Here is a 60,948-nt window from a genome sequence, read left to right on the forward strand (position 1 = left end):
GGAACTGCACAGAGCTTCCAATCCCGACAAGAGCCAAGCACCCCAGACTCCAGGTCTTCTCTCCCACCAACGAGACCAGGAAACCAGAGGAGCCAGGGAGACCAGGGGAGCAGCTGTTCCAGCCACAGGATCAGGTATAACAGGATCCAGCATAGGGTCCAGGGCACCAGGTAGGAGGCTAAGCACCCCAGATTCCTGTTCCTCTTCTCCATCCAACGGGACCAGAATGAGGACAAGGAATAGAAGAACCACAAGATTATTGGACTTGCTACCACCCACCAAAAGGGAACTCTGGTCCCCTAACCACCAGACCAGTAAGGGGCTCTTTCTGCACCCACTAGAAGAAGAGATGGGAAAGAGACAATACAAAAACACACTCAGCAACAGAAAAACAAATATGACACCGCCAGATTCTAGAGACTCCACACCAGCAAGACTCCAACATTCCACTGCGAATGAAGCAGAAGAGAACGACCTTAAAACCATTTTCATGAAAATCATAGAGGCCCTAAAAGAGGATATTGGAAAATCCCTCAAAGAAATGGAAGAGAAAAACAAACCAAAAAATGCAAGAAATGGAAGAAAAAACAAACCAAAAAAGGCAGGAAATGGAAGAAGAAACAAAGCAAAAATGCAAGAAAAGGAACAAAAAGCAAACCAAAAAATGCAAGAAATGAAAGAAAGAACAAACCAAAAAATTCATAAAAGGCAACAAATGGACGAAAAAATAAACCGAAAATTGCAAGAAGCAATGCTAACACTGCAAGGATTGAAAACTGAAATAGAGACAATAAAAAAACACAATCTGAAGAAAGGCAGGAAATAGAAAAGCTGGGCAAACAGTCAGGTACTATCGATACAAACATTACCAACAGAATAGAAGAGATGGAAGAGAAAATCTCAAATGTTAAAGATACACTAGGAGAAATGGATTCATCAACCAAAGAAAACCTTAAGTCCAACAAATCCTTAACACAAAACATCCAGGAAATATGGGACACCATGAAAAGACCAAACCTAAGAATAATAGGTATAGAAGAAGGAGAAGAAAACCACCTCAAAGGGGCAGAAGACATATTCAACAAAATCATAGAAGAAAACTTTCCCAACCTTAAGAAAGACATGCCAATGAAGGTACAAGAAGCTTACAGAACACCAAATGGAGTGGCCCAAAAAAAATCCCCTTGCCACATAATAATCAAGACCCCAAATATACAGAATAAAGAAAGAATATTAAGAGCAGCTAAGGAAAAAAGTCAAGTAACATATAAAGGCAGGCCTATCAGAATTACACCTGACTTCTCCATGGAAACTCTGAAAGCCAGAAATCCTGGATAGATACTCTACCAACATTAAGAGAACACAGATGCCAGCCCAGACTACTATACCCGGCAAAGCTCTCAATCACTATAGACGGAGAAAACAAGATATTCCATGACAAAACTAGATTCAAGCAATACGGATCCACTAACCCAGCCCTACAGAAAATTTTGGAAGGAAAACTCTAACCCAAGGAAGCTAACTACAACCAGAAAAACATAGGCATTAGAGAATCCCTCTCTACCAACAGCCAAAAGAACAAAGGGGTGAAATTCCACACATAATTCCACCCACAACAACCATTGCAAATCGAAGAAGGATGAGCAATCAATGGTCATTAATATCCCTCTACATTAATGGCCTTAACTCACCCATAAAAAGACACAGGCTAGCAGAATGGATTCGAAGACAGAACCTTTCCTTCTGCTGCACACAAGAAACACACCTCACACTCAAAGACAGACATTACCTGAGAGTTAAAGGTTGGGAAAAATTTTCCAATCAAATGGACCCAAGAAACAAGCAGGGGTAGAAATCCTAATATCTAACAAACTAGACTTTAAAATAAAATCAATCAAAAGAGATGAAGGAGGTCATTACATACTCATCACAGGTGAAACCCACCAAGATGAAGTGTCTATCCTGAACATCTATGCCCCAAATACAAAGGCATCCACATTCGTAAAAGAAACATTATTAGAACTTAAATCACATGTAAAGACCCACACAGTTATAGTGGGAGATTTCAACACATCACTCTCACCACTAGACAGGAATACCAGACAGAAACTCAACAAAGAAGCAAAGGGTTTAATAGAAGTAATGACCCAACTGGGATTAACAGACATCTATAGAGCATTTCATCCACATAAAAAAGAATATACCTTCTTCTCACCACCACATGGAACCTTCTCAAAAATCGGCCACATACTTGGCAACATATCAAACCTCAGCAGCTACAAAAAAAATTGGAATAACTCCATGCATCTTATCAGACCACCATGCTTTAAAAGTAGAATTCAACAACAACACAAATTGCAGAAAACCTACAAACTCATGGAAATTGAATAATGCTCAACTGCACCATCCCTGGGTCAAAGAAGAAATAAAAAAAAAATTAAAGACTTCCTCTAATTCAATGAGAATGAAGACACAACATACCTAAACCTATGTGACACTTTGAAAGCAGTGCTACGGGGGAAATTCATAGCACTAAGCGCCGACATGAAGAAACTGGAGAACAGTTATGCTAGAGAATTAACAGCACAGCTGAAAGCTCTAGAACACAAAGAAGCAAACTCCCCCAGGAGGAGTAGACGCCAGGAAATAATCAAGTTGAGGGCTGAAATCAATAAAGTAGAAACTAGGAAAACAATATAAAGAATCAATGCAACGAAGAGTTGGTTCTTTGAGAAAAGCAACAAGATAGACAAACCTTTGTCCAAACTTACCAAACAGCAGAGAGTGAACATGCAAATTAACAAAATCAGAAATGAAACGGGGACATAACAACGGACTCTGAGGAAATCCAGAGAATCATCAGGTCATACTTTGAAAACCTGTACTCCACAAAATTCGAAAATTTAAAGGAAATGGACGACTTCCTGAATAGCTATCACTTGCCAAAACTAAATCAAGAACAGATAGACCTATAACCCCTAAGGAAATAGAAGCAGTCATCAAAAGTCTCCCAACCAAAAAAAGTCCAGGTCCAGATGGCCTCAGTGCAGAATTCTACCAGAAATTCAAAGAACAGCTTATACCAATTCTTCTCAAAGTATTCTACACAATAGAAGCAGAAGAGTCTTTGCCAAACTCTTTCTATGAGGCTTCAATAACATTGAAACCCAAGCCACACAAAGATACAACTAAGAAAGAGAACTTCTGACCAATATCCCTCATGAACATAGATGCAAAAATACTCAATAAAATACTGGCAAATCAAGCTCTATTACAGAGCTATAGTCCTGAAAACAGCTTGGTATTGGCACAAAAATAGACAGGTAGACCAATGGAATCGAATTGAAAACCCGGGTATTAACCCACACACGTATGAACATCTGATCTTTGACAAAGAAGCTAAAAATATACAATGGAATAAAGAAAGCATCTTCAACAAATGGTGCTGGCATAATTGGAGACTGGCATGTAGAAGAATGCAGATCGATCTATGTTTATCGCCATGCACAAAACTTAAGTCCAAATGGATCAAAGACCTCAACATAAATCCAGCCACACTGAACCTCTTAGAAGAGAAAGTGGGTGGTACCCTTGAACGAATTGGTACAGGAGACAGCTTCCTGAACATAACACCAGTAGCACAGACAGTGAGATCAACAATTAATAAATGGGACCTACTGAAACTGAGAAGCTTCTGTAAGGCAAAGGACACAGTCAGCAAGACAAAAAGGCTGACCACAGAATGGGAAAAGACATTCACTAATCCCACAGGAAAGGGTACCCTTTCATCCACTGCCCCATCAGCTTGCTTAGCTAGCTCTCCTTCCTAGTTCCCTTTAACACTGACCACATTGCCTTTCTTATGGCTGTTAGCCTGGGCACTGGTAGAAAAAAAAAAGACAATGCTCCTCTTATTTTCTGTATCTCCAGTGTTGTTTATCTAGTACACCACCTGCAGTCATTAATTTTATAATTAATAAATTAATAAATTAATAAAAGCAAGTGTCTGCCGTTCACCAGTGCTGCCTCCAGAGGGCACCCTTTGGAATGCTCTTCCAAAAGGAAATGCATCAAGGTCACACCCTTAGTAAGCTACTTATCCGTAACTCACAACAGCAGTTACATCTGAGGAGAAGTTGAAAAGGCAAGGATAAAGCTGTGAAAAATAACTTCTAATGCTTTTTAAAGGAACTTAAGGTATAGATGACAAAATAAATATGACAGAGAAAGGAACTCGGAGATGTAGAACTCCTTGACCACATTAAAATGAAGTGATCTGGCCAAGAGCTAGCCAGTAAACACTCCAGCACAAATAGAATAGACCACACCCTACTGTAACTGATGAGCTTCTGGGCAGTGATGGCTGTTGAGAGAGGGAAAGAGAGTTTTCTTCAGTGGTACCTGATAGGATGCCCATCCTCCAGGGGCTGGTCCTACGCCCATGTGCATAGGGAACCTCTAACTGTGTTCTATGCATTATGAAAGAAGGAGGAGGAGAAAGAGACTTGAAGTTGGGAGGAGACTGTCAGGAGGAAGAGACAGGGAAAGTGGATACTTCTACATTTCTTGTAATTGTATATGAACTTACCAAATAACATAATTCCAAAAGGTAGTACCAGGCTATGTATCTCAAGCCCCTCAGCCCCACATCCCAGAAATCCACTTCCAGGTAGACCTTGACTCCAAAACATTCCAGATCATTACTACTAGCTGGGGACCAGATATTCAAATGCACAAGGCCATGGGGGACATTCTCTAGCCAAATTGTAGCAGGTAGCAGAGAAAGGTCAACAAATTGTGCGAATAAAGCTAGCTGCATGGAAATAAACATTAAATCGAGTCTGCCTGTGTGTGCTGCTGTGTGTGCCTTTAAAGCACCATCCTAAAGCACTGAAAAGGGTTGCTGTGGGCTGAAGAGATGGTTCAGTGGTTAGGAGCACTTGTTGCTCTTACAGAGAAGGCAACTGCAGACTCTAGGACCCGCCTCAGGCAGCTCACAACCACTTGTACCTCCAGCTCCAGGGGATCTGGTCTTTTCTAGTCCTCACAGGCACTGATCTCTTGTGCAGAGGTCCACACATGGACACGAATGCATACACATAATTTTTAAATTAAGTATGGATATTTGTGAAATAAAAGGTTTTCTAAGTAAGATTACACTTTGGTTAGGAACGCACAGGCTGGTCTTCCCCGTGAGCACCAGCTGACTAATTTCTAGGTGAGAGATTCTGAGTGTGTGTTTGACAGGCAGGTGATGTGTAGCTATGGTGAGTCACGGTGAGAGTTAGGGCAGAGGTCACAGTGCAGGCCTGTGATCACCAAATGCATATTGACAAGGACAACTTCATGGTGAGTTGAAGAGGGAGGCCCTGACCGGGTGGAGAGTTCAGTATCATTGAGGTGTGAGCCAGGTGTAAGCAACGTGAAACCAGGTGGAAACTACGTTATAAAGACTAGAGAGTAACAAAACCAAGGGTTTGTTATTATATGCCTCTTGGTATGCTAGTTCCTTTTCAATTTTTTCTCCATTGAATCTCTTATAACTTTCTTTTTATGGATGAAGAAGATTAAGAAAGATAAAAATTTTATGAGTAGAATTGTGACCATAAAAAGTCCCATGAATAACGTGGTTTTTTTTTTTTTGGTTTTTCAAGACAGGGTTTCTCTGTATTGTTTTGGAGGCTATCGGTCCAGCCCAGCCTCGAACTCACAGAGATCCGCCTGCCTCTGCCTCCCGAGTGCTGGGATTAAAGGCGTGCACCACCACTGCCCAGCTTTGCACCACCACCGCCCGGCTGAATAACGTGGTTTTATGTTGCTGTTTGGTTGACTTTTTGTTTGTTTAGCATTGTTCTTATTTGTCTGTGAACCACTTGCTAGAAGCAGGAAAGTAAATTGAGCTAGACGTTAAGGCCTTCACAGTCAGATTCAGGAAGAAATAACGAAATAGAATCCAGCCATATCCAGCCATGTGCACCTGAGAAAGACAGCCTGAAGAATGCCCTTTAACTCCATGTGGAAGTGTGTTAGCCAGGGTCTCATCAGAGCAACATAACACCTGTCATAAGCAACTTAGAGAGGGAAAGATTGACTTTGACTGGCAGTCACGTGGCTCCATGACTCCTGTTCAGTGGTAAAGCAGAGGACCACAGTGAAGACTGTATTGTTGAGCAGAGCTGCCCAGCTAGAGACTGTCAGGCATAGAAGAGTCTACACACAAAACATGTCCTTGTCTAAGGAAAAAGTTACTCTACCAGGCTCCATAAATCCCCATTCGGCTACAACTTCATCAAGGATAAGTATATGGATACATTAGAACCACAGTGACCAATCAGTTCTCAAAATCCATAGGCTAAAAACTGTACCTTCAATGCATGAGCTTTCAGGGGCCACTTTAGGTTCAAGTCATGGGAATGAACCACAGGAAACCAACAAAGGAGTACTAGGACGGGCATTTCAATACGATAAAACAAAACAGGAGAATGATGGAAAAATTGGAAAGGTTCGAATATATAGATGGCATTTAGACTCAACAGGGAATTATTTATCCTTGAAGAACCAAGAAATAACATTTTCAGAAAAATGAATACAGTTGTTTTCCATCGTGTTAAGAAAAATCAAGCAGACTCAAAGTAATTTGCACATTTTCCACCTTATAAGGAATCCAGTAGCATGACTACATGGCAAGAATCCAGTGACCAATAGTACCAAAGGAGGGGGACAAAGGAGAGCACTGGAGAAAGTGAATGTGATCAAAACACATTATGAATCTTATGAAAACGTCAAATTAAGACCATTATTAGGAACAATTAACGCGTGCCAATAAAATTTTGAAAATAAACCAAATTTTTGAAATCCTTGATGGTGAATTTGAAATCGCTCACGACGTCTGTTACAACACAAATAAGAGGCAGGTGAGGCCACCAAGGAAGTGTTTCAATAAATCAAAGCAGGTAAGGGGATGTTCACCTGTATCTCAGTCCTCAGCATCACTGACTGACTAGCTGACCGCTGACTCACAGCACTGTATTACAACTGCACATTTGACTTCATCAGCAAATGGAAGCATCCAGTTAGGACAGCTGTGTCCCAAAGATGGCACTGTAGCCTAAAGTTCCAGAGCCTATGGAATCCCTCCCACGGCAAGACTCTCCAGTAGGCCTGTGAGCTGAGTGGGCAGAACAGAGAAAAAAACACCCAGAATTTTATCACAAAAATACTGTGCTTTCTGCATGAAGAAAAATAGAAAAGATGCTGTCTAATTTTTTAACTGCCGTGATAAGACACAGTGACCAAGGCAGCTTCTAAAGGAAAGCATTTACTTAGGACTACAGTTTCAGAGGGCTAGAGTCCAGTACGGTGCAGCAAAGCCTGGTGAGAGCAACAGCTAAGAGCTCCATACTGATCCATAAGTAGGAGGAGATGATAGAGACACTGGGAATGATGCATGCCTTTTGAAACACCAAAGCCTACCTACCCCTAGTGGCATACTTCTCCAACAAGGTCATGCCTCCTAATCCTTCCCAAGCAGTTCCACCAACTGGAGCCAACTCTTCAGACATGTGAGCCTATGGGGGGTTGTTCTCATTCAAGGCACCACATCCCACTCCCCATAGTCTCATGTCCTTATCACAGTGCGAAATGCATTTAGTCCAACTCCAAACGTCCCCACAGTCTTTCAGTCTCAATACCACTTAAAATTCCCAGGACTAACATATCTTCTGAGACTCAAAGCACCATCTTTTAATTTCCTTGACAATCCCCCACAGAATGAAATACAAATTACATACTTCCAACATACAATGGCACAGACCATTCGTTACCATTCCGAAAGGTAGGAACCTGGAATAGTGAGGAAATATTAGACCAAAACAAGACTGAAACCCAGAGGGGCACACTCCAGTTCCTATAGCCCCATGTCTGATGTCAGTGAGATTAGATGGCTCTGCAATTCAGCTTTGCCCCCTGGAACATGCTCCTCATCCTGGTTTTAATACTTTTGCACAATTCTCCTTGGTATATATCCACCTCTTAGGTCTCCAACACAATACAGGCTTCACTTTGACAGTTTCACATAATGGGCTCCCCTGCCACACATCAGGCCTCAGTGACTCCCTAAACCAGGAGGGAGATTCTGCAGCCTCTTTCCTCCTGGATCCTTCACAACTCTAAAGCCCGCCACATGGATGACACTGCCAAGTTTGGCTACCAACTTGAGGTGGCCCCTGCTGCCCTTGAATCACATTTGGAGAGATGGTTCCAACGGCATGGGCGTAGGAGAGCTAACTCTGCTCCTCACCTGAGGGGGGGCAGTTCCAGTGGCTAAGACTGACCCACATCCTTGGGTTGACCCACCCTAACATCTACTCCATCTAAGACTGGCTGGAGTGTGTGAAGGGACTGGTCCTGTAGACTAGTAACTGCAGGACCTCCAGGACTCAAGACAACAGCAGGATGTTAGAGAGGAGTTTCCGTAAGGGTCCAGTGATGATGGTGTTCCAGAGGACCTGAACCAGACCAGTGACCCATCACAATGAACATTTTGTGGGTGGGGTTGGTTGAACAGAGGCTTTAATGTGTGACAAACTGAAGCTCCCAATGCCACTAGGATGAATGAAGAAGTGTTGAAAAAGTAAAGGAGTGAGATGGGTTTTTTTGCTGGTTTGCTTTGCTTTGTTTTTATTTTTATTATTTTTTATGGAGGAGCTGCAGGAGTGAGGAGTGGATATGGAGGGACTGGGAAGTGAGTAGAATTGGGGTCCATGATATGAAATTCCCAAAGAATCAATAAAGAATTGTGCTAAAAAAAAAGACAAGCATACTGATCTCCAAAGTGGCTGCACAAGTTGGCACTCCCACAAGCAGTGAAGGAGTGTTCCCCTTCTCCACATCCTCTCCAGCATAAATTGTCATTATGTTTCTTATTTTAGCCATTCTGATAGGAGTGAGATGATATCTCAGAGTTGTTTTGATTTGCATTGCCCTGATGGCTAAGGATGTTGAGCACTTTACCAAGTGTCTCAGCCATTTTAGACTCCTCTATTGTGAATTCTCTATTTAGTTCTGTATCCCACTTTTTAATTGGATCCTTTGGTGTTTTGGAGACTTTCTTCTTGAGTTCTTGGTAAATTTTGGAGATCAGCCTTCTGTCAGATGTGGGGTTAGTGAATATCTTTTCCCATTCTGTGGGCTGCCATTTTTGTCTTGTTAACTGTGTCCTTTGCCTTGCAGAAGCTTCTTAGTTGCAGGAGGTCCCATTTAATAATTGGGAGATCAGTATGGAGATTCCTCAGGAAAATGGAAATCAGTCTACCACAAGATCTAGCAATTCCACTCTTAGGCATATACCCAAAAGATGTGATCACACAATAAGGACATCTGTCCCACTGTGTTCATAGCAGCATTATTTGCAATAGGCAGAACCTGGAAGCAACCTAGATGTCCCTCAACTGAAGAGTGGATAAAGAAAATGTGGTACATCTACACAATGGAGTACTACTCAGCAGAAAAAAAAATGGAATCTTGAAATTTGCAGGCAAATGGAATGCACTAGAGGAAACCATCCTGAGTTAGGTAACCCAACCACAAAAAGACAAACGGGCTGAAGGAAGCAGAGGCAGACATCACAGCTAAAAACCGAACTGAATTCCTGGAACCCAGTTGCAAAGAGGAGTGATTAGCAAAGGAATCAAAACTCGACTGGCAAAACCCACAGAGGCAGCTGACCTAAAAAGGGGGACCACATGGATCCCAGACTGATGACTGAGAGGCCAGCATGGGACTGATCCAACCCCCCCCAAAACTGGGTGTCACAGAGGAGACCTTGGAGAATAGATCTGTATTTATTCCTGGCATACAAATGGACTCTGGGAGCCCATGCCACATTGAGGCATGCTCTCTCAGCTTGGACACATGGGGGATGGCCTAGGCCCTGCCCAGGATGATATCATGTAAGCCCTTACCCTCCCTGGGGAGCAGAGCAGGGATGGAGTGGGGGCTTGGGGGGATTGGGAGGCCAGGAGAGAAGGGGAGGGAGAGAGAACTGGAAGTAACAAGTGTAAAAAGTTAAATTAAAAATTATTATAACAAAAACAAATGAACAGATAAATGACAAAAAAAAAACACCAAAATGTTGAACTAGATCAAAGTTCAAATAAAATCATTACTCTGAAAACCCAGCCTAGTTTGGTTCAGGAGTGAGATCTCTTCCTCTAGACCAGAGGTTTTCAATCTTCCCAATGCTGTGACACTTTCATATAGTTCCTCATGCTGTGGTGACCCCCAGACATAAAATTATTTTCATTGCTACTTCATAACTGTAATTTTGCTACTGTTATGAATCATAACGGAAATATCCATGTCTTCTAATGGTCTTACATGACCCCTGTGAAGGGGCCATTTGACCACCAAGAGGACCCATTCCTCTAGACCCTCATAGTTTCTGATGCGAGTCAGGAGACTGCTCTGCAGGGCAGCAGCAAGCCGTTTGTGTGGACAAGGAGCCCTGGCCAGCAGAACAAGAGGGAAGCAAAACCCTACCCTCCCTTGACTCCTCCTCTTCTTACCTCTCCAAGATGATGGCTCCGGCAGACTATCTCCAAAACGAAGGCCGAGAAATGAAGAAGGAACCAGCTTTCTGGCTCTTCTGCCTTCCCCCAGGAAGGCAAAAGGAGAGAGTAGGTAGAAAAAAAAATGTCTAGAAAATCCTGCTGGTTTAGGAACTGTGGTTTCTGTGGGTAAAAAGAGATGTCCTTTTCCTGAAGGCCAGGGTGTGTTCAACTCTGCATGTCTTGACAAACTGCTTGCAAAGCACTTTCATCCATGACAGATGACCACCTGTCTGAACAGGAAAGAGGCTGGCAAAGGAAACCTGGAGGTGATGCTGCTGAGCTTCACGACAGACACACTGCTCCACTGGAAGAGAAAACACTTTGTCAACTGGAAAATATCTAGTGAAAATAAGGAAATGCTTTGTCGTGAGCCTGAAACTTGGTGGAGCTGGTGATTTTGAGGTGGAGTGCATAATTAGTTCCCCTCTGTCCTTGTCACCCAACACGCCCAGATGCAGGATTATAACACTGTCTCTGCCTTTGGATCTTGAGGTACAGGCTGTGTCCACACTTGTAAGATATTTGGAAAGTACTTGTGGAGAGAATGCACAATGGTTTATTTGCATTTCTGTAATCAATTCTTAATGTCATTACAAAATCTTATCTATAGAAATATTTTATCATGCTATCAGGGATGGGGAAACAGACTCCAAGATTCAAGTTCTCCCTTCACATTTTGAAATTCTAAGAGACAGGATGGAGAATTCCATTCACATTTGGGTCCAGTTCTCCAGTAAATCACTAACATTGCCCTGCCTGCTTATGAAATTAAAGAATTACACTAACCCACTATTTTCAGACAGATAATACCTATTTCCAAGAGGGACTGGGGAAACAGAAAAGTACTAAACCCTGAGATACAAGAGAAGAATTCATAAAAATGAAGCTGGGCATTGGTGGCACACGCCTTTAATCCCAGCACTGGGAGGCAGAGGCAGGCAGATCTCTGTGAGTTCAAGACCAACCTGGTCTACAAGAGCTACTTCCAGAATAGCCTCCAAATCCATAGAGAAACCCTGTCTTGGAAAAAAAATGAGTCCTCTGGGATCTGTATCCACCAAGGGCCAATGCTAATTGCTCCCCAGGAGACCATTCAAAAGATGCCATGAGCTGAAGGTACATATTTCTTCCCTTATTTGTATTAAACCACACACACACACACACTTTTTTAGACAGGTTTTCACTACACAGCTCTGGCTGTCCCAGGACAGATCTTTGTGCCTTCGCCTCCACAGTGCTGGGATTGCAGGTGTAGATGAACACAAATTCACTTTGATTCTTTTTCTGTCATCTTTGGTTTCCTGGGCATGAAACACTGCAGTTGTAAAGGAGGGTTCTTGATCTCATTATCCAGTGGCACTCTGTCACCTTAACCTCAAAACCAGGCATGGGATTCAGGCCCCTGTTCTGTTCACAACTAGCAATTAGATAGTAGAGCATCCCATTTCTGGCTTTCATCACCTGCAGAATTCGAGTTTCTCCAACAACATGGTCTCTAGGTATAAAATGGTTCAGCAACTCAGTGTGTGTGTGTGTGTGTGTGTGTGTGTGTGTGTGTGTGTGTATGTGTGTGCATGTCAATGGGTAGGTGCACACTGTGCATGGTCGTGTACCAACTAGAGAACAACCTTGACAGTGTCTCCCATAGGTACCATTCACTTTTTATTTTGGGAGACATGGTCTCTCGCTGGTCTGGAACTCACCAGGCTATCTAGGCTATCAGGCCATCAAGCCCCACCTGTCTCTGCCTCCCCAGTACTAGGATTATAAGCACACGTGATCATGTGCCACCCCAAAACAACATGGTTTCTGGTGTTTGAACTCATGTCTTCATTGCAACGTGGCAGGGATTCTACCAACTGAACTAACTTCCCAGACCTTGTTCTCTTATGTCTGGCCAGATAACAGAAGTTTTGTGATATAACAGTCACTTGAGGCATCCCAGGCATTTTGGTAAAAAAGAAATCAACTCTGAGGGATGTTCTTCTTGGGTAGTATTCTCCCCCAGGACACTCAGAGAAAGTAGGAAATAACACTCTGGGAAGACAGGAGCAGCTGGGCCCTGAAGGGTAATTTTCCTTGGAGACTGGCATTCCTTGGTGGGTGGGTGCCCTGTTGCCTTCTCTGTCTGCCACTCTGGATTTTGGAGAAGAGGGGACCTGGGCCCTAGTGTCTCAGCTTTTATTGAGCTCAGGCTCAGAGCATCCGAACCCACCCACACCCCTACCCTCAGCAGCTAGCCATTTATCAGGTTAAGTTTTTATGGTTTTAAATGAGTATCAAGAGTTGTAACTAACTGATCTCTCAAAAATGAAAAAAAATGTTGCTTGAGGGCAACTATCTTTTCAATTATATGTATGAAAGGTAACTTTCCCTCTGAGATGAATATGGATTTCACTTCTGCCATTTTCCCAGTGGGAACAAACACGAAGGAAAAGAAAATGGGGACATAATAACACAGAGAAAAAGATTAGAGAACAGACAGAGACGGGGAGACTGAAGCAGATGAAAGGAAAAGAGGGAGAATGATCAAGGAGAGACTCACCTGCCTCAGAGAAAGAAGGGTGTGCCCTGAGGGTGTGGTAGGCTGTACTCACCTGCCTGCCAGGGATCCCGCCGCACCCAAGTCTGCCCAGCCTTCTCCAACTTACCAGGAAGCAGGTCACATCCAGTTCTCAGCATGGGTGAAGTCCCTGTTCTGAGAAATAAAGTGGCTTCCTGATCAGAACTTGAAAAGACCACATGGCGGCCTGTTCTGATTCTCCCTGGGTTATTCCATTTCTGCTCCAGATTTCCTAGTTCTGTTTCGTGCATTTGTTTTTCTCTAGCTAAGCCTAGCTTAGAACTGCTTGGATCTTCTTCATTTGGTTTTTCCAAACACTGCTGAGCTAACAGCTTCCAGGTGCTGAGACCGGCCCCATCCTACACTCCGATGTGGCATCTCTCACCCTGATCTTAGATTTGCTCTGGAGACTCCAGCCGTATAACATCATCCTCAGAGCCGTGAACCTTAAATTTGTGCAAGCTCCACTGCTGTTCAACGGTATTGACTTTTGGCACTCAGGGTACAAAGAGGAACAAAGCATAGTCCCTACCCCTGGGGAATAGTACAGACTAATTAGAGAAGTCAACTTTGTTTTTTTAAGATGGAGCCTCACTATGCAGTCCTGGCCACGTGGACCTGGGTTGACCTCAAATTCGTGGAGCTTGCCCTGCCTCTGACTCCCAAGTGCTGGGCTTAAGAGATCAACTCTTAAGCAAGCTTTTCAGTATAGCACTGAAGAAAGTTCTACCAGGACTCTGGGCATGCAAACACAGGGTTCCACCCTCGGGGATGATCTTAGGTAGGAACCTGAAGAAGACATGTCTTGATCTGAATCTGGGTAGTGGCTAACAAAGTGGTGGAAAGTGCTACCTGCCGCTGCCTGCGGTCTGGAAATAAGGTGGATGCTGGGAATGGCAGCAAAGGATGCTGGGAATGTTCAGTGGACCAAAGCAGGGAAAGCAGCCTGTTATCTCTAAAGAGCTGACATGGTGCAAAATGAAGTAGATAGAATGCATTATTCATCAAAGCATTCGATTTGAATCTAATGAATCCGTAGAGACAAAACGGAAAGGGGAATTGTGGGAAGATTGGGAATAGTACAAGATGGGGCAGCAGGTAAACTCGACTTCGAGGTCAACACAAAAACGGGGCATCTGTGGGAATAACTGACTCAGACATGCAAAAGGTGAGGACTTCAAAGAGTGTCCTGGAAGAGGCTACTGCGGTGTCCTGGTTTGCTTTCGGTTGCTGTAATAAAACACTGACCTAAAGCAACTTGGGAAGAAAAGGGTTTATTTGACTTACAAGTTAAGACTCCATCACTGCAGATGGGAAATCAGAGTAGGAGGATCCTGGAGGAGGAGCTGATGCAGAGGCCATGGAGGGCTGCTGTTTCCTGGCTTGCTCCCCCTGGCTTGCTCAGCCTGCTGTCTTATAGAACCCAGGACCACCTGCCTGCCCAGGGATGGCATCACCCACCGTGGCTGGACCCTACTATGTCAATTAGCAATCAAGAAAATGCCTCCTGCTCACAGGCCAATCTGATGGGGCAATTTCTCCGCTGAGATGCCCTCTTCTGGGGTTCTTCAACCTGAGATTAACCACCACAGCATAAACATTTGAGGTGGGACCGTGCCTCTGAATCACACCCTTGGCTTGGACAAACCAACTCTAAAAGTTTTGTTTTGGTTATTTGTATTGATTTGAAATCTAAATAAGAACGGAGTGTCACAGCAGAAGATGTTCAATAACAGAGAGAGGGTTAGACCGTTCACAGAAAAAAAGCAAAAGGCGAAACAGCACGTACAGTAGACTCTTGTTCTAAGAGAGAATGTAATACGAAAGCAATGGGAAGAGACTGTATGAACGTGTGAAGAAAGGGAAGCAGAATATGCTGTGTCCTCCCTGCTCTTTGCATGCTTATGTATAAGGATTTTCTTTTCCTTCAGAAACATCAGTATGTTTACAAACGCACAGTTGTGCAAATACACGTGTTAACAAAATGTAGGGCAACCTAAAAATTAGATCAATCTTAATATTTTATGTTATTTGACTAATACTTCTAAAAATGAATAAGTGTGAAGATTTTTATTTCAGATACTTATTTAGTGATCGCATCCTCTCTCCCAAACACCCAGCAAAGATGTCATTATTTTACAGACAACATATGTACTTTGAAGGGTGAACAGTGGTAATCTTAGAATTTGGCGGCAAATTTTCTACAAACATTTGTAGTTTTATTTATTAATTATAAAAATCAATAATACATGAGTATAAGAAGAAATGTCAATTTTAAATATTTTGAACTAAATGAAGCATAACTTTTAAAACACTGTAAGGTGCAGAGAAAGACGTATTTAGAGAGAAATTTATAGCACCGAATAGGTATGTTCAATAAGGAGAAAAATCTAAAATCAATAATCTTAGTTTCTAACATAAATAGCCAAAATGAACTGGTTGTGGTGGCATACACACATGATCCCAACCTTCTGAAGGCAGAGACAGAGGATTGTGAATTCAAGGTTAACTTGAGCTATGTAACAAGGCCTGTCTCAACACGAAAGAAAAAAGAAAGAAGAAAGAGAAGGAAGAGGGGGGGAGAAAGGAAAAATGAAGAATACAACAACAGAGAAAAGGTAATTGCAAAATGAAGTACAAGTTGAATCCAAAGAAAAGAAATAATTAAAATTAGAGCAAAAATTGGAGCTCACCACAGCGCTGACAGAGGCAGACCAGACACAGGGAGCAGAGCAGAAGCCAAGGGTCCTGGTGGTGTTTTCTGGGATGAACAGTGGGTGGGCTCCAGGTTGTGGTGTTGCCACCTTATGTATGTAGGAGAGTGTGGAAGTCGGGTGAGTGCAGCACCTAGGAGCTGTGAGAAAGTAGCTTTTTAGGTCTTGGCGAAGAAGGCTGACTAGAAAGCTTTATTTTTTTAAGTGGGGAAAAGTGTTCAGCCAAGGTTCATCACCTTGTTCTCTCACCTCCCAACAGATTGTCAGCTGGAAGTGAACCTCCTAGTAAAAAAGAGGGGAACCCTGTGTTAGGAGTCCCCATAAACATGTACTGTAATTCTTTGTATATAGAAAAAATTACTGTAAAGTTTAACTTTACTCTTAAAAAATTAGAGCAAAAATCAACAAAATAAAAAACAAGAAAGCAATAAAGATAACCAATAAAATCACAAACTGGCTCTTTACAAATATTAATAAAATTGATGAGCCTCTTGCGGGAATAAGAAAATAATGATGCAAGTTACAAAAAAATGAGAGAGGTTGTAGCAATAACTCTTCAGTTAAGAGCATATGCTGTTTCTGCAAAGGGCACAGCTGCATTCCCAGAACCCACATAGCATCCAAAAATTGTCTGTAACTCCAGTTCCAGACAACCTTACACCCTCTCCTGGCTTCCGTTGATGCCTGTACACAGCTAAATGATGTGTGATTCCAACTATGTGACACTGCGAAAGAGGTAAGACTATGGGAATAGTGACTATTAGAGGTTGAGAGGAGAGAAAGATAAATAAGCAGAGCGCAGACACTTTTAGACCCTTGGAAATACCCAGTATGATAACGTGACATCATACATTTCAAACACACAGAGAATGGCAGCCCCTACAGTGAATGTTACCTAGCCTGGGCAATACAGCAAGACCTTGTGTCAGAGAGGTGAGGAGTGGAGGAGAATCAGAAAAAGGAAAAGAAGAAATTCGGACACAAAATTGGCAGTAAAGCTGTCATGTTTCCGCACTGCCATGCCACAAACATCAACAAAGAACACTTCTGTGACTGTGGGGTCAGGGGGATTGCTAGCCAGCAGCAAGCAAGCCATCTGCAAATCTTCAGCAGAAACTTGGGGTACCTGCCAAACCAATTCAGCCAGTGTCAGCCTCAGAGGTTGAGGGCTGGGTCCCCAAGCTACCCACACATGCTTTGAACGTCAGTCACAGATCCCTTGCTTCTGACCCAACAGTTAAAAATCAATTTCATCCTCCAGGTTCTATTAATTTGCTCCTGAAGCTCCCAGAACTCAGGAAAACATTTACTAGGTTTCTCTTTAAAGGATGTTATGAAGGACACAGGTACAGAGATGAAGAGGGTAAGGTCTGGGAGTAGTGAGAAGCCCCTAGACCCTCTTTGATGGCTCTATCGTCCCCCTAATAAGAGTCCAGAGGCACTCTGGGTCCAGTCTTATGTATTTTTTGCAGACTTCGTTGTGTAGGAACAAGTGCTAACAGACTGGGTGTGTCCACTTCAACATTTTTTCTTAGCATCTCTGAATGCCACGCCTTCCTGCTGGACATGCTCAGAACCACTGTGGGATGAGGAGGGAATCTTACAACCAGCCATTGTGCAAAGATAGGTCAAAGAACTGCTTTAGGGACAGGTCTAAGACAAAAGGGCAAATTCAGTTCATGAGCCGGGAAATGGGGACAAAGACAAAATAAAAACCCCACTATGAGAAACATACAAATCCGAAGATATTTGACATTCCAATCATGGCCATGATTTTAGAAACCTAGGATCATGGTACATAAGTTTGTTTTCCTTCCAGTCCACCAGTGAGGTACTTCCAGGTGATTATCCTACTTCCTGATGAGTTACAAAATGCTCCATGACATAGTGATGATGGCCTTTTGAGAGACTGACATCTGGCCCAAATCCTCGGCGTACCATCATTGGGACTTTATTTTTCAGATGCATATATTACATTTGGCATACGTGAATGTGGTAGCTTGAATGTAAGTGGCCTTCATAAGCTCATAGGGAGTGGCACCATTAGGAGGTGTGGCTTTGTTGGAGTAGATATGGCCTTATTGGAGGAAGTGTGTCACTGTAGGGGGTGGGCTTTGAGGTCTCATATATGCTCAAGCCATGTCCAGTGTCTCAGACCACTTCCTGTTGCATGTACTGCTGTGGAATAATTCTTTTGTACACTGTAAAGATTTGTCGCTCAAATTGGTTTAATAAGACAGTCAAACTAAGGATGCTGGGATGAAAAAGGACCGAGTCGGAGGAGTCACAAGCAGACACAGAGAGAAGCAAGATGGGCGTGCCGTGCTGAGAAAAGGTACCAAGCCACATGGCAAAGCATAGATAAGAAATTTGGGTTAATTAAAAATATGAGTTATCTAGTAATAAGCCTGAGCTATTGGCCAAGAATTTGTAATTAACATAAGCCTCTGTGTGTTTATTTGGGAACTGCTGGCAAGACAAACCTCTGCCAACATGTGGGTCAAGATGTAGGACTCTCAGCTCCTTCTCCAACATAGTGTCTGCCTACTCCTAGCTACCATGCTCCTCACCAAGATGCCAGTGGACTAAACCTCTAAAGACGTGAGTCACCCCAATTAAATGTTTTTCCTTTATAAGAGTTGCCATGCTTATGGTGTCTCTTCACAGCAATAGAAACCCTAACTATGACAGGGAATAGATGTGATGTACTAATAAATAAATTAAGATAGTATCATAAAAGTGAAATAGTGATAAGCAGTTCCAGTGAGATCTTTTCCATTTCCTTCTTAATAGAATGACCCTTCCCCCATATGGAATATATAGTAATAAGGATATTTAATGTGAAAATTCATGCTAACAGCTTAGCATTTATCCTTCACATTATCTCTTTAGTCAAGCAATCATTTGTCAATACATAAAGCATATATATATATGTATATATATACATATACATATATATAGTAACATTCTAATACATGTAAAAATATGTACAAATTTATATCTTCGTCTTCTTATGCAATAGGATTCAAAACATATCCCAGAAAGTCAACTGAGATATCTTAAATTAATTCATTTTATTGTTTGTAAAATTCTCCTTCCTGCCTTTTGTTTCTCTTAATTATCTGCTTGTGAAGCAATGCCATCCTCATCAAGTACTTGGAGCACCAATGTTTTTCACCTTTACATAGTGGGAGCAACTGAGAAAGAAAGCAAAAGTAATAGACAAATAATAGTATCAGATATAACTTAAATGATGATTGATACAGGTGAGAGAGACAACCATAAGCTGCATGCTAACTCCCATCTCAGAATATGATTTCCCTGGCCATATGCAGTCCACACTAGCACTACCAATATATGGAGTGTGTCCTGCTGATCTTACAGCTAGAATAAGGTTAGCATGTGTCTGCTCATCAGTATAGCTCCCTAAAGAAAGCTTTAGATGTGGAACTATGGAGACAAGGTTATGGTGGCTGAATCAACTTGACACCCTCTCCCAAGCTCACAACTAGATTATTACTTCTTCTACCTGTAACAGGAACAAAGAAGGAGTTGGAAGCAAAGTCAGCCTTGCTGTATCCAAAGTCTTCCACGAGAGCCCCGAGTTCAGAAGCAGTAGGGTTTTTTTTAACGTAGTTATTTTTATTTTTAATCATGAGCATGTAGGAGGGGCACGTGCTCATGACCGCAGGTCCCTGTGGAGGCAGAGCATCTCCATGGGGCTGGAGTTCCAGGGAACTGTGAGCTGGCCCGAGTAGGTGATGAAAATCAAAGTCAGTGCCAGTCAGTCCTGGAAGACACAGACAGATTTTTAAAAAAGGAACAGTTACTTTACAGCAGTGATTTGTTTCACCCAGGAATGTAATGACTTACTATTATTTTATTTCATTTTATAGCCTTCTTTAATGATCTTCTGTGCATCCTCAAGAAAATTACTTCCAGCCGGGCATTGGTGGCTCATGCCTTTAATCCCAGCACTCGGGAGGCAAAGACAGGCGGATCTCTGTGAGTTTGAGGCCAGCCTGGTCTACAAAGCGAGTTCTAGGACAACCTCCAAAGTAATACAGAGAAACCCTGTCTCCAAAAAAAAGACAATTGCTTCCATATATTTGATCACTTTTAGCTAAGATTCTCAATAGATTATTTTTCTCATGTCACTATCTAAATCCTTATTCCACAGGAAAGTTACTTTTTAGCATTTATTCTATGACTCCCTTAAATGCTTCTAGGAATTAATACCATATGCAAATATGTGATGATAAATGTGAAAACACTGAATGTATCATTTGATTCCTATGAAAATACTAACTATGAAAATGGAGTTCCTTTTCAAAAATAAGAAAACATTGGTAGACTGGCTGAATGATGAGGTCATTTAGAGCACGGACACTTACCTAGAGGATAAGTAACCTGAGCTCACCACTTCATCCAAGTGGTTCCCAACCAGCCTGCACTGCTCCTCTTCTATTTCTGAAGCAATAAAAGGGTGTCTTAAGAATGTGTCAGTCCAATTCTGCAACAGAGAATGGAAGATTAGTACTAAGCCACAATATTGCACAAGATGAGGGATGAGAACAACCAGCCGTCAAATTGGTCTTTTGTCTAATGCATCAGAAACTAACCCTAACATGACTAATGGAGCAGCCATGAGGTGAAGGAGGAGAAAGGCAGAGTTTTCTCTACTTTCATCCCTCTTGAGATCAGATTCCCAGAAAGGGCGCCACACACGCTGCATCTGTGCCCATCTTGGATAAAAGAATATAAACTCCTACTATAAGGATTGTTCCTTGAGAGATGCTCTTACCCTTTGGATCCTAGAGAATTTTAAACAAAGAAAGTCAACTATAATCATAGTCTGAAGCAAAGCAATATGAAATAATATAGGAAATTTCTGTAGACTAACCAACATATCTCGCTAAGACATGTTCACTAACAATTTAAGTAGACAATGGAGTCTACCCTTAATGCCAATGGATAGAACAATGATGACGAGGCAAAGAAAGGTAACCAAACATATCCCAAGCTGTAGATCAACATTTTTCCCAACCACAAAGTGAATGCAAAGTAGGTTCTCATGAGGTAGTGTCATTCTGTCCCATGAGAGGCAGAAGTGACAAAATACTTTTGAAATTTCTGTTCTTGCCAGTTAATGGTTTCAGGAAGTGTCTCATAACTTCTGGTTAGGATATAATAGAAAAATCACAGAGCACAGTGAGTTGTGCAAGTTTTACAGGTCTTGCAAATCCACTGAGAACTTACTAATCACTCAAGTACAGATGCCCATACCTCACTGGGTAAAAAGACAGGCATACATGAGTCTTGAATAAAAAATGCACAGACCTTGAAGAATTAAGTATGACACGTTACTTGCAGTTAGATATATGCCCTTGCCTTGCCATGCAAGAGCTGGCTTGTCTCCACTACACTGAAAACTGAGACCTTTAGATGGCTTCTTCTCAACGCTCCCTGCTGCTTACAGACAGCATCCTTCCACACATCAGCCTCTGCGACATGACAGAGAGCCCAGGTGCTGACCAGTGGTCACTACATCTTCCAGTATGGGGTTGAGAAGCCAGTAGAATAGTACACTTGTTATTTCTTCCCTTGGAAGAAGAGATTTAATTTAATTCACATAAGTTACTTTTTAAAACTCTAAGAATTGCTAGTAATAATATTGGTACAGTTCAACCAATAGAAAGTAAAAGTCAAGACTCCTGTGGTATTTAAAGCTACAACAGGTAGATTCGATTCTGTTTTGGATACACAAGGAGACACTATCTTTTTTTTTTTGAAAATAGATTCATCCTTCTTACTATATATCCCAACCACAGTTTCTCCGAGCCCCACCCCCTCAGATCCTTATGTTTGCCTTCAGAAGAGAATACTCCTCAAGAGACAACAACCAAACAGGACAAAACAAAGCATAAGACAAGGCAAAATCCCTTATGTTGAGGGTAAACAAGGAAACCCAATAGGAAAAGACTCCCAACAGCAGGCAAAAGAGTCAGAGACTCCACTGTTAGGAGTCCCACACAAATACCAAGCTAACAGACATAACATAGACCTGGTGCAGACCCATGCAGGCTCTGTCTGTGCTTGCTACTTCAGGCTCTGGGAGCCATGACTAGTTGATTCAGTGAGCCATGTTCTCCTCATGTCCTCCACTACCCCCTGACTCCTGCAGTATGTCCTCCCCCTCTTCTGTGGGATTCCCTAAAGGTCCAAGGGAAAGGACTCATGGACACATCCAATTTAGACTCTTTGCATAATGTGTGACTGTGGGTCTCATGTGCTGCTGGAGGAAGCCTCTCTGATGACTGCTGGAGGACAAGGCACCAATCATAAGCCTCTGAGCTATCCAGTCTCTGGTTCCTGGTCATCTAAGCAGTGTCAAGAATGGGCTCCCTTTCAAGGCATGGTCCTCAAGGTAGGTCAGACATTGGTTGGCCACTCCCTCCAATTCTGTGCCATCATTCCCCCAGCACATCTTGCAAGGATGACAGGTTGTAGGTTGAACATTGTGTGGCTGGGTTGGTGTCCAGCTTTCTTTTTCAGTAACCTGCAGATTATCTTCCCACACCAAAGAGACTAGAATGTAGGGGTGAAGGCTCCAGGTAAGCACCAGCTCAGCCTCTCTAAGTTATATGCTGTGTGGCTGCTGTCCTCAGCAATGGCAGCCCACTATCTGTCCTAGCATTAGTCTGGGAAGTTTAGGGATCTCCATAGGACCACATTGGCAAACAACTCAGTGGAGTGCAACCCTGGAAGCCTTGCCTGTCTACAAAAGATGGCCAGTTCAGAATGTATCCTCCATTACTAGGAATCCTCATTAGGATCACCTCATAGATTCCAGGAAGTTTCCACTGTACTAGGTTTCCACACCACCCCCAAATGCTCCCCAGTTCCAACCATGCCACCATCAACTCTCTCCCTCCATCTTATTCCCCCACCCCACTCCTGTCCCCATCCACCCCGAGTCCACCCAAAAAATTTATTCTATTTACCCTTCCCAGAGAGATCCATGTGTTCCACCGCTTAGCTTCCTCCATCTCTATCTATCCTCTTTGGGTCTGTGGATTATAGCTTGATTATCATTTACTTAACCGATGATATCTATTTGTGAGTACATATTGTATTTGTCTGTCTGGGTCTGCATTACCTCACTAAGGATGATTTCTTTTCTAGTTCCTTTCCATTTGCCTGCAAATTTCATGTTATCACTTTTTTTTGTTTTTTTTTTTTTGAGTTTCTCTGTAGGCTGAGCTGGCCTTGAACTCACAGAGATCCACCTGCCTCTGCCTCCTGAGTTCTGGAACTAAAGAAAGGCATGTGCCACCACCACCATGCCCATGCTGTCATTTTTTAAACAGCTGAGTAAAACTACATTGCATAAATGTACCACATTTTCTTTATCCATTCTTTAGTTGAGGGACATCTAGGTTGTTTTCAGTTTCTGAGTATTATGACTAAAGCCACAATGAACATGTTTGAACAGGTGTCCTTGTGGTAGGATGGAGCATGCTTCGGGCATAAGTCCAAGAGTAGGTATCCTTGGGTCTTGAGGTAACTCCATTCCCAACTTTCTGAGGAACTGTCATAGTGATTTCCATATGGCTGTACAAGTTTGCACTCCCACCAGCAATGGAGGAGTGTTCCCCTTGCTCCACATCCTCTCCAGCATAAGCTCTCACTCGTGTTGTTGATCTTACCCTTTCTGATAGGTATAAGATGGAATCTCAAAGTAATTTTAATTTGCATTTCCCTGATCACTAAGGAATTTGAACATTTAAGTGTTTTGTCAGCCATTTGAGATTCTTCCACTGAGAATTCTCTGTTTAGATCTGTACCCCATTTTTAATTGGATAATTTGAGTTCTTTGAGACCTAGTTTCTTGAGTTCTCTGCATATTTTGGATATTAGTCCTCTATCAGATGTGAAGTTGGTGAAAATCTTTTCCCATTCTGAAGGCTGCAGTTTTGTCCTATTGATGGTGTTTTTAGCCTTATGGAAGCTTTTTAGTTTCATGAGGTCCCATTTATCAATTGCTGATCTTAGTGACTGTATTATTGGTGGTCTGTCCAGGAACTTATACATGGATTTCGTTTTGTTTTATTTGTTTGTTTGTTTTTTCAAGACAGGGTTTTTTCTGTACTGCTCTAGCCATCCTGGACCAGGCTGACCTGGAAACCAAGTGCTGGGATTAAAGGCATATGCCACCACTATCCAGCATGGGAGACAGCATCTTTTTAAAAATATCATGTAGGGTGTTAGTGAGTGGTGACCTGAGCAAAAACAAAATTGGAAGACCTTACCTCTGCCATATGACATGTGCTAGGAACTTGGCTAGGGTGACTTCGAGAGAAAAGGAATTCATGACTTCAATAAACATGTTTGTAAAAGTACTCAAGTCTGTCAGTTTTACCTCTAATAAGTCACAAGAACCAAGGAAAAGTTTATTCTAAAACAGCATTGAGGTTCATCTGGAAAATTCCTCACTCATACATTTTATTATCTTACAAAAACATCCTCGCTAGTATGCAATTGCTAAATCAGCGCATCAGAGCAAAGAGATGCTGACCTCGTCCCCAGCATACATTCGTTGCTAAATGCATATTTACCCTGTGAAGTCTGGACTGGAGTCAGCATGTAGCTCAGTAGTAGAGTTGCTCAGTTGGCATGTGCAAAGTCCTGGGTTTAATCCTTAACACCACAAGCACAAAAACAATCGCATAATGCTTTCTTTCAAAATATTCCTAAGAATTGCAGAAGCATGATGAAGCATTGTTAGAACAACAGATCAGTTCCCACGAATTAAATACATGCTGTTCTCAGTCACACAATCAGACTCCCTGGCATGTCTGGATGCCTCCCCTGGATGATCAGAATGGACGAGGCATACAGTCCCCACTACCTTGAATAACAAAAGACAAGAGACCCACGCTTCTGCAAGCCATATCAAAATGCAGGTACATTTACGATTCGCAGCACGAATCTCAGTTTGTGAATTTGTGAACATTCATTCAAGCACAATGAAGCATCAAAAAAGTAGGAAATGTGACATAGACTACACACACATTCCCAGTGGAAGCAATGGAAGTCGGTGAAGACTAGCCAGGGAAGCCAAAGTCTAATTAGAGTTCTATACTTGATGGGTAAGGGAGCTACTGTAGATAATGAGCTTCAAGAACAACATGGAAACTTCTGGAGACTCTGCCCACTTGAATAAATGTTCACTTTCATTGCTTGGGTTCTGAGGTTCAGTTTCCAGCAAAGAAAAGATGAATTCTTCAGCTTGTGCTGGATCTGCTTTCAACCTCTCCTGTCTTCATACGGTACATTAGTTGGGGCACAACCAACACATACAGTGGAGCTCCTCTTTAATTGTTATTCTTATGATTCTCATTTTGATTTCAGTTTCTTGATCCAGAGCCAGTTCAAGCTACATCTGGGTTTCCAAGCCATTATCCCAAGAATAACAACACCATAGCTCACACAGAAAGCACTGGAAAACACTCAGTCATTAAGAGCACTGACTGTTCTTCCAGAGGACCCGGGTTCAAATTACCAACACCACATGATAGTTCATGATCTCTTTACCCCAAACACAAATTAAACAGCAAGAAAAAGCTCCACTAAGTGTAGACCACCTAAAATCACCCACCAGACTACTTTTGCAACCACAATAACCAGGGCTACGGCCAGGGTACTTCCTTACCTTGCTAAAGGGCCCATCTTTCAAAGAACAGGATGTGTGCATGGGCTCACAGACACTATGGAAGTCAGTATGGAGTATTCTCAAAAGACTGAAAGTAGATCTACCATATAACCAAGCTACTATGCTCTGCATATTAACCCGAAAGATTCCAAGTCAACGTATCACAGCAATTCTTATCTTCCATGTTTACTAAACCACTTTTCACAATAACGTAGTCATGGAACCAGCCTGTGTGTTCATCAACAGAAGAACAGGTAAATGAAATATGGTCTATATATGCAATGGAATGTTTTTCAGTCATAAAGAAAGATGAAGGTATATCATTTGCCAAAATATTGGTTCATCTGGAGATAATCCTGTTAAGGCAATTACGTCAATCTCAGAAAGACAAAGATCACATGTTTTCTCTCATTTGTGGGTCCTAGATTTAATAGAGATACATAAAATCATATATGCATAGATGGCATTAATGTAGAGGTGAAATTGTCTGGGGAAGTTATAGAGAAAAGAGAAGGGTTCTGGGGCATGGGAGAACATGACCCAAGTATATTATACACTTGCATGAAATTTGCTTTATGTAACCCAGAATAGTAAAATAAAATATAAAGGAACAGTTAAAGACACAGAGACAAAAAAAAATTCAGAGAACCTCATCTGCTTGTGGCTTCCTTTGACATTAACTCAAGAATAATCTAGAGAATTGTAAGATATTAAATCATGGGAGAAAAAGGAAAACACTTGGTTTGTCGTTTCTTCCCTGCCTATAAGCTTGGAATATTACTCACAAAACCTTGCTTGTTTTTTTCACATTATTTTTTAAGAATTTTGCCTTTTTAATTGCGAAACCAATACATCTCAGTCTGGATGTGGGGGCTCCCATCTGCAGTCTGAGCACAGAGGAGCCTTAGGTAGGAAGACCGTGAGTTCAAAGCCAGTCTGGGCTATATAGTGAGATCCTTTCTCAAACAAAACCAAACAAAGTAGAGTGGTAAAGATTCTCATCACAAAAACAAAATCACAAATAAGTCAGCATGTAATCAAAATAAATAAAACACTCATAATCTTGAAGGTAATATGATCCTTTCTATTGCTTTGTCATTCTTCTGAATTTCTCCTTGTGTGAACAAACGTGTGTAGGCATAAGACCCGAGACTCTCCACACCCTTAACTAAGTTCACACTAAATTCAGAAGGCCCCTAACAGTCGCTCACTTCCGTAAGCCCTGCACAGAACGCTGGCAAATGCAATAAATCCCCTTTCACCTTCTGTCCACTCACACTTGCTCCCATCTGGTCACAGAACAACCACCTCTGTGTCCAAAGACCCTGTCCTGTGTCTCAGGCCCTCAGTCCAAAGGTGCACAAAACACGTTTTCTGGAATCATGATGGCGGAAACTCCACAAGGAATGCCAAACTGGACCTCTTGAAGTTTCCTTTCCAAACAGAAGCAGATTTTAAAAGGTTCACTAATTATTTTCTGTTGCAGACTCAAATGCCCAACAGACGTGTCACAAATACTGCTTAAGTATGTGATGTGGCTGGGGAGATGACTCCCTTGCTAAGGGGGTTGCCTTGTGAGCACAGGAGCCCGAATCCAGTCCCCAGAACCCAAAACCCAGATGCGGCAGCATGCTTGCAATCTCGGAGCCAGGGAAACAGACACAGACAGATAGGTCCCTGGGGCTCACTGGCCATGCAGCCTAGCCTATTCCTACTCAGTAAGTTCCAGGCTAGGGAGAGAACTTGTCTCAAAAAAAAAAGTAAAGGAAGGTGAGGTGTGGTAGCATATACCTTTAATTCCAGCACTCCAGAGTCTAAGGCAATTGAATCTCTCTGAGTTCAAGACCTGCCTAGTCTACATGGTGAGTTCCATTCCAGGCAAGGGGTACATAGTGAGAACCTGTACAAAATAAATAAATAAGTCAAAGGCAGATAACACCTTATGATTGACACCCAAGGTCATCCTCTGCCCTACTACACATACACACAAATACACACACACACACACACACACACACACACACACACACACACACGTTAGAGCATCACCCAGACATCAGCAAATGAACAAGACAGACAGTTAATATATTTGTCTTTGCAGTCATGCAGTCTCCTGCATAATTACACAACCTTACTCAGCTATTCCATGCCAACACCAAAGTAGTCATTCACCATAAACAAGTGGGCATGGCTGTGTCCATTAACCTTCAATTCACAAAAACTTTTATGTCAAAAACAATAGCTTTTGGAGGTGGTAGTAGGGATCACAGCTACACAACTCTGTACATGTGCTTAACAGCACTGAGCTGTACCCTTAAGTACAGAGACTATGAGGACTGGAGGGATGGCTCAGCCATAGAGGCATGCATGGCCATGGCTGATGTCCTGAGTTCTGCCACCAGGGTCCACATGGAAGGAGGAGAAAGTGACTTCTGTAACTTGTCTTGTGACCACACACACCACACACACACACACACTGTAAGTGCAATTTTTAAAAATTTCATAGTAACATTCCTGAATATTTCACCACAATTTAAAAAGAAACAAAGACAAAATGTTTCCTACTATATATATATTTTTTAAACTCCTGGCCTACATGATCTTTTCTGTTAAATGCTCTAGGATTAAATGAACTCTGTAGAACACAAATGCTTTCCTAAAATGATGTATAGATACTCTCAAACTCAAAACTACTCTTCCTCAAATCCCTCTTTGGATATTGTGAAACCAACGAGGACCATGCTAGCTCCTCTCCTAACCTGGGTACAGTCCAGGTGGTGCAGTACTTCTGATCTTGCAGAAGTGTTCAGGCTGACTGCCTCGGGAAACCAACAGAGTAATTATGAGAGCACTGTGATAACCTATCTGACAGTCAATCTGCTTTCCCTAAGTTATAAGTGAACAAAGGCACAATAGGATGTCACCTCAGTGTTAATGCAATCCGATTCTGCAATGCATTCATCATACCCCTCAAACCCCAACCCACGCATATTTATTTCTAATTGATTTCATTCAAACTCTGCATTCGTGGTGGCTAGCTGTGGTGCTCTCCTTTCTTTGCTGTTTATAGACCTTCCAGATGCACCCCTTCCCCATACACAGTCTTGAAACAAGTGCTGTTCTGCAAGTAGATCTGGGGAATTTTCTGTTTCCTCTTCTACTTTCTAGTTCTCAGCTGTGACCGTAAGCAGCCAACAAGATTATTTTTGAGTGTAGCCAGGGCTGGCTCTTGTACTTTCATGCCATGATTAGTGTGTTACTCATCTGGTACCTTCCTATTCAGCTCTTGTCTTTAGCCCGTGAACTTCTCATGTAGCTTCCAACAAAGGATTTCATTGCTTTAGGAACTGAGGTGTGTCTCTGCTTTTACCTGGGAGGCAGTGATGCAAGCGTTTCTGCTGAGACCAATCCTTGGCTTGGGGTGGGGAGGAACAGACTAGCAGGCCACCAGGAGAGTCCTAGGGCAGACAACAGAGTCACCACTGCTAGAAGGGTGCTCCAGACATTGGTTACAGACGCTCGGGTGAGCAGCTGCAGCAAGAGGCTTGGATTTGTTCACCAGGGACACCAGCCACAATGACCTGCCCATTCCCCAGAGTCCTGGGACCTCTGGCCCTCCTGATGGTAAGTCCCATCTTTTTCTAAAACTAGTAAACTTTCTCTACTTCATTGCTTACTCCAGAAAACTGGATTTGTTCGCTGAGTCCCTGATGTACATTCTAAAAAGGATGCAGCAGAAGTAAACCCTAAAACTGTGAAGCTTTTACATTCCTTCCTTTTTTGTTTTTCTTAATGTTTAATTTTGAAAAGAAGTATAAAGCAGGAAGATGTTTGTTTAAAGCAGTTATTTTATATTTCGTCAGTGATCAGATTAATTCACCTCAACCCTAGGTTTTATTTTCCACAACCTTCATTTTCTTCAAGGCAGTGCATTTTTCTAACACACAAATGAAACATGCACAACACAGCCACTTCTGTTCTCTGGGATTGCACACCTCTTGTTAAGCAAATGGCTAAGAGCTCTGCATGCCTGATCTTGACACCTGACATGTTTGTAGAATAGTCACCAACCGCTGAACGAAAATCAAAGCAAATATGACTCTAGACAAGTTAGGAGGATTATTAAGAAAACCGGTTCTACATTTAGCCACTACGTGCAAACCGTATCAGGCCTCTGGGGAGGGGCGACGTGAACTTAACCGGGGAACGGTGCTCAGGAGGGTAACTCTCCTGTTGGCTGGGGAAATGCTATGTGTTGTCTTCTAAATGACAAGAAGAATCAAGCATGAAAACATTAGCTCAGATACTATAAGCTATCTTATGCCTTAATCATTGGATTAGTGAGGCAAAAACATGTCATCACTCATCTCAAAAATGAAGATCACCAAAAGCTTGAATATAAAAAAAATATAGGAAAAATGGCCAAAGTCAATTGCCTCATTGTAGATGATAAAGTTGGCCTCAGTATCCATTCATGCCACTGCCTCATTTCGAACCACATAGAATAGGGATCTCTCAAAGTCACAGGGGCTAGATCTCAAGAACTGCCTGAAAATTAAAGTTGTTTGCCATCGAAACAGATGCCTTTGTGTGGGAGAGTGCCTCAACTCTCCCTCATATGACAGTGCTCAAGTAGAAAACAGGCATCACACTGCTTTTCAAAAACTGAACCAATGATTGAACAAGGCCTCCTTTTACTGTGACTCGACCTTCAGTTCTGCTATGATGCTGGTGATGGGAAGCTAGGATTCGTAAGACATTTGCCAACATACAGTAAAGCTTTGCCCATGTAGGGGGAGAAGAAGAGAGGGAATGGAAGGAGGGAGGGAGGGAGGGAGGGAGGGAGGGAGGGAGGGAGGGAGGGAGGGAGACAGAGAGAAATAAAAATGAAGGGTCTAGATGTGAGCTGAACAATATTGTAGCCACTGCCCTTAATCCATGGCTACTTATCACTTAGAATATAATTGTTCTGAAAAGAGATATGCTGTTAAATATGAAACACACAACATAACAAGAGTGTAAGAGATATTGTTAGTTTTTTTAATTGATTGCATATTGAAATTACAGTAGTTTCAGTAGATTAAACTGAATATACCACTAATAACTTTAACTTTTTAACAAGCCTTTTGATGCAAGTATGAGAAACTTTAAAACCATTTAAAGTGAGTGGCAATTGTGCTTCGCAGTAAGCAAAGCTGCATCCTAATTCCACTTGCAGAGGGCGGTGCTAGGCAGATGAGACTCCGAGGATTGAGTGGGAGTTGAGACTCCCTACGTGGAGACAGACCGAACTGTTCCATTGTCAGACCAAGACCAGCAAAGGCAGGCAGTTGTGGCCTTTGCCGAGGGCTGTGGAGCTACTGGTTTGACTGGACTGAAAGTGTGTGTTGGAGACTAGGGGTGCGATTTAAAAGGGTTGATGAGTGTGACATTGAAAGGTTCGTTCTGTGAAGGCAAGTGGAATCCTTTCAGAAAGGGGAGCCACCCAGAGTTTTGACATAATGTGGTTACGGGGAAAAAGCATCATTTGTTGTTGAAGGGTGGTGTCTGAAAGTTGAAAGACACGTCTGGAGGTTTCTGTACCTTTCCCATCTCACACACACACCATATGACAGCATCGTAATGTGATATGTAACAGCAAGAGCTAGGCTTGAGTGTGCAGCCGTTCCACTGACTCACTCCAGGTCCTCGGTTCTCTATTGTCAAACAAGAATCAACTGAGGATGGGCATGGCAGCACATACCTTTAACCCCATCATCACTCAAGAGGCAGAGGCAGATGATCTGTGAGTTCAAGGCCAGTCTGGTCTGTATAGTAGGCTCCAAGAAAGCCAGGGCTCTGTAGAGAGACCCTGTTTCCAAAAAAAGCAACAAAAAATAATAATATAGAGAGAATCACCTTCGCCCTGCCCCCTACCTTTCTAAATTGACCACAGTGAGAAGGGAACTTTCCATTCTTGATCAATGAAATGGCTGTTTCCACTGTTGATGATGAGCCCCACTGAACCTCTCTGAAATTCAAGACTCCAAGGGCAGAGGAGCCTTGCCAGGAGCCCTGCCTAACACTGCCTGGCTTTGGCAGCAGTTGGTAGAGACCCAATTATTCCTACCAATTAGCCATCCCCCTTACTTAATACCAGAAACCAGTTCTCAGCCCTAACTAGAACACTCTGTGTCCCAGAGGTTTCTCGTAAACCTCTTAGCCCTTGGTGCTCCCTTTCCAGTAAAAAGCCAATCTGTAGCCTAAGGTGAGGGCTTGCTGGGGAAATGCCTCATGAGGAAATTACATAGATGATGGGTTGTCCATAATTACATGACGGATAATTGAATCTGCTTAATACACACTTTTTCTTAAAGCAGCACAGTTGCCCAGGATGTGCATTGTGCAACTTGAGTTGTGCATTCACGGGAATTGTACTGTGAGCAGCACCCATGACGCTGGCCAGGAGCAGTCCCCACCGGCAGGGCAACAATGGAGCACTGCTTTAAGGAGTCCCTGCATACTATCAAAGGCTCGAGATACCCCTTTCCTTTTCTTGTTACTCTAACGGAAATCACTAGCATTTACTGAGCACCTACTGTGCTCTTGGGCTACCCACATGCTTTACAGCTGCTCATTGTTCAATCCTCACAACAACAAAAAAGCACATCCTAGCTTTAAAAAAATCAGTTTTCTAAATTAATTGAGTTTACACATCAGTTCTTAAAAATCGAATTGTCTGCAATTAAATACTAATTTCTAAATAGTTTAATCTGTATTATTCAGCTGGAGAACTTGCCTTGATGAATACAAAGATTATTAGGATGACTTTAAAATTCAAAAATCTGTACAGTCCTGACTCACACTTTTTTTTTGCTCTATATTTCTACAACCCATTTCAGTTTTCAGTGTGAAATCCAATAAATTACACCAAGTGCTGAGTGCTTCATTGTAGAACAGCCTTTGTGTTGGGTGATGCCCCAAGCATGGACTGAAGCAAGTGTTCTGACCGTGCAGGCTAAGTGATGATGTTTGGAGGATTACAGGTGTTAGGCGCATGCGCAGCTTAGTATTTCCAGCTTACAGTGGCGTTATTAGGACACTGCACACCATAAGTGAAGGAGCTTTCACACAGAAACCAGAAGAATAAGTCACTCATTCTTCTGAACTGTGGTTGTGTGACTCATTTATCAAATGTGTCTTAAAGCACTGCTATGGTCTGACATGTTTTCAGTCACTGTGTCTGACGAGTTGATCAATTATAGCAGTGAAACACCAACCTAGGGGCATCTCATGACATTTCTCGCCCAAAAGGTATAAATAGAAAAATCACACTTGAAATACGTAATGACTCCTTTTAGTTACCTAAGTTAGTCTCTGAACTTCCCAGTGGGGAGTATGGTGGACTTTGACGTCTTTAAGCTGCTTTTCTCACAGCTGCGGAAATGGGCAGTGTGGCTGTGTAAGCTGCTTTTCTCACAGCTGCTACAAGCACCTAGTAAATGAAGGGACACTCCTTGAGATCAGTCTTAAAAGAAGAGAATGAATATTGAGAAAGAATAAGTCATCCGAGGGCTCCGGCTCTGTGAGAACACTGGAAATACCTCAGCCTTGCTCTGCTCTGTGACTTCTCTGTAGACTCGGCTTTGCCTTCCTGGGAAGCTACGTAGGACCAGGGCTCTAACGCCTGCTGGAAGACTCATTCCCCATGGAGCTAGTACTGACATGACTCATGTTTTCTGGATGACTCCATTTTTCCCGTAAAGAGGAACATGCCCAGCCCTTCCTTCCCCTCACAATCAGACAAGAATGATCAGTGGCCACACCACATTGGGCCCTTCTTTCCTAAAAGACGGCATGATACTGGGGAATTATCTTGAGCCGCTATTTAAAATCAGTTTCAGGTGAAGTGTTTACAATGGAGGGGCTGATCATCCCGTATCTAGTGTAATTGCTCCTTTGGTTCAGACTTGGACCTGCCTGTTCATTATAATCTTTACAAATAAATGATGTAATAAATCTACATTGTTTCAGGATCAACCACAGCCTTTGGCCCTGATAAAAATCTAAGTTACTGTCATATAACTTTCTTCGGTGTATCTGTGTTAGCTTGGGGTTAGAATCTAGTGTCATGGCAATGTACACACCCTGAAGATAATATGGCTATGTTTCAAACCCTAGCTCATCAAGGGTTGTTAAGCAGGGAGAAAGTAAATATTCATGTTCTTTCCTCGATATAGCCATAAAACAGGGGTTCTATAAAAGAATCTTCTTTAGGTGGTTGCAAAAATAATAGTAATATTGAGTATAATGTTCTGTGAATAAAAGCCAGGCAAGTCACCTGCCACTGTTACTCTTTGCATTTTATCCCATAATTTGTTTTCCATGACCTCTTTTCTTCAGATCCCACCCTCAGTGAACCAGCAAATAGTTGCTAAACTCTTGGATGGGGAGGAATGGTAGCAGAAGCAAGACCCAGGATTTGGAAAGCTCATGAAGAAATTCTTTAGCACTCATGATACAGGGAGCATTTGTGAGCCGCATGGCATTAAAGAGAATGTGAGCTGTACAAACGCAGAGAGGGAGGCGTTGGTTGAGACTGCTTCGTGCAGCACGTTGATGCTTGACTGGGTGAATCACATGCAGGTGGGCAGTGAGGAGCGAGGACTGCATTCCAGCTGGAAGCAACACAGACAGATGCCAGGCCTGTGAGATCCTGAGAAAGCAAAGGCCCTAGGCAGCCCAGCTTCCTTTACCCTCACTTAACTTTTCATACCAGTAGTATTCAATAGCATACAGCGAAACTCTTGTTTGTTTGCTTGTTTGTTTGAGATATGGTCTCACGATGTAGTTCCACCTAGCCTAGAACTCACTATGTAAACCAGAGCAGTCTCAGACTCACGGAGATCTACCTGCCGCTGTCTCCTGCGTGCTGGGACTGAAGACAAACCCATCTGGGATGAAGTGTCATGTTTAATTTACAGTGGGACGGAGAAGAGCAGATGCATGCCCCACAGGAAGCAGCACCTAAGACCGGCACAGGACAGACCCTGCTTTTAGGAAAAAAGTTCCATTTTCATAAACCACAGTAGTTGTGTTATATTCTTCTCACTCTAGAACAACTTTAAAAGGAGGAGGTGGTGTGGAGTGAGGAAAGTGGGGAACAAAAGAACCTGTCTTTAAAAGGAGTTAATCCGGGTTGCTTTTGTATGAGCACACAGGACAGATAACTGGGTCTTGGGATTGTGATTTTGGTGTTGCTTTTTTTTCCTAGTGTTTTGAAAGAAAGTCTTACTATGTCACCCTGGCTGTCCTCCAATTCTTCATAACCCTCCTGCCTTACCTTCCCACATGCTGGGATTGTAGGCATGTGCCACCATGCCCAACATAGCAGTTCTCAATAATTCTGTGGCCACTTTCAGCTGTTTACCACAACAATTCCTAAAACAATGACTTCTGGGAGCTTTTTATATGGTAACCAAGTAAGAAACATCTAGTGACTGATACTGTCTGAAAGCATAATTTTACAATCAAGGAAATGGTGATGGTGGCAGTGAGAGTAACGATGATGGTTGGAGTGGGAGCTATTAATCTCCTTCCTTGTTTTCACTTTGTTTTGAGACAGTGCTTAACTCTGGAGTCCAAGTTGATCTTCATTCACTAGTTAGCCCAGGTTTGTCTCAAACTACGTTCCTCCAGCCTTAGCCTCTAACCACTGGTAGATTCCTCTCTTTTTGTCCATAAAAATCTGATGCCATGGTACTGGAGATAAATCTTAGGAGTTAATAGCGCTGGGTGCTTTAGCAGAGGACCCATGTGCAATTCCCAGCACCAACACGGCAGCTCACAGCCATCCTTAGCCCCAGCTGTGGGGGTTCCAACAGGTGGTGCACATACATGCATGCAGGCAAAATATGCACAGACATAAAGTAAAACAGATAAATCTCTAAAAATCTGAAGTCAAATTGAAAAACTAGAGGAACTTGTTTATATGGAGAATGTGCCTTTTCATGGTAGGATTTTATGCTTTAGGATGCTTCTGCAAACCAACTTTTCTAAAACTAGAAATGAGCTATAATCTTAAGAACAGAGTGCAATGATGAGGATTATTAGCTTTTGACAGTCACCTGCTTGCCGAACTCACAAGACGTTTGTTTCTGTCTGATGTCTACAGGTGGTGCTGCTGGTGCACGGGGAGTTACGAATAGAGGTAAAGTATGCAGTGTGTGTCATTCAATCAGTTCACTGTTAAAACTGAAAGTTATAGTGAGAAAAGTACTTAACCTCATTATTTCATAATTCAACTGGGAAAATACATACAACTAAAATTCTAGCAAATAACCCAAAATATTTTAAGGTTATCTATAAATATTATGATTATTATCTCATGTGGTCTTGTTGGTTGGTTGGTTGGTTGGTTGACTGTCTGACTAGTTGGTTGATTAACTGGTTAGTTGGTTGGCTGGTTGGTTAGTTGACCCTGATCTTTTGAGAACTGGTCTTCTGGATAGTCCTGCCTACTCTGGTACTCACTATGTAGATCAGGGTAGCTTTGAACTCCTGGCAATCTTCCTGCCTTAGCTTCACTAGTGCTTGATTGTAGGCCTATACTACTATGTCTGGTTCCTTCCTTCTTACCTTAAATAAACAAGTCAAATCCTATTGTGGAATAAATGAGGGGAAATCAAATATGATTAAATAGTAATATTAAAGATCGCATAGCTTTGTAATGCTATATAAATCTGCTTCCTGACAATTATCAGGTGACCATCTGTTCACCTGATAATTGTCAGGAAGCAGATTTATATAGCATTACAAAGGATGGTCACCAAAGTAGAAAGACAAAGTTTCTCGGCGTAGGTACCTATCTATGGCGGGTATTCAAAGCAAAGACCACCAGCCATAGATGTGGTAAAGTGAGGTCTCTTTCAACACAGCCGGGAGGACAGCACAGAGAAGATGGGACAGCGGTGCAGCAGGTCAGAAGGAGGTACAAACGTGAATGGGTAAAATTTGCTAAGCCCTGCAGAGAAAGAGAAGACAACTCCAAAAGAAACCCAATTGCCAAGGTAAGTCATACTGACAGAAGCAGTGTGAAGCTTGGAATACATGTATTGCATACAAATTAAAGACAATATAGCAATTCCACTTGCTAATATGTAGCCTGGGAAGTCCACAGAACAACGACCTGTTTGTTGTGTGCAACCAAAAATATAATAACAGTAATATAAAAAAAGATATAGGAATGACAGCCTGTAGAGTTATAAAATGGGATTAAGAAATATATTGGCTCATTTTCATGTATAAGCCTGCGTATATCCAGATTTTATTAAACAAAAATAAAAATAGAGAGAGATGGCAACCAGATGACTGGGGGTAAACATTGGCTTGGCCGTGAGTGGGCAACTATTGAAGCTGGACAATGAGCTGTCTCATGAACACTGTACTATTGTCTCTGTTAAACGGCATTAAAATTACAAAAATCAAAACCAATTGTGAGTTCACATGTACTCTGAACACCTGTTACCTTATTCTCTCCCTTCCCCATTTCGTTGTCTCTTCTTCCAACTTAGGGAAGCATCCTCTTTTAAATGGTAAAAAAGAATTGGGCATCCAGAGGAAGCTTTTCCACAGCTAATCCCCCTCTGTTTTCTTACAACATTTTAACTTTCCCACCATGGTGCCACAACCCAAACAAGCACTCAAAATAGCTCATTCTTGGTCCATGCTGATGAGCAGAACAATTGTACTTGATTTCTTATTCATCCTCACCAATAAATAAGTAGAGCAGGATAAATCACATAGTAATGGAAAGGGTGGGCCAAGTGAATGGATGACTTTACACCGTGGAGGAGCCTGGAGAAGGCTCATCCCTGGCCAGCTCGACACTGAAGCTATTTTTTTTTCTTACAGATCACTTCAGATTTCCAAGCAACCCAGAAAATTACATACCGAATTTCTGGGGTGGGAATTGATCAGCCCCCTTTTGGAATCTTTGTTGTTGACCCAAACAATGGTGATATTAACATAACAGCCATAGTTGATCGTGAAGAAACCCCAAGCTTTCTGGTGAGTCCTCATTAAGCTATCCTCCAAGTACTTTTCAAAGTTAGAAGGTAGCTCTTCTCCAGGTGGGTTTGCAAGAGAAGGAATTATTACATGGGTTAGTTTATCAAGGAATAAAGTTAATCCCTCTACCAAAAACTTCCCCGCTGTGGTACATGCCCATGGCAAAATACACCAGAAGTGGGGGGAGGGGCTTCCCAGAACATCATCCTGTCAAAATGCAATAGCTTGAAGGAAGGGAAACTGGACCAATGGCAAGAGTGGGGACCCTCTCCTTTGCCCACACTTGGGGGAGATGCTTTTCTTCTTTGTTCATTGAGTTCTGTAAATGCCAACACTGGTCTAATATCTGTGAGGTTTTGTAATAATCAGACTAACTCCATACAGTAATAATGGATAGTCTCCCTGTGTTTCTAGATCACATGCCGAGCTCTAAATGTCTTGGGACAAGATGTAGAGAAACCGCTCATACTAACAGTGAAAATTTTAGATGTCAACGACAATGCTCCGATATTTTCACAAACCATATTCCAGGGTGAAATTGAAGAAAATAGCGCTTCAAGTAAGTCTTACAAGGTCAATTGCCTCCAATTCACATCTTTCAATTACATATACCATTATACCATTTTTACAAACTATTCTGTTAGTTTGCTCAGTAGTTTGACAACCAAAAATTCATTATGATATTCTGAGATTTCCTTTCCAAATTTTGTACTAACTCTTAGCAATTACCCATCAGAATTATACCTGTAGATTATAGTCCCATTACGAAGTTAGTGTCTAGGCACACACCTTCTGTGTGAGTCCCAAACATGAAGATGCCTCTTGAGCAACCTGGATTCACAAGCTTGATGTTTTTAGATTATAATGGACAGAGACATAGTCCCATTATTTGGATCATATTTAAAAGGAAACACGCAGGTACATCTATCTGGGGAAGAACTCCAGACAGAAGCCCCAACCTTAAAAAAGCCAAGACTGAGAGAGCACTAGAAGATTTTTCTGAAAGCCAACAAATTCTAGAAAGAGACAGCAACAGTGACACATATGGGTTTTGTTTTTTTGTTTGTTTTGTTTTGTTTTAGCAAACAGGTAGTTTGGAAAAATAGTGGGAATCAATGCTAAACTATTTTGAGTCTTAATGTGAATGTAATGTTGGATTTTATGTAATCTTTGACAATTTTCCTATATTCTTAGATTCACTGGTAATGATCCTAAATGCCACGGATGCAGATGAGCCAAACCATTTGAACTCTAAAATTGCCTTCAAACTCGTCTCCCAAGAGCCTGCTGGCATGCCCATGTTCCTCATCAGCAGAAACACTGGAGAAGTCCGAACTTTGACCAGTTCTCTTGATCGAGAGGTAAAACAAGTTACTTGGAAGCATCAAAAAAAAAATCATAAGAGATTTGATGGTTTAAACCTAAGCATGGTGCCTCCGTTTTGTTTGAGGACACAAAAAGAAGGGGGGAAGCTACTAGCCTTTGCCTGATACAGTCTAGAGGAATCTTCCTCCATTTGGTTCTGCTGTAAACAACAACCTTTCGCACAACCCCTCAAATGGGAGAGCTAAGGAAGACACCGGTGTGCAGAAGCAGAGACGACACTGGGATTAATAGGCCATGAGTCATGATCTTAAATATTTTCATCACTGTCTTATCTCATAGAAAGTGCCCCTGATCTTTAACAATTGATCTCTGTTCTCTTTTTCTCCCAATTCAGAGCATCGGTAGCTACCGTCTGGTTGTGAGTGGCACAGACAATGATGGCGCAGGCCTGTCGACTCAGTGTGAATGTAGTATTAAAGTGAAAGATGTCAACGACAACTTCCCAGTGCTTAGAGACTCTCAGGTACATCCACTGGGCCTCGAAGAACCATTTTAATATACTCTTGATAGTTCAGCATCCCAGTTCACGAATTACCTGTTTGTCGGGTTTTTAATTTTCTATGCTTTTCTATTTTAAAAAAGATCTTAGCTCGGGCACTTGGGAGGCAGTGGCAGGTGAATCTCTGTGAGTTTGAGGCCAGCCTGGCTATGGAGTGAGCTCCAGTACAGCCCGGGCTACACAGAGTACACAGAGAAACCTGTATCAAAAAAAAAAAAAAGCCTTAAATATGGTAATTAAGGAACTGATGGGAAATAACACATAATTTGAGAAATAAAGATGAATGCTATTTAAAATAAATATGATTCTCTTAGGTAAACCCTAGTGCTGAATCTTGAGCACTTGTCTGGGGTTCTAGCAGGGGAACTGAAGGCCACCCTCTTCAGTTGGAGGAAGGTTGACACAATGAGGAAGGGTACACTCGCCTAGCCAGCCAGGTCAGCCAAACCACCTTGGCAATGGACAGAGTGACAACAATGTGCAGCCAGGTCATCCTCGCAGCTCCTAGCACTGACTAAAATCCTGTGTTTCTCCATTTCAGTATTCCGCACGTATCGAGGAAAATACTTTAAATTCTGAGTTACTCCGATTTCAAGTGACAGACTGGGATGAAGAATTCACAGACAACTGGTGGGCTGTCTACTTCTTCACCTCTGGCAATGAGGGCAATTGGTTTGAAATTGAAACAGATCCCAGAACCAATGAAGGCATCCTGAAGGTGGTTAAGGTAAGGAAGACATAACAAAGTAGGTAGCATTTATTTTACTATCATAATAGCTCTATTGTCTAAACACAGCTTCTCTTGATATACTATTTTTTTCCTTTCAAGCTACCATACTTCATTTTGCGCGCACGTGCACACACACACACACACACACACACACACACACACAAGAGGCAGGGGGAGGTTTGCATGCTCTCGGGACAGGAAAGTAAAGACATTTCATATATTAATCAAATTCAATCTCTGCAAAGGATTATAGTTCACAAGAGGTGAGAATGCATGGGATTGATGTAGTGCAGGAATTTGACAACATGTTTTAAATGTATTAGCTAATGTCCTCACAAAAAGAAATCATAATTTCTCCAGAAAGTGGGAGCTGTTAACAAATTCTGCTAGGTAAAAAGCAAATCACCGAGGAAGGCTCAGGTTCAGCATGGCAGACTCCCCATCGGGAATTACATCAGGACAGCTGTGTCTGGAATTAGACAGACCCAAACAGATAGCCACTCTGCTGATATTGTTTGGCATCAGGTTTTGGAACATTCTGGAGCTTCTTTAGCACCTAGGTCTGATATAACGATGGAGTGATAGTATTTCCTTAACAAAGAGACTTCTGTAAACACCCCTTATTAATCCACACTTCACAGAGAGTGTTACAGCTTCTGAACCTGCAATGACTTTGTTATAAGTCCTAACATCATCTTGACTCCCTATTTAATGGACAGGGGTCATTCAGTTTCCCCAAACTCGACACCTGGCTGTTATCCTTGAACCTTAGCATTTCCTACAGCATCCGAGCAGCCGTCAAGTTCTGCGGAGCTACTGTTAAAGGATGGCCTCCCTCTGCCTTCTACCCCCTATCCCCTGCCTCGTCTTGCTCCCTCCCTCTTACAAGATTGCAATACTGTCTAGCAGGCGCCCCACCTGTCTCTCCCCACTTCTAGCTCTCACTGCCTCCAGTCTGCTACCGCATGTTTTTAAAGAAACAAATTAGATGACTTACTCCTCCCAGGCTCTCATTGGCTGAGTGGTGGCCGCCAATGCCAACGGCACTTTTAAATCACCTGCAACTTTTTCTAGATGGAATACAGAAAGGGTTTGCATGAGGTTCTATGGGGGAATTCTCCTTCTCTAGAGGCTTACATTAACCAGCGTGATTCTAACACACCACCCAAATGGATAACCACCTACATCAAAATGAAGTAGCAGACCTTCCTACTACAGTACCCAAGGTGCTACCAGCCAGCTCCGATCACCTTCTGCAACACGGGCGATTTGAAAGTGCCTCCAGCTTTCCCTGAGTACCTTCACAGAACCCTTCGGTGTTCAGCCCAGATCCAAACCTCTCAGATAGAAGCAATTCCCTGCTTTCACCAGCTCTGTAACCTCTTCGTCTCTGCCTTCACTCTCCCTTCCACTGGGAAACTCTGAGCCCTTAGAAGCAGGCATTACACTCAAATCCAGACGTCTTCCCTTAAAAAATATTCTACCAGTAAATAGATAAAACAATTAGTGCTTCCTAATTTATTGTCCTGAAAAAAAAAAAGACTAATGAATGAAAAATGCTAGCCTCAGATTCCTTGGGCCTTGATTTAAGCCAGCTTAATTAGATAATCATGCAGATATAAGGAAAACCACTGGAAACTGTCACTATGAAGAGTTGGGTCAGTTGCGCACTGCTATAAAAAAGACTTGGCTGGTCTTCTTGTCAACCAAGATGTGATAGTTGGCCTTTCGAGCTTCAAATGTTATTTATGACAGAGAAGAATATGCATGAATCCAGTGAATATTTTATTAATAACCAAGTTTCTGTTTATAAAAATGTGTCTCCAGGCAGTGGTGGTGCATGCCATTCGTCCCAGCACTCAGGAAGCAGAATGAGGAGGACCTCTGAGATCAAAGCCAGCATGGTTTATACAATGATAACAATAGCTACAAAGGGAAAACCATCTCAAAAACAAACAGAAAAGAATGTATCAGAGGACTTAATTTGTTATAGTCTCACAACAACCTGGTGGAAAAGGTGACATCATGGTAGAACACTTGCCTACCATATATAACATCCTGGATGATGTTTCCAGTACTGGTTTTTTAAACAAATTAATAAAATGTACATAGCATCTAGAAATGAAAAGTGAGGATCAGAGGAATCAAGCGCCCCCTTCACAACACACTGCTCAGTCCTAACAGAATCCAGACTTGAGCTATGCTACCTCCACAAATTAGGGACTCTCAGTTCTACCTTATAGCCCAAAAGGAGTTAATGATGTTTTGGTAATCTATAAGGGAGACAATGTGTTTTATAAACAGGTTACCAAAACAAGGTCTCATGAGTTAAGAATCCTAAGGCATTTTCTATTTGCCCTTACGATGGCTTCTGAAACCATATTTGCTCTACAGAAACAGCAGGTCTGGTCCACCTCATGCTCTTCCGGACTGTGTTTGCTCTGCTTTGTCTTTTGTGAGACTTCCTTCTGTCTCCTTTGGTTTTCACTCTAGGCTCTGGATTATGAGCAAATGCAAAGCTTGCAATTTAGCATTGCTGTCAGAAACAAAGCTGAATTCCACCAGTCTGTGATCTCACAGTACCGAGTGCAGTCAACTCCTGTCATAATTCAAGTCACCAACGTCCAAGAAGGAATTTCATTCCGTCCTCCTTCCAAGACATTTACCGTGCCAAGGGATGTAAGCACTAACAAACTGGCTGGCTATATCCTGGGAACATATCAAGCTACCGATGAGGACACTGGCAAAGCTGCCTCATCTGTCAGGTAAGACAGGCTTTATATCCTATGAGTCCTTAGTGTGGCTTTCATTGTATGTGACAACAACACAGTGCTCCATCAACTAGTAACCAGAAACAGATCTACAGAAGGGGTGAAGCCAAGGAACTAGATAACTCAAGGAGAGATACACAGAGAAATCACTAGAATATATTGTGGTGTGATCAAAAAGAGTATGCCTGCCTGCAAACTAGTAGGAGCTAAAAGAGAGATGTCTTAGCCGGGATGGAAACCAGCACAGAGCTCCACAGCTGAGTCTTGCAAAAGGTTAGAAGTTCATCAAAGGAGTGAGTTCCAGTAAGATAAGACACTATGGCTCAATCCAAGGCAAAGTCGGTAATGGCTGAAGCATAAAGCGCCATACAGAGAAACAGCTGAAAACTGGGTACCAGACTAATGCATACATAAAGATTATGAAGTGTTAAGCAACTATATCATGTCAATTTTCCGTGTTTTTACTCCTTTATAAGATTTATTTATGTTTATTTTGCATGTGGGTGTTTTACCGGCATGAGTGTCTGGGTACTTTGTGTGTGTGTAGTTCCTCAAGGAGTCAGAAGAGGTGATCAGATCCCCTGAACCTGGAGTTATAAGTGGTTGTGAGCCACCATGTGGATACTGGGAACAAACCGAGGTCCCATATGAGATCAGCAAGTGTCCAGCACCCTGATACTGTTTATAAGTACACACACAACATTTTAGGTCATGTATAACTATGTTGGCTGTATACTGAATAATATATATTAAATAAACAACCTTTTATATTTTTCTATTATAAAACAGATATGTACTGGGCCGAAATGATGGAGGTTTGCTTGTTATTGATTCAAAAACTGCTCAGATCAAATTTGTCAAAAACATCAACCGAGACTCTACTTTCATAGTTAACAAGACAATCTCAGCTGAAGTTCTGGCCATAGATGGTAAGAATGTTATTTTCATGGTTTTGAATGAAGTTTAAATTAGCATTCTCTTCAGTGTAGATAGATGGTCATGACTGATTTATATATTTCCTTTATCACTAAAGATCATTATCTTAGGTTTTGGCCTTGAGCCTGAGACATCACATCTTAACCTAAAAGAAACTAAGAAATTTCCACTCCCACCTATAACTCTAGTCCCTTTGGTTTACTAATGGTGAGGTAGAAAGTATGTGTGTAAATGTGCATGTGTGTGCACATGTGTGTGTGTTCATGCATATGTGTGTGTGAGTGCATGTGTGTGTGATATACATTTGTCCATATGTGAGTGCAGGTGCATGTACCCATGCATTTGTGGAGGCCAGAGGAAGACACTTAGTGTCCTGTTTCATTGCTGTATGCCTTAGTCACCTGAGACAGGGAATCTTAGTTAACCTGGAACAATGCTGGCAGTCAGAGGCCCACAAGACAGAGTTGTGGATGCACACACAGCAGCCCCCACTTTTACACAGCACTAAGGGCCCAAACTTGGTTCCTCACACCTGGACATCAAGTGTTCTCACCCACTGAGCCACCTTCCTAACCTCAGGAGAAAATTTTTGACTTACAAAAATAACTAATTTTCGAAGACCAGTTAAAATGCCTATAGACAATCAATCAACAAATCCACTCCAAGCACCAACTCACTCGAGTTCTCTACAGAAACCCTGTAAGCTTTCATCATTAAATAATAAAATTTCCTCTCCTGAGGTGTTTTAAAATAATATTCATAGACTGTATGAGTTTACCAGTCTATAAAGCTAATTTAGGCTCAATGTAATAAACACCAAAAAATGAACACCAAAAATAATAACATTTGGAAAAACCACCCCTAACACTAAATATGACATCTCATCACTGAAGAGTTTTATTGTGTTGTTTGGTTGTCAACATTGTTTGTTTTCTGAAATGGGGTCTGACTATAAGGAACTAGCCCAGTGGCTGATTATGTAGAGCGCCTGCTCTCAAACTCAAACTCAAAGAGATCCACAAGTCTCTGCTCCTAAGTGCTGGCATTAAAAAGCCACATGCCACCACCCTGTGGCTTCAATAAACTCTTAAGTCTTATGTAATAAATATAATTATTTATTCCAAATACTAAGGTTCAAATTGCAGGAGCAAGAATCTTTTGTCTCCTGGTTACAAATGTTACCACAGCTTTAAAGCTATTTTTGTATTGATTTCATTTGTAATTAATGAATTAATTACTTTGATTTCAAGAATATCTGACTGATGCTAATGCTGCTTCCCAGAGACACAGGCAACTTGGCAAGTTTAAATTGGTTTTATAAATTGCAGAGATAGGATGATGTCTTCTTACTCCTGATAATAACAAATACACCTTTTTACAAGAAGTTATCCTAACTTGGCAGCAAGAAAGAAATATAAAAAGTTACTTTTGTAAATTGGGTGCAGGGGCGTGTCTATAGTCCCAGGAGGCTGAGACAGGAGTTCCCAGCCAGCCTGACCACCTAGACTCCCAGAAAGGAATGAAGGGGTAGACTCCCAGAAAGGAATGAAGGGAGGGAGGGAGGGAGGGAGGGAGGGAGGGAGGGAGGGAGGGAGGGAGGGAGGGAGGGGAGAAGGAAGGAAGGAAGGGGGATGGACAGGGAGGGAAAGAAAGGAGGGGAAGAGAAAAGACAGTGAAAGAGAGTGTGAGGGAGGGAGAAACATTAAAAGAAAGGAAAGATGAAATTAAAAGATAGAAAAGGGGAGTGGCGAGGAGCGGGAAGGAGGAAGGGCAGGGGAGGGACTCAGAGAAAGCAAGAACAAGAGAGAGGGAGGAGAAAGAAAGGGATGGGGTGTGGAAGGTCGTTTTTTGTACAACTTTACTCTCTGCATTCCTTTAAATTCTTACAGAAAACACTAAAAAGACGTCCACAGGCACAGTATTTGTCGAAGTGCCCAGTTTTAGTGAAAACTGTCCATCAGTTGCCCTCGAGAAGGAAGAGATCTGTAGTTCCTCACCATCTGTGGTTGTCTCGGTGAGAACCCTGGAGAGGGGTGGATACACTGGTCCCTACACCATGTCACTGGAGGAGCAGCCTCTGAAACTGCCTGTCGTGTGGAACATCGGAATGATGAATGGTGAGTAGAGAGAACATCATAATTCCAAGACAATTCTAGCACCATGATGACAAGCAAGAAGTTTGAAGAGCAAATGAAGCCTATTCTCACTGTGGATTTGCACATTTGTGTGTTTGTTTTTTGTTTGTTTTTGTAGCTACCTCAGCACTTCTGCGAGCCCAGCAGCAGATGTCTCCAGGAGTATACAGTGTCCCAGTCATCGTGAAGGACAATGAGGGCAGGCAGTGTGACACACCAGAGATCCTGACCCTGACAGTGTGTCAGTGCGATGACCGGAGCATGTGCAGAGCCCCTTTCCCCAGCAGAGGACCTATGATATACAGGGAGTCATCCTGGAGGCTGGGGCCTGCCGCCATTGGATTGATCCTGCTAGGACTCCTGATGTTGCTGTGTGAGTAAGCCAATCTGCCCTCCAGAGTCCATGGCAGTGACATCATTTACAAAAGCCAATGTGCTCATTTGTGCAATGTGAGAAGTGCCATTCTCTAATCACTTAGCAACAACTTAAATACAGCAAAGCAAATCATATATGCAATCGTTTCAAAATAACAGAGCTGGGGAAATGGCTCAGGCAATATAGTGTTTGTCTGACAAGCATGAGGATGTGGGTTCAATCCCAGCCACAGTAAGTTGGGAGGAAGAGGCACACTGATGCCTAGAGCTCACTGGACTACTAGCCTAGCCTGCTTAGGTCATTAAAGATGCCCAAAGATTGATATTCGAAGTTTCCCCTGGCCTCCATAAGCATACTCGTACAGCTGTGTATTCATAATCATATTCTGGCCACATGGGGGATGGAAGACAAGAGCAGATGAAAGGATTATAAAGATACTCAGTCAATATGTGCTCAGTCAAAATCATGACTTTATTCATAAGCATGGACTTTCTAAGATGTACATACACATCTCAGATCCACATACTAGTCTCATGACTAAAATTCTTTAGAGAGGTCATCTGGGATGCACATTAACAGAACTTGACTGCTGAAATTCATTGTTTAATCCAGCCAGTCTTCAATACAGAGCATACCCCTCACGTGCATCCCTTTAAAATACTCACACCTGGGATGCAGAGATGGCTCAGTAGTTAGAAGGACTTGCAGAGGACCTGGGTTCGATTCCACCCACATAATGGTTCACGACCACCCATAGCTCCCAGACCTCATGTGGAACACACTCACACCTAAAAAAAATAAATCTTTAAAAAGCTTTTTAATGTTCACAAATAATAGTGAAGACATTTAAGGAAATTGCATGCCTGTCCTGTCTTTTACTAACTGTGCATGTTAGCTTATTCAATAGATAGGTTTCTGGAAATTTTCATTTTAATCAAAATCTCATTAATCAAATGATGCTCTGATATAAGAGTCCTCTACTTAAAGGAAGTTTGAAAGGAGTTGGGTAAACAAGAGATCTTTAATAAATTCACAATAATTCCTTAGTTTATAACTGAATCATAAAATATTAATGGTAAAACAAATTTTCATGGTGTACATGTATATTCTACCTCAACTGTCTTTAGAAATATGATTTGTGGGCCAGAGAGATGGTTCAGTGGCCATGAGCACATAGCTCTTACAGAAGAGCTGAGTTCAGTTCCCAACACATACTGTGAGTGGCTCACAGCTCCCTATAACTCCAGCACCAGGGGATCCAGTGCCCTCTTCTTGCCTTCAGAGACATGTGCACTCACATACACACACACACACACAGAATTAAAAATTAAATATTTAATAATAAATACAATTTATTTAAGCATTGTATTAAGACTCAATATATTGTATGAGTTACATCCCATCTGTTTTAAAACTTGACCTAATTTGCATAATTATGTAATTCATTCTAGTAACACTAGCATGTCTTCATAACATCCATTACTGTCTTTTCCCTCTCTCAGACAACCATGATGAAGGTACCACTTATTTCCCCTTCAAATGGATGACTTAGAAAGATTATACGATGTAGTCAGGGTCACAGAGCTGAAAAGTGGTGCATCCAAAATCCAAATCCTAGAAGTCCGATTCAGAGACCTGTCCCCTAACCCTTCAGGGAGCTACTGCTAAGGGGACAGTTCAAGCATTAGGGCCCATGTGACCTTGACAGTGCAGAGATAAATATGTGGCATTGGCATCAGAGTACAATGAGAGATGGCTTAACAGCTAAGAGCTCTGGCTGCTCTTGGATTTGGATTGTAGCACCCACATGACAGCCAACAACCGCTGACTCCAGTTCTAGGGAATCTGGCATCTTCTTCCAGCCTCTGCATGCACCAGGCAGGCACATTGTACACAGACAAAGATGCAGGAAAAACACTCAAACACATGAAATAAGTATTTTTAAATGACCATTAGCAGAAAGAATGACATAATGGTTGGAAGATCCTCCAAGCTAAGGACTCTCAGTTCACAATTAAAAGTGCAGTGTTAGGGGCTAGGGAAATGACTCTGAGATTTAAGAGCACGGGATCTACCAGAACCTGGGTTCCAATTCCAATACACACACACACACACACACACACACACACACACACACACACACACACACACTGCACTCCACTGAAAGTCGTCGATCAAACCATCTTTAGTTGCTGCTGCACTTTGCTGGTCAACTGCCCTTTACTAAAGACAAAACTCTGAACTATTATCAAAATCACCTAAAATCTTGGCTATGGAGGCATAACAGTTTTGTGTGCATTTACCGAACACAACAGAGACAGTAAACATGTACAAAAAATACAGTAAACAGTAACAACAACAACAACAATAATAATATGCTTTATGGAAAGGGATTGAGAAACTGAACAAACCCTCCAAGAAATGGCCTGGCCTCCTTCAGCTCATGATCACTGGTAAATTGCTGCATTTAACTCAATAAATTGTATTCTTATTTTGCTTTCGTTAAATACATTCCTTTAATGGTTGAACCACTGTATTGCCTTTGTAACACTTTCAACAATTGCCATGTCAAACAGTTTCCAATGGATTCAAGCATTCTCTGTTTCCTTGTTCCTGCCCAGTGGCCCCTCTTCTGCTGCTGACCTGTGACTGTGGGGCAGGCCCCATTGGAGGAGGAGCCGCGACAGGTGGCTTTATCCCGGTGCCTGATGGCTCAGAGGGAACAATCCATCAGTGGGGAATCGAAGGAGCCCAGCCTGAAGACAAGGTGAGAATCCGGTTTGTAAAACAGTTACTGCAGTCATGTACTGGGAAAGGGTTTATAATGGAGTAGGAAAGGGAAACCGAGGGATGTCAAGAGACATCTTGACCCTAAGTGGAGAGTTGAGACTGTCGTGGAGGGGAACTTTTAGGACTCCAACTTTACAGGAGCTGCGTCCTAAAAGGGGATACACCTAGAAGTATTGTGATGTTACCACTTACGAGGGGCCACACTCCACCTATATCGTACTGAAATGTGTATAATTTAATCCTGTAATTTGTAGGAAATCACAAACATTTGTGTGCCTCCTGTCACAGCCAATGGAGCGGGTTTCATGGAAAGCTCTGGTGAGTAGACATCAAATTTGTCTGTTTACTTATTTGTACTGAGATTTGAACTCGCGGCTTCGTGAATGCTAAGCATCTGGGCCATCTTTCCAACACTAATTAATAACTTTTAATTAGAAAATGTTTTCCAGGGTTAGCAAACTGGAAGTGAAAATGTTAGCAGTGGCTGGGTCCACCACTAGCTCTGACTGTCGCTAGCACAGGTCGGTTCATGTTTGCCCATCAAGTCTCATGTGTGGGCATCTGTACCATATTTGGGCATGCCACACCTCTGGTATTCTGTCCCTCTTCCTGGTGTAACAGCGTCAACTGTGTCTGGTTTGAGTTCGGTTACTAGTTCTGTGCAATCAACATGGCACTTAGCTGGATGAAGCCTATAGCTGGCACTTAAGTGGATCTGTTATTTCTTCGGATTTACTTAGTGACAATTTTAAGCATGTTGTCTCATTACCAGAAGTACACTATAAACTAGCAAGCAATGAGGCCTGGCACTCACAGGAATTTTATTCTTCATTCTGTAGCTGGCAAGTATCTACACAAGTTATACCCAGTTACATGACAGCCTTTAACAGCTTCTCAAATACTTGCTTCTCGCATTATGATTACATAGCAAAAACTGAACCCAGAATTGTCTGTAAAATATAACTCATAGTGAGGTGGGGAGTTGGTTCACTGGCTTAGAGCACTGGCTGGTCTTCCAAAGGACTAGGGTTCAATTCCCAGTGTCCACACTGGGTGGTTAATAAACACCTGTAAACTCCAGTTGCAGGGGATCTGATATCCTGTTACCACGATTTCTGTGGACATCCATACACGTGTGCTCATATTCACACACACACATACACACACATACACACACACACACACATGCATGCACACAAAGAAAAAGTAAAATGAATGTAAATAATCTATGAAAGCATCACATGAAAGAAATAGGAAACACAACCATAACCCTTTAAGTCCCCCTTTGGATGGCATCTGTCACTTTGCACAGTCACTTCATAGGGACTTCTTTCACTTCCGATGCTGAAATCATATGACTGCTTGACCCCAATGCCATTGTCCCTGAGAACACATGAGTTCAGAAGCTTTCCATGGCCGATCACTGACTACTGTGTCTTTTCACCTTTTTGTTTCTGGCCATAGCCACCAACAATCTGCTTCCCCTGTGCTCACCTTTAGTTGACATGTCTTCATGGCTTCTCCACCTGCCCATGCCCCTCCGCTGCTCACATCAGCCTTCTGGAATGTTATCGCCCTAGTCACACCATTGCACTTCCCCTCACGCGGCTGCTTTACACAGAAACTGTCCATCAAAGGTGAAAGAGCTGGAAGGACTGAAAAGAGAGCTCAGTCAGTCAAGCACTTGCTGTTCAAGGGTGGGGCCCTGAATTCATGAAAATGCTAGGCATCCTGGCCCATGCTGGGGAGACAGGGAGTGGCAGATCCCTGGGACTCATTGGCCAGAGAGCCTACCTGAATCAGCAAGTTCCCGGCCAGTGAGAGACCCTGGCTCAAAGAAAGATGGATGGTACCCTGAGGACCAACACCTAAGAGTGCCTTCTGACCTCCACACGCACACGTGTGCACACATACGTACACACTCATGTGCATATATGGGAGTTTTTAAAAAGTCACTGCATGAAGTATTAGAGCTCTCTCTCTCTCTCGTGTCTTTAGAAGTTTGCACAAATACGTATACTGGAGGGACAGTGGTGGAAGGAGCTTCAGGAATCGAAATGACCACCAAGCTGGGAGCAGCTACAGGATCAGGAGCTGCGGGGACGCTTGGGCCCTGTTCCTTGGGTCATTCAGGAACGATGAGAACAAGGCATTCCACAGGAGGGACCTTGAAGGACTATGTTGTTGCACCAGTGAACATGACTTTCCTAGGTTCCTACTTTTCTCAGGTAACTGGGCAGCAAATGGGCAGGTTGGTTATCTCATTTACACAGGAAATCTGGTTACTTGGCTACGTAAGTTAGTATTGAGATTCATTTTTCCATACTTTTTTAAATGTAAGGGGGAAAAAAGCTTCCTCTTATCAAAATAAATCAGGCAATTTTGGTAGCTGTCAAAATGAGGGCCACTGGTTCAAACTCACAAGTCAAGTGGACAAGGACAATGTTAGTGCGAAGCCCCCACGGGGGTGAAAACTGTCTCCGTGCACCTTGGGAAAGCTGCCCCTCCCCCAACACAAAAATCAAACAGCCCAGTGATGGACCACAGGTAGCACATACAGTTGCTATGGAGACCGAAATCCAGGCAAAATCAAACACTGAAACATAAGCCTAGGCTAGACTTTTTGAAGGAATATCAGCCATATTGCCAATTCCCCAAAGAAGAATGTTAAAGAGTATTTCCTGAAGCCAGACTCAGAAAGACCTGCCTGAGCCGGGCATTGGTGGTGCACGCCTTTAATCCCAGCACTCGGGAGGCAGAGGCAGGCGGATCTCTGTGAGTTCGAGGCCATCCTGGTCTACAAAGCGAGTTCCAGGACAGCCTCCAAAGCCACAGAGAAACCCTGTCTCAAAAAACAAACAAACAAAAAAAAAAGAAAGACCTGCACGGTGCTGGCTCTAATATGTGGGTAGGTTTATTTTTGTCTGTAACATGAAAGCAGGAGGGAACTTCTGGGAAGAGAAGAGGAGAGAGGTGGGGAGCATGGGACAGTAACGGAAAGGAAAACCACCTCGTGTTTTCTCTCATTAGCGAAAGTCTGCATTTGACTCTATATGCATATACAGCACCTGGAAGCCAAGGAGAGACTATGGGGAAAGGAGACGGGGTAGCAGGAGGGGGGGAAGAGCAAGAAAGAGTAAGGGGGTCTAAATAGGATCAAAGATCAAGGATACATGTTTATGGCATGCCATACTCCCATTATATTGAACACTAACTACAAACACAGTAACGATAAAAATAAATAAAAGAAAACGTTTTAGCTATCCAGAGGGGAAATGAAAGAGCACCGTCATCACTAGTGCGGATTACCTAATGTGGGGGGTTCACACCCCAGCCTTGGGCTTTATGAGTGGATCCGATGGTCTTTGTAAAGTCCATTTGTCCTCTTTCTCCTTATTTAGAAATCATTCGCCTATGCTGAGGAAGAGGATGAGCAGGAAGTGAATGACTGTTTGCTGATATACGATGACGAAGGCGAGGATGCTGGCCCCTGTTCGCCTGCGCTCAGCTCCTGCAGCTTTTGCGCCGATGACCTAGATGACAGCTTCTTGGATTCCCTTGGCCCCAAATTTAAAAAGCTTGGAGATATATGTCTTGGTATTGATGATGAAGCCAAGCAGGCAAAGCCAGGACCTAAAGACAGTGGTTCTGGGGCAGATATCTGTGCTCGCTCTACAGAAGTCCCTCTGGCAGGTCCTTCCAGGTACCAAACTTTGCCTGGCAGTCTGGAGGCTCCCCAGTCCAGTTCCCAAAGACACCAGACTCTGTCTGGAGGTCAGGACTTCCCTCAGATGGGTTCTCAAAGGTACCAGATTCTGTCTGGAGGTCAGGACGTCCCTCAGATGAGTTCTCAAAGGTACCAGACTCTGTCTGGAGGTCAGGATGTCCCTCAACTGAGTTCTCAAAGGTACCAGACTCTGTCTGGAGGTCAGGACGTCCCTCAGTCAGGTTCTCAAAGGCACCAGACTCTTTCTGGAGGCCTGGACATCCCTCAGTCAGGTTCTCAAAGGCACCAGACTCTGTCTGGCAGTCAGGATGCTTCTGTTGTGTTCACTTCTGGGTCTGTCCACCCTGCCATTGCCATCCCTGACCCTCTACAGCTTGGTGACTACTTGCTCACAGAAGCACACTCAGCATCAGGGTCCTTCCTGCAGCCCACCACTGCCACCTTTGAGCCACGCCTCACCCAGAGTGTCACGGTAACAGAGAGGGTAATGTGCCCCCTTCCCAGTGTCTCTGGTAGCATAGTGGCTCCCACAGAGCTACGAGGTTCATACAGTATGCTCTACACAAAAGAAGCCTGCTCCCATTTATGACCAAAGCAAAATGGAAAACATAACAACCAAATTTGGATATTTTTACCCAAATATGTTTTATAAGATCTAGCAAAGCTTGTGGTATTGAATTAATTTGGCTTTTTGAATAATCTCTGATCATGGTTATATTTCAAATACTCTGATTCATATAACAAAGCTGGGTATGTTGTCATTACTAATTCTCTGATTTTTTCCCAGCAGGAATAAACCTATATATTTTCTATAAGTATCTTAAGATATTAGATAGGGAATGTTCCTAAGCATCTTTACAGTTCTTTACTATCAACGTCAAAGGAAGATGCTGTCACCTTAAAACACACTGTGGGTTAGTAGATTGGCTTCCTTCTTGGAGTCCAGGTCCCTGTCTCTATCATTAATACGGATATTATTAACAGCCAGGGGAGTCTGAGGTACATGACAAAATTTTCTGGGCAGCTTGGAGCAAAGGTAATAGATGTAGCTGAGGGGCTTTGTCTTCTTGGTGAGAGATCTCAAATCTTTTGCTCAAGCCCGGGGCTGTGGGTGAATATGTTTAAATCACTGCATCTATATTCTATGTATGCTCACAATAAGACAGTTTTAAAATACAAATAGCATAGAACCTGTAAGAAGGTTTAGTAATGGTGTAAATAGTATTCTGTGTGGATTTTGAGCTAGCCCAAGAAAATGCAATTTAATACAGAAATACATGCTCCCTCGCAGACACTCCTCAAATGTTAATCCTGTGTAAGTCTTTTAAAAAGAAGTCCTTATTGTGAGTGCCAGCCAGTAGGAATGACTCACAGAAGATATGCAGTGAGGTTTGTTACGTTAACAATGTCGATCAGGGTTTGCAGGAGTAGAAAAAGCACAGCTTCTCTTCTAAGCAAAAAGGCCTATGAACTAATAAAATAGCAGGTAGTGAAATGTGTGAGCGTGCGCCATTTTAGGAAAAACAGTGAAAAAGGGAATTGAGCAGCTGTAGCAATTTAATGCTAAGTAGCAACGTAAATGCTAAGTGTGCAGATGCTATGTGAGTGAATGTTTAGAGCAGCGGTTCTCAGCCTTCCCAATGCTGTGGCCCTTTAATACAGTTCTTCATGTTGTGGTGACCCCAATCATACAATTATTCTACTTCATAACTGTACTTTTGTTACTGTTACGAATCGCAAGGTAAATATCTGATATGCAGGATATCTGATATGTGGCCCCTGTTAAAGGGTCATTCAACACTGTCCTGCAAAGGGATCATGACCCACAGGCTGAGAACCACTGGTTTAGAACACATTTCATGAGAGTCACCCTAACAGTAGTACAGTTCTTCCAGCCATTTCTGGTTATTCATGATCTCCCCTTTTAGCCCACAAAGAATATTCTACCTCCCTGCTTCTCGACATTATTGTCTTAGCTGAGTCTTTCCAAGGCCATTGTCCAGCTCAATTATTTCGAATTGCTTGAAAAGTAGGTCTTTTAATTTTCCTTTTTTGTTGTCGATGTTGGTTTTTGTTGGTTAGTTGGTTTGGTTTTGTTTTTCCTTTTTGAGGCAGGGTTTTGCTGTAGCTAACCTGGCCTGGAACTTGCCATGTAGTCAAGCTGGTCTTGAACTTGGGATCTTCCCGATAGCGTCCTGAGTGCTGAGACTGTAGGCATGAGCCACCACATACAACAGATATTTTTTCACAATAAAAGCTTTAAAATGTTTTCCAGATACTGACTATTAACCAGTTATGTTTTAACCCTAAAAGTAAATATGGTCTAAAGATAATGAGGGTGAAACAAAACACCTAGATGTCACTATCCTTAGTCCCTGTCCCTTTTGTAGCATTGTGGCTCCCAGGAAGGTATGCTTAGGACAGACAGACTGAGAAGCTTAAGCAGCCCACATTTCCAAAACAAGGCTTTCATCACGCCTGTGCCAGTGAGGGCAGCCCAGCCTATGGGGCAGCCCACCTCTCAATTCTGCACAGCAGCTTGCTTGGATCCAGACTACAGACACTGGTCTGTGCATCTGCGTTTCCATGAATGCTAGATTAACAATAAGAACAGTCCTTACTCCATCTGCAAAGGTGGACTCGGGTTTCCCCGAGCATTTTAACTTTAGCTCTTAAACCCAACGTAACAGATGGGAATTTGGAGCCAGACATGCCTACAACCCAGCAATTGGGAGATGGAGAGGAGAAGACCAGAAGTTCACACTCGTCCTCAGTCACATAGCTAGCCGGGCTACCTGAGACCTTGTCTCAAACCAAAGGTTAGAAAGATAACCTCAAAAATGGATGTGTGGCTGCATCACTGAAATGCAGAGGAAACCGGGTCACAGTGGTAAAACTGATGTAGATGAAAACCTAAATGCGTTTTTGAGTTTGAAAATGTATTGATCTTTGGAATGACCTAGAAGTTCTCTTCATTTGTAACAATGTTTCTGTATTTTTTATTAAAAAATAAAACAAAGTTTCTTTAAGCAGAAAATCTATGTGTCCTTTGACTTCCTATATTACACATTTTAAGCAGTACGTAATAGAACACTCGGCAGGACTGGTGACACGGCTGAGTGGGTGAAGGTGTCCACAGCCAATCCTGACAAGCTGACATTGATCCCTGGGACCTACAGGGTGGTCCCAGAAGAGAAGTAGAGAGAACCAAGTCCCAAAAGTTTTCCTCTGGTCTCCACAAGCACACCATGGCACACCAATGCCCCCACACAATAAACAAACAAACAAACAAACAAATAAATAAATAAATAAATAAATAAAGCAAATGGTGTGACACTGTCACAATAAAGCTGCCAATAAACCTTAATGGCTCTAAAGACAACAGCACTGGGAGAAAAGTACCAGTGGTTGCAGTCACCAGAACGGGAAATGATACTGTTGTGTGTTGCTGTGCGGCTGGGAGAGCCCCATACTCCAATTAAAGTCTTATGGTGAACCTTAAACCATAGTCACAGACACAGAGACTTGGAAGGGCAGTCTCTCCCAGGTTGCACAGCAAAGGGGAACAAACATAAAAGTCTATCTACAGTCACCTTTCTATAGTAACAACTACTTGGAATGCACTCTTCACTGTCTGCTCTAGACTAGAGCAACACCTGAAAAATTAGAAAGTGTGGGGAGAAAATAATGACAATAATATGATGGATTAGAAAGACAGACGTAGAGCCCAGAGATGAAAGTGTCCAGGTCGGGGGCCACGGTTCTATAATCCTAGCTACTCCAGAGGTTGAGGCAGGGTGATTGTAGGTTCAAAACCAGCCTGGACAACTCAGTGAGAACCTGTCTGAGACTGTATCTCAGTGGTAGACTAGCCTGTGAGAGGCTCAGGGTCAATTCTCAATACTGGGGGGGGAAGAGTGTTTTAAAGTGTGGAACAAAATGGCTCATATCTACACTCCCAGCACTAAGAAGACTGAAGCAGGAGAATAACATGATTTTGAGACCAGTCTGTGCTACATAACAAGATCCTATATCAAACACACCTGTATAATATACTACATACATGGACATGCAGATAGATAAAAAGATGATATGGGATACATATATAGATAAATGGCAGTTTGATAGGTGATAGATCTACATGACAGACAGACAAATATACAGATAGATAGGTAGGTGATAGATAAATACATAGACACATAGTTAATAGGTACAAAGATGATGGGAGATAGACTGATTGTTAATAAATGGAAGATAAATAATGGATGGATAGATTAATTGAAGATAGATAGATAGACAGACAGATAGACAGATAGATAGACAGACAGAAGATAAATAGTCAGATGGGGCAGATGGAGGCATTTAAGTCACTCAATGACAATTTCTGTTGGCAGATGTCATAGGCACCCAAACAACGGGCTTTTCTCGGTAACCCTTTACAAATAATCTAGAGAGCTAGTGGCAGACTACTTGGAAGAAATTGTAGAAATGTGCTGTGTAAAAACTACTTCTTAAGAGTCCTTTCAATCAAAAGTCGCTGTATGGAGCTCTCAAAGAGTTCAAAGTATTCTATTACAAGGGAGTCCTTCCTTCCGTGGCCCTTGAGAAATACCACATGGTAGCAACTGCATTTGCCTTCTCCTAGAAGTCACCTCTGCTTTACCTTTATTCCAGGCAAATATGAGACCATTGTATCCTAAGTCTTGCTCATCACAGTATCCCTCACCTCTACAGTCTACTGAATTAATGCATCATTATTATAATGTTTAGCTGAACTCTACAGTCTACTGAATTAATGCATCATTATTATAATGTTTAGCTGAACTGAAAGGTGATTCATGTGATCCAAACTCCAAGGCAAAACCCAGGCTTACACGTACACACACACACACACACACACACACACATACACACACACACACACACACACTCACCTTCCTCAGGTAACCTCATAGCCTGGAGTAGCTGAAACAAGCCTCTTCACCCTCAGATCCATGGGCCAGACAGTAAAGCTCAGTACATGCCCACCAGTTTCTGAATTCAAGGAGTGTGCTTTCCAGTTTTGTCAGTGAAATATAAGAACAATCTAGATTTTTTTCCACCTAACTTCATTGATAGATATAATCAAGAGTCTGTGTTTGGCCAGACCCCTTATTCTTGATGAGACCGACATTCCCCAGTCTCTTCAGAAACTAATAATTTCAATCTATTAGGTTCTAGAATACATCCTTTTCCCTTCACAGCTGGTATAAACTCTTCATATTTCTCCTCAGAAGCCACCTTATGGCTTATGACATCCAAGCTATTTCTAAGTGTTTATTTTTTATAATTACGCTGTGTGTGTCTGTATGCACATGAGTGCACTACCTCCAGAGTCACAAAAGTGTGGCCAGTCCCCTGGGTTGCAGGTGGCGGTGAGCTCCCCAACATGGGTGCTGGGAACTGAACTGGGGTCCTGTGTTCTAAGCACAGACTGACCTTTCCAGACCCCAGCTTGACTTTAAAACCAAACCAAACAAACAAACAAAACTCTTGCTGTTCTTTGTGGATATACATCCTTAGATCCTGGTAGCTGTCTTTTATGCTGGTCTTTGAGAAGTCTCCCGGTGAAGCAAACTAACAACAGGAATGTTGCCTAGGTAACAGCAGACCTACTCTGCCAGCCAAAGCTCTCCCAGGGCTTCTCCTACATGCCAATGCCTGCAATGGCCGCCTTTGCCAATTCTGGCTAGCCAAAGATCTCTCCACTGTAAAAGCAAGCCCGGAGACATTATCAACAACTGGAAATAATGAGGTGTTGTGTAAATAAAGCCCACTAAAATTTTCAGAAAGTCAAATTGCTATGGGAAGAATTAAGAGAAAATTTTGAAATCTTATTCCATCTACTAATCAATCAGAAGTATCTGTTTTAATGATTAACAAAAGTTAAACTAAAAAAAAAAGAGTTTCTTTCTGTTTTTGTCCATGGGTGTTCTGAGTTTCTCATTAACAACAGGTCAGACTTTGGAGACAAGCTACTAGAGTTCAAACTCACAGCAAGTTGCTTCGTCTCTATTGACAATTAATGGCAATAATAACCATCTGTACCTCACCTCTAGATTGTAGTTAGAAAATAGATTTGGAGCACAGTAAGTATTAAGAAGACATTAATCTGCATTTTAAATCTGTGAAATGAACCCTAAATTAGGCATGCTGATTGCCTACCCCACAAAATCTCAAACCATTGATACCATCTGATCCACAGCCTTTGGGAGGTTTGTTTGTTTGTTTGTTTTGGATGGAAGGTTGTTTATTTTTGTTCTTTGAGACAGTTTCTCTGTGTAGCCCTGGCTATAGATCAGGCTGGTCTTGAACTCACAGAGCTCTGCCTGCCTCTGCCTCTGGAGTGCTGGGATTAAAGGCGTGTGCTACTACCTCCCTGTCACAGCCTTTTTTTTTTTTGAGCAATTTCCTTTTTTATTTTTTAAAACTTCTTACTGATTCTCTGTGGATTTCACATCATGTACCCTGATCCCACTCATCACCCTATCCCTTCATGTCCACCCTCTGCCCTGGCAACCTCTCCCCGGAAATAAAATAAACTTAAAAGAAAAACCAAAACCAACCAAACAAAATCCAAACAACAAAAGCAGACAACGAAGTGGACATGGACATGGCACTGGCTTCAGCTAAGGCCCAAACAATGCCACGGCCCCGGACTGCAGCACATGTCGCTTAGGTCTGTGTGGGCCCAACAGAGGCACAGCCCTCGGACAGTACTCAGCTGTCTGCCCAGACTGCTTGCCTCTGTATGCCCTCAGCGGCAACAGGAGCCATGGACATCAACACAGGCTACAGCACGGCCCTTGGCAGCAGCCCAGATCTGGACAGCACCATGGCCACGGGCGGCAAGCAGGCCACCCACATCATTACCGTCCTTACCTCTTCGGATCCACGTCTCTCCCCAGCACATAAACCGTTCTGCCTCAATCTCCGACTTCCCACCTGGCGCCATAGGTTCAGGGTTGATTTCTGCCTGCCCGGGGCCAAGTGGCCTCAGGTGGAGCTAACAGCCCTTTTATTTTTTTTCCAGATGCTCAAATCAAATCTGAGGGATAACTTGTTGGTCAGCAGCTAATTTAAGAACTAGTTATCCTCAGCTACATATTGAATTCAAGGTCAATCTGAGCTACAAGAAACTCTGCCTCAAAATCATATGCCAGGAGTGACAGAAGTCACCTTTAACCCTAGCACTAGGAAGGCAGAGACAGGTGGATCTCTATGAGTTGGAAACCAGCCTGATCTACATAGTCTACATATCACGTTCCAGGACAGCCAGAGCTATATCACAGAGAACTTGTTGCAAAAAAAAAAAGCAAATCAATCACATATTTCATATCTGTCTGTGTAAGATCACCTCTGTGTGAGTAAACACCTGGAAGTCAGCTCCCACATTCTGACTGACTGGTCAGAGGCTGGGAAATAAAAGAAATCAGATTTACTATTCTCTATTGTGAGAAAGTGGTCTTTTTCAATAGCTTGCCAAAATTCTAAACTGAAAACCCAGGATATATATTCTAGGACAACAAGAATCATCTATTGCATATTTTTACTTTGTTCTTAAGATGGCATCTCGGTTAGGGCTTTTGTTGCTATGAAAAGACTCAATGACCATGGCAACTCCTATAAAAAATCGTTTAATTGGGTTAGCTTACAGTTTCAGAGATTTAGTCCATTATCATCATGATGGGAATTGAGGCCTTGCAGGCAGAGATGGTGCTGGAGAAGGAGCTGATAGTTCTACATCTTGATCTGTAGGCAACAGGAAGTGAACTGTGTTCCACACTGGGCATCGCTTGAGCATAGGAGACCTCAAAGCCCACCCCCACAGTGACACACTTCCTCCAAGTACACACCTACTCCAGCAAGGCCATACCTCCTAATAGTGCCACTTCCTATGAGTGCCATC

General features: G+C 42.5%; 1 protein-coding gene and 2 long non-coding RNA genes across 3 annotated transcripts in view; 1 reads left to right on the top strand and 2 right to left on the bottom strand.

Annotated features, from left to right (window-relative positions):
- LOC121144311 overlaps positions 1-11,533 on the bottom strand; it is a 15,366-nt gene extending 3,833 nt beyond the window's left edge. Inside the window, exon 1 of the long non-coding RNA XR_005881638.1 lies at positions 10,566-11,533. This is a non-coding gene — a long non-coding RNA (uncharacterized LOC121144311). The remainder of the gene's footprint in view (positions 1-10,565) is intronic.
- Positions 11,534-19,259: 7,726 nt separating this feature from the next.
- On the bottom strand, positions 19,260-60,026 carry LOC121144347. Its single transcript, XR_005881699.1, has 3 exons — positions 59,922-60,026; positions 20,282-20,400; positions 19,260-19,677 (listed from the first exon to the last, which is right to left on the bottom strand). It is a non-coding gene; the product is annotated as an uncharacterized LOC121144347 (long non-coding RNA).
- On the top strand, positions 29,083-56,037 carry Dsg3 (desmoglein 3). The gene is made up of 16 exons (XM_040757873.1): positions 29,083-29,226; positions 35,756-35,791; positions 36,519-36,650; positions 37,495-37,650; positions 38,065-38,209; positions 38,845-39,011; positions 39,371-39,499; positions 40,077-40,262; positions 42,759-43,030; positions 43,826-43,965; positions 45,862-46,089; positions 46,226-46,480; positions 49,105-49,250; positions 49,528-49,591; positions 51,272-51,501; positions 52,675-56,037. Exons 1-16 carry the CDS (start codon positions 29,179-29,181, stop codon positions 53,587-53,589), a joined length of 3,249 nt encoding a protein of 1,082 aa, XP_040613807.1. The 5' UTR covers positions 29,083-29,178; the 3' UTR covers positions 53,590-56,037.
- Positions 60,027-60,948: the final 922 nt, after the last annotated feature.

Source organism: Mesocricetus auratus, unplaced genomic scaffold (assembly GCF_017639785.1).
Source record: "Mesocricetus auratus isolate SY011 unplaced genomic scaffold, BCM_Maur_2.0 Super-Scaffold_100015, whole genome shotgun sequence".
Lineage (NCBI taxonomy): Eukaryota > Metazoa > Chordata > Mammalia > Rodentia > Cricetidae > Mesocricetus > Mesocricetus auratus.

Bases quoted from the DNA above. Each gene is read 5' to 3' on its own strand.
- Dsg3 (XM_040757873.1), top strand. From the start codon at position 29,179: ATGACCTGCCCATTCCCCAGAGTCCTGGGACCTCTGGCCCTCCTGATG. The intron at 37,651-38,064 runs GTGAGTCCTCAT...CTGTGTTTCTAG, and splicing joins AAGAAACCCCAAGCTTTCTG to ATCACATGCCGAGCTCTAAA. The intron at 46,481-49,104 runs GTGAGTAAGCCA...GTTCCTGCCCAG, and splicing joins AGGACTCCTGATGTTGCTGT to TGGCCCCTCTTCTGCTGCTG.